We start from the raw sequence: 72,089 nt of genomic DNA, 5'->3' as shown, positions 1-72,089 counted from the left end.
CTTCAACGTTCAACTTTCGGCAGATAATGCGATTTTAAAATAGCCAGTCTAACATGCTCCCAATCGAATATATTTATTATTTTATTTTGCGATTATAATTCCATTTACATTTGTTCGAGCACTAGAAATGTGTTTGTTCGGCATTCCTAATGCCATTGAACCGCTGTTTATGGTTAACCCGACTATTTGTTTAAATAAACCGTTGAACCTAAATAAACTCGATCTGCATACATAAGGCTCAATTATCGTATGTTAATTTGTTCTATAAATACGATATTATATACATTGAATTGTTTTTCTGTTTCAGCTGAAGTTTCCGGATTGACTGGAGGCTGTGTATCTCACGGTGTTCAAGCTATACCCAAAGGTGGTACTACAACACGCACAGTCACACTTCGCGTTAGATCTGAAGGTTTGACTAGGACTGACACTGAAAGTGCTTACTTTTGCGCTAATGGTATTTATTTCCCAATAACTATATTGAATTTTGACCAAATTTTGTATGACTGTTAACATGTAATTTTCAACTTCTAGAACATACTCTGATATCTACTAACGATAGGTTCGGATATGAATGGATTGCCGCTCCTCGAAACAGGGAAGTCCTCGTGTTCGAAGTCAGAGCTGGTAATTCGGTGAGAATAGCTCTGTCAGATGAACGTGGCCCAACAGATAGTATGTATCATGTCAATATTGGAGATGCTGAAAACTCGTTGGTTTGGATTGGCAGGGGACAGCACGGTGAGTGTACTGAATACCAAGTTTTCTTTTGTGCATAATCTATGAAAGGGCTTTTCAAGATTTCATTGAGCCTTTCATTGAAAGTTTAGTGAAATCCAACTTAACGAAGTCGCACAACTTGATACTCATGCTATTTATTACTAGTATTTTTTACATTTTTATTTCATTTTATATTTAATTTATACCAGGGAGGCCTAACAGATAACCCCAATGCGCCTTCCTGGCCAGAAACATTGTACATTTGATACAAATATTATTATTATAATACAAAGTACATAAATACATGTCAATCCACATAGACATCTATGGTCAAATTTGTAAATTTGCAGCATTTTAAACAATTCAGCGAAATTCAGTAAATACATATCAATTAAGAGGGCTGTACATCCGAAACCTTAATTTTGTTGCCATTCCTTTCTTCGATATATATATTGAGTGAATGTACATATATGTATATTGAGTGAACGCGACAGTTGCGCTTCGACCAGATAATACGTATTTTAAATCGACAAAATCGAGGTTAAAAAAGAGGTGATTTTATAGATGTTTAGCGGCTCCTAGCTCATATGAAAAATAACTAATCAAAAAAATAAAAGCACAGATGCATGCCAATGGTGGATATCCATGGGATATTTTTAAAAATAATTTATCTAGTTCCATAATTGAGGAAGGTAGAAGTGTAATACGTTTGTTTGGACAAGGCGCTGGTGTCCAGCCCTCTTAACATCCACAGAGACATTTATGGTCAAATTTGTAAATTTTCAGTATTTTATACTGAAAACTCGATATTTTGCGAGAAAATGTATAAGGTTGCCAATTTGTTGGAACCGTTTCAATGAAAATCAGATAAATTGGCAAACTCTGAGAGGAAACGATCGACCTGCAGACACAAATCCAAAGTCTAGCCAGCAGTGGGATTTGAACCCGTGACCACTCTGTTCAAAGCATTACATGCTAACCACTAGTCTATTATGTTCACAACAATTAATATATGATATTTTGTCAAATTATCTTATTACTGTTCAATTTTCTTTCGATTTCTCTAGTGACATTTGATGTTTTAATTTTAATTATCGCGGTAGAATATAAAAGTTGATGCGTCATTTTTGGGCAATTTGAAAAAGCAAACTCTCATTTGGAAAATCGGAATTTTCTCCGTGCAAAAGTGGGGGGGGGGGAACGCCGCCAGAACCTTTTTCATTTCGTCTAATGAGCGTTTTAGAAATGGTGTAACGGACGACAAAAATACAAGGGCTCCCGAAAAAAGCAGGTAAATAAGATGGCGTCTCACCTTATGAAAAAAGTTTTTGCTTCCTCTTTCCCGTTCGACTCGGAACAATGAAACTTTTAATTCAATTCTCGACGGCCGGGCTCAGACAGATCCGTTTATGACGTTTTCATTATCCCGGTTCTGTTAAGGGAAAATGTCGAGAAAAATGCTAAAACTCCGCACATTTGCGCCAAAGACGTATGTCCAAAAACAATCATCCAAAATAGCATATTTTGCCTTTGCATCATCAGTAACCGCCGCTGATTTATTTTCTCTGATTTTATCACTCGTTCCAAAAAGTTTTCGCTTTACATTACAAAATTTTTCACATTAATCTTCGACCCTTTCGTGTTGGTATTTAAAAATATACCGTGCTTGGCGGTGCTGGGTACAGACCTACCCTAAACTTAATCCCATTATTTAAGTATTTGAATAAGAAATGGACGCTTTTAAACCGGTACAAGCATTTTAAATTATAACAATTTTATTATTTCATCACTTTCAGGATATAGCGTTCACCTTTCAGCAGGTGAAATTACAAATGCACTTACCCCTGGTGGATTCAGAACCTTTTGGGTATCATGGGCTAGAGGTACAATAACCGCCGGTAAAGGAGCTCTACCTCCTTCCGGTACTCTTGCCGCATGGAAATTGGATGCTGCTCATCATGTACGACACGTTGGTTTTTCATCTCCTTGGGGAAATCAAGCTGACTTCAGGTATAACAAAGAACATCAATTATGTTTCAAACAAAAATAATTTTAATTTCTACTCGTTAAAAATAAACTCAAATTATTTATAGGGTGTGGAACTTCAATGACGAAGCAGGTTTCTCACAAGTTGTGCAACTCGCTTTGCCGAGATGGGCAGTTCCTGGTACGGCTTCAGGCGATCTTCTCGTCGCCGGTGGTCTAGCAATACCGACATCTCCGATCAGCTATTCTCTCAAGACATTGGAAGATGAAGATACGAGAAAGTCTCCAACATCCAGCCTCGCAGCTGCAATCTCAGTCTTCACACCATTGTTTGCATTGAATACCGCAAACACCACTCAGCACGAAACTATTATTGGAAAATTACCAGGACAAGTTTGTTTTCCATTTCCTTTCGAGTGCTATTTCAATTTGTTTCTGGAAATTTAATCAAATTTCATTTTAGGTACAAAAACTTTTGGCGTTCAGAAAAAATGATAATTCCTTTAGTGATCATCCAAGCATGAGTAGTCATTTGGCAACTGTTCACGTTCTGGAAGTTTTAACGAAGATTCAGTCATACTTTAGTGTTGATCCTGAACTTCTTGAATCAATGAAGCATTGGATACAGATGAGACAAGAAGAAGATGGAAGCTTTACACCGCTTTCGGCCGATGTAAAAATATCTATGTTCACTACTGACATTGAAATTGACAGTAATAACATCAAACGATCATTAAATGCATATGAAGAACTTGATTACGGTATTGTTGAAAAATGGAAAAACTTGTCTAAAGATATTTTACAATTAGAAAGAAATGTGGAAACCACTGCGGAAACTTTGATCACTCTGATGGAAATTGGAATGGAAAATGATGTTAGTGGATACTTATTGTGAATGTATACTTTTTAAACTATAAAAATATTAAAACCATACGTTTTTATTAAATTTCTAGCTTGATTTGGAAACCGTTATTAACGCAAGAGTATTTCTAGAAAAAAAATTACACAACGTTAGTTCATCTCATCCATTGGCATCGATGACCTATGCATTAGCACTTTCTCAGTATGTTATATTTACTTAGTCTCTTAAAAAATTACAAATTCTGTTTGATTAATATATTTTTCTAATTTAAATAGGAGTCCATTTTTGAATGAAGCATTACAATTATTGAAAAATGCTTCAACAACAGAAGAAGGCGATTTTGGGTGGCCGCATCCATTACCAAGACGCGACGCGGATTGGCTCTATGAAGAAGATTCAAATAGACGATCCAATCCACCTGTGCTAAGTATGGTTTTATATTTTAGAATTTTATTGAGAATGTCATTGTCTTATTTTTAATATATAATATGTTTACAGCAAGCTTAGAAGACTTCAAAGCTTCGCTCAAAGCCCTCTCCGTATATACAGTTTTGGGAGATCTACAAAGTGCCGAACCTGTTGCCAGATATTTATTCTACAGATCTCATATTTTAGATAAACACATTGAATTGTTGTATCAAGCTGTTAAAGCATTCTCTGCTTTCTCAGTTTTGGCATATGATAGGTAATTAAATTTAATTTTAGTATATTTCATAAAGATTTTTTATGTTGATACATAATATATGTACATATATATAGTCTCACTGCATATACTTTAGAGACCTTTCATTATTTTAGACACAGATCATTAACAGTATCCTTAGCCACAGCTGGAATGGAGCTTACTGATACTGTAGAATTAAAAGCTGATCATCCTGCTCGCCATTTACATTTGCCATCATTACCAACCAAAGTGTTTGTTTATGCAACCGGAGCTGGTTGTGCAACTGTACAGGTAATATAATATTTATATTTCTTAAATTAAACACGTGCATGAAGGTTTCTACATTTGTATTTGTACATATACTATTTATTATAGGGTCGGATAACATACTCAGCATATACACCATCGTCTGATAATGCACTATTAACTTTGTGGTCGGCTGTAATCGAAGAAATCAGACCAGAAAGAAGTTCCTTGGAAGAATTACAAGGAAAATTACCTACATTGAATATAAAAACATGTTTCAGGTGAATAAATGCTTCAGTTAGAATAATTTGTAGTAAATTTTATATATCTAATCACTTATATTTATTATTGTATCAAGATGGAAAAGTCAAGAAAGATCAGGTGCACTTCGACTTGAAGTATCCCTATTCTCAGGTTATGAAGTTGTGTCAGTGAATCCCGTCGTTTTAGAAGAAGCGTCATTTGCAGATTTACAGCATGGTTCAAGCAATAATTTTGTGTGGTTTTCTTTTGCCAATGTGAGTGCAAAATGAGTTTTTTGCAACATTTTTATTCTTTAAATATTATTATATGTATGCCATCATTTATCACACCTTGTTACATTTTTCAGATAAGTTCCGCTTGTCCAGTGTGTGTAACGTATCAAGCTAGATCCACATTTGTTTTGAGTTCCCTCCGGCCAGCTTTTGCTACAATATATCCAGCGACTCGTCCAGATTTAGCTGCCGAATTATTTTTCCATACAAAACCTGGAAGTCCATTACTTAAGGGAATAATAGAGGATGATTTGATAACGTGGTTTGGTAAAACTGATACTGGAATACCAAATGTTGGTCAAGATCTGCCTGACATATGTGAATGTGGAAAAATATGCAGAAATTATTTAAAACCAATTGAAATAACTACTGAAATATCAAACAAATTAGAAATTCCACCCAAAATTGACCTAAAAAATAAAACATTAGTCTCCGTCAAAAATTCAAGTAGTGATTTGAATGAGAATTTGAAAAATATTAGTAATGATATTCCAATCATCGTTCCTTCTATAACCGTTTCACAAGATAAAAACAAAATTGTGAAAGGAATACAAAAAGTTAAGCTCAATGAAAGTGGTGATGAAATTGTAGTACAACAAAAATTGACACCACCTCTAACGTCAAATATGGCAAAAATGTTATTCGACATAGAAAAGAAGCAACCGTTTCAAAAGAAGCAACCTACAACGAGGAAAAAGGGAACTCTGAAACATACCTATGGGGAAAATCATGAAATGCTGAAGAAACATATTAAACCATTTACAAATACAACACCCACTACGCCAATAACTACAATAACTACTACTGAAATAAATTATTCAATATCATCTGACACTCCAGCAAATCTACAAAACGAAACAACAACTAAGTTTAATGAAGTTATTATTAACACTAGCCCACCAACCACACAATCAAATACACCAGTAACAAAAAGTTATGAATTAAATGCTACAGATAATACAAATCCGACTACAATTTCGCATTTAAATGAAATAAAAAAAGAAACAAACAAGCAATCAAAGCTATCTTCTACTGAAGAAAAACCAACTACAACTGAAAACTCTATTAAAAAAGTATCACCAGTTGATGAAACTACTTTGATGAGTCAAGAAGTAGTTTCAACTGTTCAAACTGCTTCTTATCAGATGTCCCAGATTCCTAAATCAATTAATCGCGAAAAGCAACGTCCACCAATGCAGCCAATATCTGAAACAACACTAGGACTCATTTCAGAAACTCCACCATCGAAGTTTTTGCCCGATAAGAAGGAACAACTTTTGATAGTTGACCGAAACGAATTGTGGAGCTTGCTTAAAGAAGCTGTACAGATAGAAATGGATAAAAATCAAGAAAAAATAGAGGCAGAATCCAGTAAATTCAATAGAAATGGAACAAAATTAAGTAGTAGACAAGTGTAAAGTGGGTTTATTTAATGTGATTATATTTTGCAAACCCTAAAGAGGAATTAAAAATACTTTTTGTCTTATGATATTAATAATGAAATTCAAATAAAATAAAAAGAGTGCAGTGATTTTAAAAACAATGATGAAATCAATGTTATATAATTTGTACAAAGTATATGTAAATCTCACTAACTAATGTAATTTTAATGAGATCGGCTTCAGTATGATCAATATGTATTAAGATATTTTGTAAAATACATTATTATATATATATATATATATATATATATATATATATATATATATATATATATATATATATATATATAAAACATAGCGCGTTAATTCCTCGCCATATAGTTATTATATATTTTTGCACGGTACGGCAAGCCTTTTCCTAAATAAATCATTGTACATAATAAAGTTAAAAAAAATAGCTTTGAACATTGGCAACTATGTAATAAATATTTTATATGCACTTAACTCAACTATGTATGTATAATGTTGTATTGTTGTTTAATCGCAGGAAATTTGAGCTAATGTACGCATGTGCAAAACATGTATCCAAACATTTTCCATGTAAATAGTTACATAAACATACACACGAACATGTTTAGGAATGTTCTTTGTTTAAGACATTGTTAGTTTGTAACCAGCGCTCAAGTAGAATGTAAACTTTCATTAAGGATATGTAAATTAGTTCATTTTCAATGTATGTACTTATATTTGTGTGTACATAAAAGATATTTAGCCTCTTTGTTAACATTTACATTAAAATCTTTCCCAAATAAGAAATATATATATGCTATGGGACAAGTTTATAATTGTTTTACTAAAACAAGTATCATCATACTGGATTTATTTATCTAATACACATTTAATAAGTATGTAATACATATTCAAAAGTAGAGTCATAAATTTGATAATGGACAATTAAATAACTCTCCATTTCAAGAGTATCTGTGTGTTTAAATATATGAAAAGGATTGAAACCCAAATCAATAATATTGAATTAATATAACATTCAGTCACTAAAATCTTTTATTTTTGTTTTTATGACATGTCCCAATACATACTTATTTCTCGATCCATATCTGAAAGTATACTAGCATAAAATATTTCAATTTAAAGTATATAAAATAGATTTTATTTTATGCACAATCAAATATAAATTTTTCACATAAATTCCCCCCCCCCCCCCCCCCCGATGTCCATTTTAATAATTACATTTTTTTTATATATATTTTCATAAAATAGTAAAAAGGGAAAGTATTTTGTTGTTCTGTAGGAACATTATTTTTTATTTAATAATTTTACATGTGTATTAAATTTGTATTATAAAAATCTTATTTATTTGTAGCATAGTAATAACTATGATAATTTAGATTTTTTATTGAGCATTTTAAAATGTTGCCTTTTTCTGTCATTAGGTCCTTTATAGTGTCTATTTGTTATTTAGACTTGTTGGATACTTACCTTGTAGTATTTATGTAGTTTTATGGATGTTATTTTAACACTTATGTAAAAGCTAATGCCCCAGAACTTCCATCCGACTTCTTACACTAATGACTTAATCTATTTCTAATTCTTCTATATTCTATGTCTTTATAGTGATCATATACTTGGTAGACTAGAATTACTTTCAAATCAGTGTATTAGATATTATAATTAAAATAATAGATTCCAAATTAACTGGTTATTATTAATACAAATTAATCAATTAATTTTTCGAATAAATATCCTGAATAAATTAGTAACTATTATACATAACAAGAAGTTTTTTCCAAAGTTAACATTATCTCTTTAACTGTAATATCGTATGCATTTTATTTTATTCCAATTTTCAATATGTATTTATATTAAATTTACTGATTTTTTAATGAATTATATAATTAAGGTTATATAATAATATTCTTAAATTTTTATAGATTAAAATGACTGTACTTTTAATACAAATCAAAAATCAATTGAATCTTATGAAAGTATTTTTTTAATGCTCATATTCCCACACAATTAATCAAAATATCTTAACAGGTTAACGGAAATACTATTTTAATTCAACATATGTATATACATATACGTGTAACATTATACGCATTTACATATGTACATTTACAATTAACCTGTTAATCTATATTTGATTTTATAGATATAAATCTCAATGACTTTTAAAATTTTTGCCAAATGATGTATCTTCCAATTTAATCACTAATATAATCCACACGAAAAACATAATAACTAATATTTTCAAATACAACACACAGCATGTTGAATTTAACACTTGTTTAAATAAATAATATTTGTTTATTTATATAATAGAATACAATAAACTTAATAGTAATTAATATTTTGGTTGGTTGTGAAAAAAAATACTACAAACTTCATGGATTTAATTAGATTCAATTCAACCATATATTTTCAGAAAAATAAATCATAATCTGATACATTTATTAAAATGTTTGTATGAATAATTGCATTCTTACCCATTTTAAATCTAAAATTGACGACACATTTTAATTAAATATTCTGTAGTCAAAAACCAATTTATGTATATTGTGCCAAAATTTATTTTACAAAAAAAAAAAATTCTACTTTAAACAAAAATAAACTATCAATTATAATACATACATACATACATATAATATATTCTTGAAATGATATAAGACTATTTTTATCCATGTTATTATGTTTATCGTTTTTCTAAGACGTTTTTTCAACTCATTATTTATATGGAGAGTGTCAATTGAATATAAAATTTTATATATAAAGAAAAACTTCGTTTAGCTTAGATGTAAAAATCATTACTGTTTATTTATAATTTAAATATACATATATTATATATATATATAATGTACATGCTAAGCCTGTTAAGCAAAAAATAAATGTTTAAGCACAATATTCAATATTATACACAAATAAACAATTCCAAATGTTTCATTTACCTTTATTATGATTTTTATTCAATGATAAAAAAAACAAATTTGAATATATATAAACAAAAATAAGTGAAATATACTCAATAATTTAATGGCGCATTTTTTACTACTAATACTACATATTTAAATGCTTAAGATTAATTTGTGCTATTCAAAATTGAGCTAAATCATTAAATAAAGTTTCACCATCCAAAATATGCAGCATTTTCTTCTGAAAGCTTATAGTCCTCCTTCATTGAATAAAAAATATTTTTTTAACTGTTCAATAAATTCAAATATATGTGTATATAAAGTCAAACAATCAGAATAATGGAGAAAAAAACGATACCTTTGAATTCAACGAATTGTGTGAAATATCATTCTGAGTCCTCTTACCGAATCTAAAAAATTCAACATAAATTAATACATTATTTTACCATCAAGATGTGAAGAAAACGTCACATTAAAAAATATACTGTACCTTGGCCTATAACTGAGAGTTCCAGAGCGCAACATGCGAGTCAAATAATTGGGATTATCATTCTTAGAATACGCCGGAAGTTGATTTTTCAATAATCTGATATAAAAATATTATTATTGTTAATAATAGAGTTGTATGTAATCCGTAATCAATGAATTTAACCATCATAAAATATAAAAATAAATAATAATTCAATCAAATAACAAAATAAATTTTTTCATTGCACTAACGAAATATTTAAACAGATTAATTTTATAAATCGAATATCTTTATTGCAAATATTTCGTATGCGCATATATGTACATATGAAGATACATATGTATGTGTACATATATTTGAATGGGGGAAAAACTAATTTCGTCCCTCTTGACATCAAGTTTGACATATGTTTCCTGAACAGTTTTATCGGCGTTATTTGTTTGTGCAATCTTCTGTGAAATTATCACAATAAAAACAGGATGCTATCATGTAACACACAGTACCCAACATAATATATGCATTAATTAATTAATAATAAAATAAGATATTTCTTATCAGTTAATCGAGTTTTCTATTCATATACGATATATTGACAGAAAAATTAATATATATTATTATATTTTCAATATTAATAATAATAATAATAAAGTTGCCGAACTTGTTATTAAAAGAGAAAATAATATTCAAATATAACTTAAATGAAATTTAAAGCAGCTTTTCCTATGCCACGCTATTAAGAACGCCAAAATTTCGAATCCATCCATATTTCATCCGGTTCATAACATAATATTTTATCATTTTGACTAATTACACGTTTCGATACGAAAAATGGTTCAGAGACGAGATATGACTTTTCTTATAGATCTATGGCCAGTAAACACGAATCTGGTAATAAAAAATGTTGATTGGCTCGAGATTCGTATTTACTCGCATTTACATACAAGAGTCTGAATTGAATGAATAGGGATAATATATTAAATTGTCATTATATGAGAATTAAATAAAATTCCACTTAGAAAAATCATATTTCGACTATTCTAGGGGACTAATAACAAAAATTCGTTTATTTTATCGAGGTAAGCCAGTTATCCCAAGTGAAAATACGTACTTTTGACTTTTGATTTGAACTTGACGACTACTTAGAGAGATTTGAAAGCTGAAAAGTACTACAAATGAACGATAAAATACCCGACTATAGATTCCAATATTCATTTTGAACAGGAAATTGACAGATTTTGAGACATCGACCGAACAACACCAAGATATAGAAAAATCGCGCGATTTAAAAAACACATATATCTCTGAAGCTCGAGTCAATCAACATTTTTTATTACCAGATTCGTGTTCACTGGGCATAGATCTATAAGAAAAGTCATATCTTGTCTCTGAACCAAAAAAAAATTCGTCATTTGTCGAACAGTGTTATGTAAATACATATATGGAATATCATTATATTATACGCGCGAACATAGTTTCGTCTAATTGCTTTTGAAACATTAAAAATACTATGAAAAAAGGTGCTGGAACGCCATTCTATTGCGTCACATGACAAAAATAGAAAAGCCTTCTAAAAAAGCCTTGTATACATATGTAGGTACTTTCATACTAAACATAAGATTTATTTATAAAATTATATAGAAAAATATTACAATTTAAATTTTGAACAAATATTGAATGCAACTATCAAATTAAAATCATATATCCATATTGAATGCAACTTATCAAAATATTTATATATATATATATATATATATATATATATATATATATATATATATATATATATATATATATATATATATATATATATATATATATTATATTTTTCTAAAACAATCATTTCTCATCAAACTTTTATTAAAGAAAATTATATATTGATATATAGTTTAAATTAAATTTAAAACAACTTCTCAGATGTCTCAGAGCGCATACAAAAATAAAACAATTTTTAAAATAAAAAGTGCCGGAACGCTATTTCAGTGAGTTACGTCACAAAAAAACGCTGCAAATATTTAATGAATGGTATTGTAAATATTTTAAAACCAGAGAAATTAGGGTTGCCACCCCCTATGATTTTGACCCGGAATCTCCGGGGTTCAGCTTGTTGTATCTGGGCTCCGGGTTTTGAGTGTTATTTCTCCGAATATGTAGTAAATCCCCACAAAATTATAAAAATAAATAAAATTGTATATTAGAAATTCATAGCTGTATACAAAGCGTAAAAAGAATTAAAGATCTTTGTGGCTCATATCTCGTGTACGAAATTTCTGGCGATATCTTGTGTACAAAACTTTATTATTGAGGCTACGAAGGTATACATAAAGACTACTGATTACTTGCCGGTTAGTCGGTTCAAATATTTTTTCAGTAATTAATCTTAAGAACGAAAATTTGAAATACCGAAAATGTTAAGATGCCACAAAATACGTAAATGTAGAATAAGATGCCGATAAATTGTATGATGATATCTACCTTCTTAAAAAAATAAAAGAACTTGGTGGCAACCTTAAGAGCAAAATATAATTTATGTTGGAATGTGATTAAAAATTTTATGTGTATTATATAGTTACAAAATTAAGATAAAAAGTGTACCGCAGGTTTGATATCAAATGATTTTTCAGAATATTTTGCACGACTACATCTTCAGGCCAGTCTTCATACTCTGAAGCAAGTGTGAGTGTTGCAGAAATTATAGATATAAGAAGTACTAGAAGCAATATTCGACTGGCCATTTTTTTAATCCTATAAAATTACAGAAAACAAATCAAGTAAACTGTATATTGATCAAGAGATTTTATAAAGAAATACTATTGAATTACTCACTTGCAATAAAATAATCAGTTGAACAACAGTTAATGCCGCACGTGAACCCTTTTCAGTACTATTAAAAATGTTTCCAGTCGATTCTTTTTATATGCAACGGATGTGTGTAGGCTCGATACGTACTTCACTCACCCACAAGCTTATTTTCAACAGAAAACTAATAAAGGGGAGCTTAGAGTCGATTGCGAAAATGTTGTATTACTCACCGATTTGATACTATTACTTGACAAATTAGTTTTTGTGTATGAAAACAACTGACAAAAATCAAATAGATCAATCTTAATTAAACCCTCGTTTTGCTGTAATTTATATTTCGGGACTAGTTAAAAAAAGCTCAACTATGATAAAGAATAACTAAATTCTAATGTTTTCGCTTGTATTTTTATTAAGAAAAAACTTTTTGTAAGCTATTTTCAGTGATTCTTTGTTCCAAAACACAGCATTTATAATATTTTTTATGAACAAGATCAATTTGTACTTCAGATATGTATACCTTTTTCTTGCTGATACAAAATTATATTTATTTGATAGAAAATTTCTAATTATAACATGCAATAAAAAAATAACAAACTTAAATTAATAACTATAATATTACCTACTTTCATATGAATTTTAAATATTAATCTAAATTTAATTACATCTTCCATAGTAAGCATCATAGAGGAATCCATTAAAACCCTTCAAGAAGGCACTAATGTTTTTGGCACCTCTTATATTTTCATGAAGGGTATTATAGATTTGAATACCCCCATGGAAAACACATCTTGCAGTTCTTGCTTTCTTAAATCTATGTACCTATAAATTATTTATTCCTATTTCTAGTTCTATAATTATGCATATCTCTATTTCTAACAATGGAATTATTAAAATATCTAGGTAATAGACTATTTCTAGTACCCAACCATTCTAATTCATTTTAACATTTGTACGGTTCCTCATAATCAAAATTGCACGTATTGCCCTATTTTGCACTTTTTGTAATTTATCAATGCTCAATCCACTATAAAGTTTTAGCAATGTATTGACAAAAACTGAAAAACCTGAAATTAATATGTGCCAAGCATCTTCAGGTTAATTTTATTGAAATGTTATTCATTATTGAACTCGAATAATATATTTTTTTCTGCTTACTATAATATTATCTTAGTATCGCAATATTAGATGATAACAGAAACGCTGCAAGTTTTTTCAGATTTTTTTTTAATAACCACTTATTGTTTTCAGCATCTCTTCATATGTATATACAATTGTAAAAAAAATCCATTATATACAAGTTATCAATTTTTTATCCTAGATTCATATTAAGCCATTCACAAATATAAATTTTTCACATTTTGCAAAAATATATGTATGGTACATGCAGTGACGGGTTAAGTAAATAGGGGGTTCGAGCGCATTTAAAATTTGAGGCCCCCACTTCAGCAAAAAAAATGCTATCGTCGTTTTTCACCATGTTTTTCAGTATATGGTTTTTCATTAGGATTTTACAAAAGCATATTTTTTATTTATTTACTATATGTACTTGAAACGCTGACAATTTTTGGAATAAAATAGGTACTATTTTAAATTACTATGTAAGATAGGTAATATTTTAATTTATTCTTTGCTTACGAACGTATTGTGGACAATGATAATGATTTATAAGTTATAAATTTTGGTAGCAAAGACCCATTTTGGGGCCCCCAAAAAGGGAAAGACCGCAATGATCTATCAGATCTGCAGTACATAATTGGGACTTGGATTTTAAAGTTAGTATAGCTATGTAGTACAGATTAAACCAATTAATATGGTCCACCCCTATAAGGAATAGGATACATAAAAATGGGTTTTTTTATTGGTCATGAGTTTTGTACAACAATCATAATTCAATTGATCCGTTGAGATAGTTCTACATTAACCTTGAGATACCACTTACAAAACTGGCAATTAAAATAATAATATAGATGTGTATATTTTCAATTTATATTATAATTTAAAACAATTAAGTTGTATTAGAAAGTAAGACATGTTAAAGAGAAAAAATATTACATGGAACATATTGTTGCAGATAACGAAAAATTATTGTACTTCTTTAACTTGTGACTTATAATATATGGAAATATATGTATGTGCGTGAATTTTTGAATGATTTGAAAAAATTATTAGCTTTGAAATGATAAATACATATATTATCATTTATACAAACCTTTCATTTTTTATGATAGATATGATATATTGTTGGTATTTCGTGAATTTCTAAAAAATTACGAAAAATAATGTTTTTTTTTTATTTTTTACATGTTTACCTTTACACAGTATAAAAATAGATACGCATTTCTATGTTTGCAAATGTTAAAACCACAATCAATAAAAATCAAAACATAGCATATGGTCATAAATATTGTTGTTATGGGAAGATCAAGAAAAATAACACTAGCAGTAGGTGAACTGTCAGTTGTCAAAATTGCAATAGTGAATTATCAGGTTTATACCTTTTCTTTTACTTCTCGGTGTTTTTATTCGATTTTAAAACTTGAATTTATTTATTTTTTATATTGATCTAGACATGGCGCGACTGCATTTGGAAATATTGAGAATGTCTCTGTATATGGCATTTCCCGTCGTTGCATTCCACCTGTTTAATCAACCAGCTTATTTTGAAAGGTGGGTTACTAACTTCAAACGAGAAATGTACCCACCAGAGAAAGAATCAGATAAAATTCTTTTAAAAAACACTAAATTATTCTTGCGTCAGAAAGAACAAGAAACACTTGCGGCAGCTATCAAAGAACACGAAATGAAGAATAAACAGTAATATAATATTTATTTAAAATTGTAAAATAGTCTCTTAATAAAGTATACGCGTCAGATTTTGTTTTTTTTTTTGCCATCTCTAAAATTTTCAATCTTATGTAATTATGTACATTCTGTTTCTGTATTGAGAAGTAAAAATTTGGAATAAAAACAGATATAGGACAAATGAATTGAAATTTAATTTCAAAAACATTTCTATCAATTTATAAACATATTTATTTAACAAAATACATATAAATCATTACAAACTTAACAACTATATTTGTACATTATAATATATAATACACCCTGTACACATATCACGGATATTCACTCTATTTAAAATATAATACTGTTATGTAATATATCGATCAAAATAACTTCATTAAATAATATCGATGATATTTAAATAAATCAGCAGTATTTGGAATGAGGGGCTATTTTTTTAAAATAATGTTTTGTTTTTTTTTTTGGGAAATTTGTATGATTTGTTTTATAAAATCTTTACAAACATGCATCATTTCTTTTTCTTGTCTATTTTAATGTATTTATCACTCTTCCTATAACTTCGAGCGATCGCAAATCCTATACTGGCAGACACTAAAGAAACTATCAAAACATATCTAACACCTACTAAATCCGCTAATGATCCGGCTACAAACGGACCGATGATACCAGAAATTGATCGAACGCTATTTGCAGCGCCAATTAAGGATCCTCTATGCTTTTCAGATGACTTTCTAACAATCATCTCTAATGTGATTAATCTCAAAATAGCATTTGCCGTGGCTATCGGTATTAACAATAAGACAAACAAGTACCATTGGTTGCAAATTATCATGATTGCAAATGTGCATGTCAGCGCTGCAAAACAATGCAAGTTTCTTTGAGTGTAGTTTTTGTCATTTTTATAGAACTTGTTATTTAAATAGTCAATGAAGAAACTGCAACATGAACCGACTACACCTTGAAAAGATATTGTATATCCAATCCATTTTGGAGACAGGTTGTAATTTATTTTAAGTAACGGTGAATAATTAGAGTGGAAAATACTCATACTAAAACCTACAAGACCTTTTAGGAGAAAAGCATCCCAATATGTATACCAATCTATGTCTTTTAATTCCTTGATTGATTTAGCCCAACTATTATTGATTAATTGTAAATAATTTATGTTTTTTACTGCAACATCTGACTTTGATGTTTCCCGAGTATCGTTTTTATTGCCTTTAATAGCATAAACCAAGCCTGAAATAAAGTCATAAAAAGTAATGAAGTAATATAAAATAAAATATTTCAACAAAATAATTAATTCCTACCTGCATTTACTACAAACAAAATTGATGTTATCATGCAAACCGTTAAAAATCCATGATCAGGATAGTCTTCAGAAATGTGTCCACCGATTACTGGTGCTAAAGTTATACCTACACCAGATATAGCTGCCATTTTACCATAAACTTCTGATTGCACATCACTTTTTACAATATCCGTAACAAAGGCTTTTGATAACGTTTGCGTATGTTTAAACACACCTGCAATTGATTAGATTATATGTAATAAGAATTTCTGCTTAATAGTGTGTATTTCAAAAACGCCAAACTTACCTAGCACCATGCGAAGAAATAATAATACATATATAGACGATATACATCCGAAACAAAAATAGGCAATACTACAGCAAAGTAATGTTACAATGAGCACAGGCTTTCGGCCATTCACGTCACTCAAACTCCCCTAAAAAAATTAAACGTTGAAAGGATTTAAGACAATGTAAAACAATTTTAGATAAAGCAGTTTTACCAGTATCGGCCCTGAAAATAATTGTAATCCACAATAAAAGGAACCCATAAGGCCGACTATAAAGTGAGTTCCGCCGAGAGATATTACATGAGAGCTAATCAACGGCACAACAAGACCCACAGCAAATAAATCCTGAAAAAAAAGTTTGTAAGTGGATTAATTTTCATAATATACATTCATTACTAAAAAAGTAAGAAACGAAAAGTACTTACTACGAAAGTTATTAAATATAAAATGATTATTTTCAAATTCATCTTGAAATATTTTGTAGATTGTAGAATATTTTCAAGTAACTAAAGAATATGAAGCAAAAATTTTAATAAACACATCTACAAATAATTAAAATATATATATATATATATACATACATTTTTATTTTAAATGATACAAATGAATTAAAACGATTGCATATAATAATAAATACCTGGCGATCGGCCTTTTGACAGCTAAAACTTTGGCCAAAATGCTCTATGTAATGTCCACTATCGTGTTATCGTTTTATTATATTAATTGCATAATTTATTCTCCATATTATACTGTATTTTAAGGTTCGGTGGTAATTCCGCAAAAAGTGATCTCGCGCACGTCACTAAAATCTCGATCACAAAACGTCTGGCACCCAAAAACTCCATCAATGTGGATCGATGGTCGTGCGCGCGATCACAATGTGCGCAATAATCCTTTTACCGTATTTTACATTTTCAGAAATTGAAATCAATTTATTGGATATTTTAAAATAATAAAAGCTATAAAATCAAATACCGAATAACTAAGAATAATACTGACAGTACTGACATTTCTATTTCCGCCGTGCAGGTAGATCCCATCAGGTAAACCTGAAAACGATTTTACGACAAAAGAACATAAGAGTATTATAATTTATTTTATTTGTATTTCATACTGTTTCAAACTCATTTTAATTGTGTTCAGTAGTCTATAAGTTGTCTACAAGTTGCTAAACACACTGCGTGCACTTGTTACTGTGTTCAATATTCGTGTGTTCAGTTGTCTTTTCACCCCTGAAAACTCAGCCATTCTACAGCCATTGGCCAGACTTCCTTCATCCACAGCTCACATGCTCTAGTCAAAAATACCTACTACCTTAAGAACGCTACCCTGCTGAACACAGTGAATCTTTGACTTCGTTAAATACTCGGAGAAGCTAAATAAATCGAGCCAGAAGCCAATAGCCGGGCATTGGCTTCTGGCTCGATTGTCAACTTGGTCGTCGGTCAGCTCTGTCCCCAGAATGCGCCGACCGTGAGATCACGAGACCATAAAACGACGGCACTTGCAAACACTGGCAAATACCATACTCTAAGCCCCGGTTTACATGGGCAAGATGGATTAGACTGGCACCGTGGCTGCGCCGGGTACTAAGCTCAGTGCTGTATGGGTGGGTATGCAATGTTTCACAATGCATACCCACCCATACAACCTTAGCTTAGTACCTGGGGCAGGCACGACTGCCGGTTTAATCCATCCTGTCCGAGTAAAGGCGGGCTAAGAAACTTCTCGAACAGGAAAATCGCCCTTTAAATTCAAATAAGCCCAACAATTCGTTAACTTGAGGCTTAAGGCTTGGGGTCCTTTCAAATTTAAAACCTTTGAATCAAATAGTTATGGGGGGCGTATGGAGTGAAACGACGGAATTTTTGAAGACACGACTATTTAATATGTTGGTTGGGAAGGAAGTAAAGCAGCGGCAAACCAACATGGCCGAGTTGGTCCCAGCTCGCTGAATAGTGACCGAAACTCAACCATGTCATAGAGCCGCTACAGGCTGATTCAACAAATGCTATGCCCCCTCTCCACGCTGGACCACGATCACTGCACTGGCAGCCTGTTCCCACACACGTGGTGAAAGTAGGATATCAATGTGCAATTTATGGCAGCACCATGATGGTGGCCCAACTTGAAGAAGGTTTCACTACATCTGAATAAATTTTCCTGATATTTTTATTTTTTATTTTATTTTACATATGTATATACCAGGACGGCCTAGCAGGTATACCGCAATGCGCCTTCCTAGACAATAAATACATTTTTATTACATAAATCGCTGTATTTCCAGAGGCTGAAGAACACGAAATTAAAAAATAATTAATTAATTAATTAATCCATAGAGACATCTATGGATTTAGACTTGTAGATAAATTTTTACATATTGTATAAAAATCAAATTCAGATATTTGTAACAGCGGGTAGGATGATTTTTGCCAATTTTATGGAGGAACCGTTTCAACAATGAAATCAGATTGGCAAACTATGATAAGAAACGATCGACTTGGATATATCCAAGTCTGACCAGCAATATTAAAGATTAGCAAGGAATCGAACCCGTTAACCTCTCGGTGCTAAACATAAACGCCACCACCGAGCCGTACCGCTGTGCTGTGGTATTTTTCATCTCGACGAAATTCACGACTGTTTGACCGCATGTTCACTCGAACTTGTATCGATGTCGAACGTATGGATGTCTCTTTCGCACGCATATATTTGCCGCGAGTACTGCTCGCACTTATACGAACTCTGTGTCAGATTCCCAATATACCACTCCACTCGTCTTGTGATCCTGATACTTGTCTTTTTAAACTTGCCAGAAAGATCCAACTCAATTTTAATAATTGCCAATCATCAATGCACATGGAAAAGTCATCTGCGCGACCCAATGAATATCTCGTTTTTTGAATTTCGTCGAAATACCGAAATCGAAATGAGCATGCAGCCGCGTCGTTTGCAGCGACTTGTAGCAAACCCGTACTACTGGCATACGTAGGATTATGTAGGTACTTACATATTATATTTATATCAAAGTACTGCGTTACTACAACACCAGAAAACTATTGATATTGTTTCCTTTTGTGTTATAGTGACGTTGTCCACTAAGTTTCGACAGTGTATTATGACTTATGAGTGATATTTAAACATGAACAAATTCAACTCTTGGAAACGTGGAGAATTATTCTTTCACGTTTAAACCAACCCGTGATGCTGGGGTGCGGAAGGAAGTGCCCGTTTCGGCGGTCAATCATTTCCGTTGTCTGGTTGGATTGATTTTTTTGTATATCGCTGTGCATTTGGGCATAATAATCCCCCCTCATCAAGTGTTCACACAAGAGTGAAGACAGGTGCACCGGCTCCCCCTCACCTTTTGTTTGAACGGTGGTTCAGTGATCGACGGAAACGCAAGCCGCGAGGTGTGCTATCGTGTTTTCAAACCGGCATCATTTGTATTCCATATATCGTATTGTAAACATCATCAAATCTACATACTTTAGAATCGTCGTTCAAACGGCAATATATCGTGGATCGAGTTGTATCGAAAAAATACAGAGATTTACCCACCAAAAGATTAACCCCCAATTAAATTTGACTGTATGCCATCTAATAAATATAAAATTTATTAAGTCATTAATCTTAATTATTCTATTATATTGTATTTTGAATAGTGCTCTAAATTGTTCTATCACGATACCACGCTCGAAAGATTCGCATTATATGTATGACTCACTAAAAATACCGAAAAAAATCTTAAATAATGCGTTCATTGTTTTTTAAAGTTGGATGTGACTGAAAGTTAATACATTTTATATATTTCGATTAAATTTCCAAGTATGTACGTATTGTAAGAGAGGAATCCTTGAATAGTTCACACGAGAAAATTTCTCTAGTAAAATATTAATTGCATGTTTAGGAAATATTAAGTGAATAACAATAGTGTAATTGCTCAGTGAAACATTGTTGGAATTGACTTATTGGAAATCAATATGTAAGTGATATTTATTATTAAATGTATGTTTGTATATGAAAATTAAACAATAATATATGTATGTGTGCTAAGACGTTGTAATACAACCATCATTTATATTTATTGTCAATTAAAACATGATTTACTGTGTTCGTTTTCAAATAATGTAATAACATTCAATTACCGCTTTTTAATAGATAGTTTGTGCCGCTTCAAAGTAATTGACCTACTTGGTAAGCTAAAGTTTCAGGAATAATTATTTAAATCTGCAGATTTTGCGAGATAGCGCCAACGTGCAATTAAATAAATAAATACATGAAATTATTGTGTACACTATAAGTAAAATTAAAAGATAAAATTATCAGATTGATAGAAACGGAAATGAGAAAGGGTGTGCCAAAAATGCATTTCCGGTTTGACCTGAATAATTTCGGAAATACAAAAATGTAAACCAAACTACTGGCATCATAATAACTAATATGTAATGACGTGACAGATAATATATTTTGTATAATTACATACATAATAGTAAAACTGTGGATTTTTCCACCCCTAAAAGCACCACTACTGATTTAAACAGAAAATGCATTACTAGTGATTATTTTCAATATGTTAATCGAAAAGATCTTATTAGTATGTATTACGGATATCAATTTTCAAGATTTTATTTTATAATTTTGATTGTCTGGAATTTGGAGGTCGTTCAGAAACACCTCTCAAATCCTCTTTTTGTGTTTTAAAACAGGGAATATTTTTAATCGCATTTGAACAATGGGTGAGATATAATTTGACCTTGCAGTGTGTGAGGTAAAATATTTTTTTTATTACTCAGAGATGATTCTCACAGGAAGTGACCGGAACAAATTATCAGAAAAGTTTTTGTTTTCGATCGTAGAACTTGTTGCGTACATTACTCATTTCAATATAGGCAATTATCTATGAAAAACAGTGAGCTAACGCTAGAATACATCAATATACCCATTTCAATAAAATATTCGCGCAATATTTCTACAGAATCAATAAGAAAAATGATTTTTCCTACACAATTAAGCAACTTCAGACTCATTGTTTAATTAACATTTTCGTACTATCGTATATAATATGCATAAAATACGCCTAATAATAAAATTTTCCCATATAAACCTTAAATTGAATTGTATGCAAATTTAATTACATTCCATACCAGCATACCAGGATGAAGTTCAACTTTTTTTTAACATGAATATATGCTACAAATATATGATACTTGAAAAATGGCAATTCGCTATTATCAGCAAAATTCTCTAAAATAAAGACCGACAAAAGCTCAACCGTTACAACGTCACAACCCAATTGCTTCGTTACGGTATTAAGGTGTTTGTTGTATTTTCGTTTAATTTTACATATGATCACTACGCAGTTGTAAAAAATGCTAATCAAATTAAAATTATACCACTAGACTAAAAGAAGACCATATACTACGGATTTGAGCGAGATTAATATCAACGATGAAGCGATAGTACTTATAATTTTACATAGTTGACCTATTTGCAGTATTATGAGTAAACAATCAAAAGTTTAGAATAGAAATATGAACATCCTAACAAACTTTTCCGACTTGGGAAATGATTTAAATGGTACATATACGTATACATACGTATACACAGGGCTTTTAACGCACTTCTTGTTCATACGCTTTTGTATCCATCCATATTTCATCCTCTGCATAATAGCACCATATTTTATCATTTTAGCTTATCGTATAAATATTGTTTGTGGTTATATACGCACAAATATTTTTGAGTCCAATTGCTTTTGAAACATTAAAAATGCCGTGCAAAAGGTTCCGGAACGGCGTTCCGCTGCATTCTTATGGAAAAAAGCCGATTATAAGACTTAACATCACGGGGACAACTCGCGGAAAGATTTCATGTAACTATTATTAAATTATATTATATGGTAATAAAAAATTTCAAACAACATATATAATTTATTTTTTTGTTGATAAAAGAAAACTAGATTTCAATTAAATTTATTAAAAAAGATTAACTACATAGGTATGATTCAAAAAATTATTGCTCCAAATATTTGAAGGGCGGTTTCATTATACATTTCAAAAAGTATATTGACAGTTAACATTAAAATTAAAGAATAATATGTATTGTGGATAAAAAATATTTGCATAAAATCTATAGTGAGTTGTCCCCGCGATAAAAAGCCTCCGCGATGAAATGGTCATGATTAAATGTCCGAACACGAAAAGAGCCCTTTGTATACATATTTTTTTGGTAGTTGTTCACTAGTTAGGCTCACGCTTCGCCCTCAAAAAATAACTATTACTATATGTCAACAAATGTCTCAAGTGCTAAAATCAGTATTCGCACATGTTCTGACGATTATACGGGTCTACCTCACGGGACCGAAAAAGCAATTATCGGAAGGCAAAGATCGAAAATCGAAAGATCTTAAGTCGAAAGATCAAAAAAAAAGGTGTATGTTAAACGGTACTATGTATATATAATATATATGAGTGGCATGCGGTGAAATTATCTCTTTTTTTGTCATACAGCCTTGTTTAATATGCGCGCGCAGGATACGGGAGGAAAAGCCTGTTCCTCTTGTTCCTGTTGTATCCTGCTCCTGCAAATTAAGTGAGGATGTACGATGGGGGGAGAGAGACTTTTACCGCACGCCACTGATATACATACATATACACTAACCGTTTTTCATATGTATGCATGATAAACGAATATTTTCGACTTTTTCACTTCGACTTTTTCACGGTCACCCAAGACGTACATATGTATGATTGTCAGGAACTTGGGCGAATACTGATTTTAACACTTGAGACATCTGCTGACACATAGTCGAAACACGATGTCGCAGCGAAGCGTAATAATCAGTTTTCGAGCGCAAAGCGTGAGCCTAACTAGTGAACAGGTACTTTTTTTTTATTGTATTATAAAAATAACCAACTTTCTTCCAACCAAATGTGTAATAAATATGTTAGTTATATTGAACGTTTCATCGTGTCTGTGAACGGTGAATTTCATCTTTCTCTTCGTTGCACTCATTAGCGATGTTTAATGTATGCTTTTGAAATAAGTATTATAGTGCAGTAGATCGTTTTCGATTTTCAGCGATTAACATTTCAATAAAACTCGAATTCAATAAACTGTGAAGTGGTTGCGTCGCCGATCGTCAGTCCATAATATTTTGCAATTTCGTTTGTATTTGTCGGAAGTTAATTAACTTCAAAGAAATGCAAAACGGCAATTTCTACTTTTTCCGTAATTTCTTTCACTAAAAATGAATAATTGTAATTAACAATCGGCACTGGGTGTTTCATTGTCGGCGCAATTTGACTCCTTCGACTTCACTTCCATATTCCCATAGTGTTAAACGATTGTTTTTTTTTTTTGTATATTGTTCTTTTATGGTGGCGATACGGTTAAATTTGCAATTGAAACTCTTTGATAATTGTCTGTTTTATTGCTGTTAACATTTTAGAAATTTATATAATTGCACTTTTCGCGTCTGAAATCGGAGTAGAGCACGCTCAATTAAATATCTATCTTCTGTTTAAAATAACAATAATCCAAACGATAATTTTCTTACAGATATATATAGCACAGAAAAACGACGTTTTTAAGATGTCAGATGTGAATATTTTAACAGAGAGATAACAACAAAGTCCATCGGCAAGAACTAAACATGATCACAGCAAGACCTATAGTCATGGCTTTGGACTTTAGAGAGTATCATTCCCTTCTTTCGTTCTCGCTTAAAATATTCATCCTACTAGTATTCACGAAGGCGTTAAGAGTACAAGGTGAGTGTCTTGTTTGTTTTTTACTGTCAATGTAACAACATGATAGGAGTGAAAGGGTTAAAATATTTAATGACACATACATACATCGTCACGGAACAGTGATGCTTTAATTTTTTAATACAAACGAAATTTGTACATACATACATACATATTGTATATATAATATATGTATATGTATATATGTTTACATATGAAGAATGGAAGAGATTTTTTATTTTTTATTTGCAACTTTTACTTATTTAAATAAATTTTGAGTTGATATTACAACATGTGTCGGAAGTTATTATTTGTACATTGTACGTACATTTTCAATTTCTATTTTTAATTTTTTGCATATATAAATACTGTTACACACATTTTAAATTATAATGCTTTTGATAGTGGAAATTAAACAACAAAAATTCAAATGAATTCATTTATATCTGCTTATTTTATTATTAGCTTTTTTCGTTTGTTTTTAAGGAAGTTTCATTCAAACGCAAAAAAATCAATCATACACAGGTAGGTACATATTATTTTATTTATACAATATTTAAATATTATTTTATCGGAAAATTGACGGGATTCAAATCGCATGATTTGTATATAATACATACATACTTAGGGTTAATATTTATTAAGATTTTCTCGAACATTTTTTACTACGAAATCAGATTGATTCGACATTGTTCAAGTCTGCATACAAATGATCCCATTTTAATGCATTCCTCGAATAAGATTGTTTTTCACAGTGTTGTCAACCGGCCGGATCTACCGGTTTTTTCAAATGACAATCAACGATCTATTTAAAAATATGTCTCACTTAAAGAAAATGAAAAAAATATTTTTCATTTCCCAGCTAAAATTTTCTTGAACAAAAGTTTTACTTATTGACGACCAAATCATATGAAATGTTTTTTTCTAATATGTATATATAATATATTTTTTTAAATAAACATCTTAAAATTTCGCGCTTTAATAATCCTATTCGATACATAGAATAATCAGCATTTGTTTTTAATGTTACAATTTCATGATTTAGCAAAAAGGCGCTAGAAATGTAAAAAAAATAAAATTAAAATTACAATTTTATTATTTTTCATTTCCCTTCTTGTTTTTTTCAATTTTCTTATGGGACAGATCTAGCGCGTAATATGAAATTTGACTGTATATCCATGATTACATCATCATCATCACCATCATTTAAAGCCATTCGGTTTCTCCAACACGCTTCCATTCGTCTCTGTTTTGCGCAACTCTCATCCATATCAACCCACACATTTTTCTAATTTCATCCACCCATCTCCCCCGTGTCCTTTCTTGCATCCTTTTACATTCTCTAGGGTACCATTTGAGCACTTCTTTCGTCCGTTCTTCAAGCTTCGTGACTCGCCATTGACATTTCAATCCCTTAACTCTGTCCACTATGTCATGAGTACTATCCTTTTTATAATTCTCACCCACGTATTCCGCTTCCTATCTCTTCTCGTTATTTCGAGTATACAGCGTTCCATACTTGTTTGAATGCATTGAACTTTATGTAAAATTTTGATATAAATCTAACTACCACTTTGTTATAAATCTAATATTCACAAAAAAATTTATGTATGCACCTTTATTGGTCGAATAGAACGAAAATTATAGCAGGCCGTTTTTATTTTAAAACTCTTTTCATTAATATGAATAAAGATTTTCTCTAAAAAGGTTAAGGTCGTTAAAGTGTCGAAACCGAAGAAGTTCGCTTTTGAATTTAATTTAATTTAATTTAATCTCTATATGAATAAAAAGACTGAAGTGTTTTTTTTTTGTTGGCAATTTTTAATAACTCATATTTATGTGTTTAATGTGGACTATTTTTCTCCGCAATGAGGATATGCACGTATGACATATGCTCATAAATCTTACGTAGCTTTCGCTCGACAGTGGGATTTATCTTGTGCAATTCCCGTCACACGTATTTCTATCATTTTTATCGTTCACTTAGGAATGCAATTGTCGTATGATCACCGCAAGAATGTTCATGTATGTACGTACGTATTCCAGATGTAAGTAATCTGGAAAGTTCTTAATTGATGTACAATTAAGTACGATTGTCTGGTTATCTCGAGGGCTTGTCACCGTCGCGATCGCAACGACGTGTTCGTCACACTCTGCGAATCCTCGGGGAAAGCTCTTTTTCCTTATACATATATAAATTTATATTTAATATTAAACTGGCACAAATTTGATTCGTAACATCGCATCGAGAACACACTTGGGTATAATTAGTGAAGAATGTGAAGAAAAAATCACTTAACAATACGGAATACATGTGACTCGCGACGTGCAAACGAGACGTGGCAAAACTAGGCTAGTGCGTCTAAATGTTTGATTTTTATATAATTCTTAATTAAAAACAATTATTATGCGTAAAATAAATGTTAAGATTTTATGATATCAACATACTTCTCAAACGAATCGAGGTAAAATAGCGTTCCGTATTTGTTTTGTTTTGAAACTTTTTGTACGTATTATATGTAGGTATATATATATAGCAACTATGACCAACTTTGTACATATTTAACATATGTATATAAATGTATAATACCATAAACTAGTTGTTTAACCCGGCTTCGCTCAGTATTTGCAATATATACAGCTTAAACATGGCGAATCTAATAGTAAATATTCATTTGTTTTTTTATTAAATTTATTTGAATCGAAAAAAAAATAATACTCAACCATATCGAATCATCGTCATAGAAACTTTGATTTGTTTTTCGATTACATACATACATACAAAGTCTCTTTCGAAATTATATATTAGATTTGAAATTAAGATCAAATAATGGTGACAAATTGAGGTAGGTAGCTAAAATGGTAGGAACCGTTTCAACAATGAAATCAGATAAATTGCCAAACCCTGATACGATACGACCGACCTAGAGTCACATACATATGTACATACATACACCAAGGTCAGGTCAGCAACACTGGATAAGGGCGCGAGACCGTGATCCCTCAGTTGTTGGCCCAGAATATTCGAGGGGCCCCGTGTCGGGCCTGTTATATCATACTTTATTATTCGATTATTACATACTTTCTTATTTTTCTAACAATTCTGATATTTTAAAAATACATCTTAAAGATCTTTTTTTTTAGTTTTTCATAGGGCCTGGAATTATTTTCTCCCAGAGCCCGAGATTCCTCTCGGCGGCCTTGGTTGGCACCATACGCTAACCACTGAGTTATGTTGCTGATTATGTAGATGATTCGAATAAGTTAGACTTCAAACCATGGTTAGGTTAGATTAATTTTGTCTAGCATCTCTATTTTTTTACATAGATACATATGTACATATATACCAGGAAGGCCTTACAGGTAAACCCCAATACGCCTTCCTAGACAATTAATTACAAACATTAAAAAACTCCGGTGCCTAACAATCTAACGAATTAATTGAAATCCAATTCGCGTTGATGGAGTTTGTGCGAGCTGGCGGCTGCTCGCTTGATATAAATATAATAATGAAAGAAAAAAACTTCTATATGTACTATTTGCTACTAATGTTTCCTTTAGGCAAGTCTCTGATCATTTAGCGCCATGTAATTGAAAATTTATTTAATTAATTAATTCATTCATTCATTTTTCTATTTTATATTGTTTATATGTACATAAGGTAGTTAGTTTTTTTTTAAACAATAAAATATAAATATTAAATTAAATATATTTAAAAGGTATTTGAAAAAAATTCGACCGCCTACGGATCGAACACAGGACCGACACATTTCTTTTGATTTTTTTTATTATTTAATAACTTAATATACATAAGATGATATTTCATCGGGTACAACACTAGTAGTATATGTATGTACGTACATATGTATATAAACAGGATGCTTTTACCGTTGAACCATCGTTGTAACTGACTTCGGTATATAATACTCGTTTAAAATTGAAGACCTTCATACGTTCGTACACACATATTATGTGAATAGGAAATATGGTCAAGGGTTAGTCTATCCACTGTTGTAGCACACACTCAAAGTCCAGCTCACTTGTCGAGGAACGGAAGTACGGTCAGTGGTGTCCGTATAGTCGCGCACTCAACCGTATCCAAAGCAGGTGTCCTTTTCGAGTTCTTGGATCTGTGCATGCACGTTCAAAAACACACATTCTAAATAGTATTAGTCACGATTCTGTGACAAATTCGTTTGACAATGCCAATTTTTTCATTCGCCTTTATGTAGTAACATCTCTGATGACCAGAGCAGACCTAACGAGGGAAAGGGTTTGCCAATTTCGTTCGCACGGAAAAAAGGAAAGCGTTTCATATTGTGCCCAGTTGGATAAAGCGACTCTCTGTTCACTGGCTCTCTCAACAATAATTTGCCTAACGACTGCTCTTTTATGCAATTGTTACGTGATGCGCTCGTAAGTTGAGAAATGGCAATTTTTTCACTACGCACGTTCATCTTTCGCCTAAAAGTTACATACACATGTTCGACACGAACGTAAGAAAATTTCGGAAGAACAATTAGCGATGATTAGCTCTGAGAGAAGTGTCTGGCGGAATGCATTCCCTTGACCGAGACACTGATGTCGGCGATAACCGATGATTTGTTATGCGGAGATATAATATAATTCCCACGGACGGATGGGGCTGGTCCTCTGATTCTGCCGTACTTTCCCACGACCCCCATCATCAGCTCAAAACGAACCGATCTCGATTATGAACGACTGTTTATTCGAGAAACGCCTTTGTTCTCCTGGCGACTCTTATCTGTATCGTTTTTTTGTCAATGTTTCCGATACTTTCATAATGCTACGGATAGCTTATTGACATGGAATTCCAGATTTCAATCAATCCACTTAACGTTTTGAAAAATTATCTGCAATACGGCGTGTTCCCTTTGACATATCCATTTATCAATTCGCCATTCCACATTTTTATTTCATGCAGATGATAAAAACTTACAGGAGAATTATTGATTTACCCGACGCTCTTTATTTGCAGGAGGATTTAAATAATATTTTTGAATGGGCTAATATCAATGAACTGCTCTTCAATATCCTAAATTTTCGGGTCATTTCTTACTCTCGTTCACGTTCCCTATTGAGTATCCGTACAAATTTCACGATTCTCTTCTTTTAAAAGTATTATTTATATCAGATCTGGGAATCGTTTTTGAAAGTAGTTGGAGTTTCAACATCCCCATTGGGAATATCTGTGATAGTGCAACAAAAATCCTAGGATTCGTGATCCGTAATTCGACAGATCTAGGGCGCGCTGCCATTCGTCACTTACTTACATATATTGTACATTACTTCGCAGTGTGCATGAGTCTGGCTCTACTATATGGTCACCCTATAAATATTGTTACTTCCTGATGTTGGAACGAGTCCAAAGACAATTGGATTTTATCCATATCTGTTCCATAGTGGCTTCGTCTTGGGATCTTTGGGGTTCAACTCCTTGGCAAAGCGAAGAGATTTATTTCTTGGGAAGAATTTCATAAAATTATTAAGGGGAGAGATTCACAATCACCCTATCCTGGAGAAACAAAAATTTTTCGCCCCTGAAAATCATAGGGTTTTATGAAAACACGAGATCTTGTTGCCCATTAGGGCTAGAATAAACGTGCTCATGAACTCGCCCCTCTCGAGAGCTGTTGTGTTCCTTAACTTTACTGGCAAATTCCTTGGATCTCTTCAATGTCAGTTATGTTGAGGTGGTCGAGCACATTTTACATACTTAGCACGATATAACTTTTTTTTTTATATACATATTTCTGTTACATGCTATATGTATGTATGTATTTTTATTATGTTTGTTATACTTATATATTTTTAAAATAAATAAATAATGTGATCGGTCAAATTTTCTTCGATGCGTGCACTATTGTTCTAGGTCTTGGTTCAAGCGTGTCAAGCGTATTGCCGTTAAGTTCTTCCAACAAACAGCTGCTTTCTACGCAGGACAGTCGACAGGTGCTCATTGTTGGTTCACATAAGAAGAAGGCAAATAATTCGACCGAAACGTCGACTCTATGTACAATTGGCGTACGGGTGAACGAGCATGGTCCATGTTAGGCACGGGACTTAGCGATTATATTCCAAGTTCATCGAATTTGCTCGGCATTTGTCATTAGACAGTTACGCTGCGTGCTTGTCACGCTTCTGAAACTACGACATTGCTGTTGCAAAAGTCATCCTAACACTAATGTGGACCGTGGATCGAAGAACTAAATCAAAATTAATGGTATTCCAAATAGAATACACATTCAAGGTCGCCGATCGAATTGTTCAAAGTTAACAAAAGTGAAACTAATCAATTAAGTTGACTTCCAAATAGACAAGTTGTTTAAGTCTTCTCGCTCCTCTCCTCTCCCGTCCTCTCGCTTGCCCTCCAGCGTTCCGGTGACTACCAGCCTCTCCTAACAATCCACATTCTTCCTGGTTTTATGGCCAAAGTATGAAAGAATCCTTTTCCTACATATTGTAGAGAGTCTCTCTGAGACTGCCAGCTCTTTGAGGCTGGAATCTTGCCGTCCCTTTAACCGTCCCTTTAACATGTCCCTTTCACTCTTTTAAGCGTCCAATTATTTTACAAAAAAAATTGTTTTATTTGACATTAGAAGTTAACATTAAAGTCGTTGTGAATGACGCCTTTGTTCGGCGCGCTCCTTCAATTGGGTTTTTACACCTTAATTCTGATAATTGGCAAGACATCTGCATATCTGCATGTCTTGGAAGAAAGGGCAATAAGTAGGAATGTTTTTAAAAAGGTTTAAAAAAAAATTTATAATTTAAATGCAAAAAAATATCAGTTTTATCCTGCTTGACAAATTTTTGAAAACTTACTGTGCCTTTAATATTTTTTCTGTTGACACAGATGGTTGCATTTGTTTTTATTTGATTGAATAAACATTATAAAAACAAAAAAAAATAATAATTGGACATTATTAGCAATTAACTGTGAGATTTTGATGTTTTTACTAAAAATATTTAAAAAAAAAATCATAAGACTAAACTGAGGTATGTGTGGCTGTTCTTGTATTTGTTCTGTTCTGTTATTGTAAAATGTTCTAAAGTATTTGAGCTATAAACCCTTTACGGCTTTACACTTAGCTTCATAACACCCTATGTATATTTTGCCTATAATTCTAATATATAATCAAAGCATGCTATGTAGAATCTTTTAGGTGGATCTTCACTGATTTATGTGCTCTTTATAACTTCTTCTGGGTATATAGCCAGCAGTATAAACACTAAGAGACACCCGTGTTCAAGCCTTGGGTTGACCTCGTTGAGAGTTTATTCTGAGTATTTCTGCCGTGTTGCTGGTCAGACTTCAAGGTCGGGATCAATTAAAATTTACCCAATAAATTCTGATATTCTTTCATTGTTATATTAAATCAATGACTTTCTTAAAACATAATTCAACTTCTTAAATTCTAGATTTTACTTCAGTCTTAAAAAAAATATAAGTTCATGATAATCATACTTATTTATATTGTAGAAATAAAGCAAAGACATATCTAATTATCATAACTCTCACATGAACCAAAATCATAATATAATCAAGGTATTAAATGAGGCAGTATACCAGTACAGCTAGTAAGAAATAATAGACTGCAACCTGATTTAAGTTTCTACTTTTTAAATACCGAGATATTTAACACAGATCAAATAGTACTAGGCTAGTAATAGTAGGTTAGTAGTTTCTAATATTGTTATAATTAACAAAATTAAAACAGCATGTTGAATTTAGCAATTCAACAAATAGAACAATTGTCGTAATCTAGTGTTGAACACACTACCGACATCAACATCTGATTTAAAAAAAGTGAATTACAGGTGACGTTTGTGACAAATATACATATGTATGTGCATTAAGTGTAAAATCAAAATATTTATCACTACAAACTTGTCTTCGAAATGTCGACAGCCTAGGATATCCAGATCTACTTAATTTTTATTACACAAGATTCTTCGTCTTCTTGTTGTTCCATATCCGTATTTCAATGTAGATACATATGTGAGTTTTTGGGTTAGCCGAAAAAATTAAAGTATCTGGTCCTAAATAATTGAAAATACAGAAAAAGAAATAAGAATAGTACGAGATAACAAAACAATCTTGAGAGTATTACATTTATCAGTCTTCACTGGCACAACTTTGAATCAAATTTAAGCACCACTTTAACAGAAAGCCTTCATACCTTATAAATATTCAAATACTTCAACCCTCTATTTTTGATACGATCTATATACGCTTTGGTTTGTAGACAGGAAAAGGGGAGACTTTCCAAGTGGCGCACTGCAGGCACTTCGTATCGTTATTTCGTAAACTAGCTTGCATATATGGGCTAGTGAACTAAACTACCAGTCAATGAACTCTCGTGCAATCATATATAATTATACCTTTATGTATTTGTATGTATATCGTGGGATCATTGGTAGATATTTTACTGCTAAGAAATCGAACAGGTGTGAATCTGTATGTATGTAACTGTTGTTGTCCTTAGATACATATATACATAATTAAGTAAATTCATTGGAATCATGTAAAAATACTTCTAAATAACAGTTTTCTTTCTACAATTGGAAAAACTTTTACGGTTTTGAGAAGCAATTTTCGCAGGTTATCAGTATCGCGCCGTCGATCTCAAATCTACTCTACGAAACTGGGCTGTGCTCATCCTGCCGAAACGTCGGTTTTCTTAATGTATTCGAATATGAACGCCATTTCTAGATTTCACATTCGAACGCGAGAAATTAACTAGATCGAACATCCCAGTGACATCCCAGCATATTCACATGTACATATGTTTTTTAAACGGTCGTTTGATGTTCGTATGGCAGATATGTATGAGTATGTACATATTTTGGAAACTACAAAGTTACGTTGCTCCACAATGAATCATACAAAGTGGTCGTCGAACCGTGTTTATTTCAAAACGTTATATCATGAAAGGTTTCATCAAAGTTTACATACAAATTTTACACGGAGAATTGTGAAAGTGCTATCCGTTAGTTTTATGAGTGGGAAGGTCCGTATTTGGAAGGAAGACTAGTGACGGTTTGGTAGATGTATCGATGTAATTTAAATTTGGATATCTTTGCGATGTTTCATCGTACGCCTATGGGGAATAAAACGGATAAGAAGTAGGAAGTGAAGTGTTTGGAACATAAATTGCGCAGTCCATTGTGTTCGTAGGCCGGTGGACAAGCAGTGCTGCCGTGCCAGACGAATGCTTCATAGCACTATGTACATACAAGAATTTCTCAACTTTCTTCTTCATCAGTAGTAGCTTTTTAAAAATGTAAACACCACTTTATTATAATCAGTATTCTGTACCGACGTTGTTAATATTTCGACGAAAACTTCACTAAAATGTTTCAAAAATTGGAATTTCGTTTCGCATACTATGAAAATTTGCTTATAGTATAGGTATACAGTATAGAATGTATGATGAAATTTATATTTAAAAGCAATTGCATTTTTTTTATGATGTTGTGAACACGCCTGCAATGGAATTCCGCATCGATCGTCATAAATTTAAAATATGCATATATAATGCGTTTTCGTATTTGGCAGTCACTTTCACTTGACACGTGCTAGGGAAAACTCTCATTTTCTTTAAATTAAATCAATGCAATGTGAATTATTAAAAAATGAACGTAACAAACGTTACTTTCTCCATGTTAAATTTTGATTTAAAAATAGTAAAAATGCTATATCGCAGCTAAATAGTAAGATAATTGCATTAACCAGCAATATAGATCAGTGGTTAGCGTATAATGTCAACAACTGGGGGGTTACGGGTTCGAGCCTTGATTCAGTGTTGCTGGCTAGACCTTGGATATATGTATGTCTGTGACTCTAGGTGGATCGTTTCCTATCAGAGTTTGTCGATTTATCTGATTTCATTGTTGAAACCATTCCTACCAAATTGACCACCTATTCTAATTTTTCACCATTCGTTTCAAATTTATAATAATATTATAAATGTATATATATATATATAGTTCCAGGGGTGTCACTTCAGCTGTTCCCAGGAGGGGCCAAATTTTTGACCAGTAAGGAATGACTTTCTGGGAAGGGGGCGGGTGTTATATTATAAAAAGTTATAAGTTAAAATGAATTTTAACTATAATATTTCTTTTTATCATTTTTTTAAACTAAAAAAGATAAAATTATATAAAGTTATTATTATAATATAATTTTATTTACAATACCATTTTATTATATCATTTTATTCATCATAATACATTAAGCAACGTGGATAGTCCCGTTCAAATCAAGGGGGGGGGGGGCTGCCCACCCCTGACCTCCCCACCCCCCCCAAATGACGCCCCTGTATAGTACATTTGTACAAAGTTGGCCATAAGTGTCGCCATGGGGCAATTCCGTAATGACACATGGTAAAAATAAATTTGAGAAAAAATTGATTAACAATGAGGGAAGTATATTTGTTTTTAATCCCAACTACCAACGACTTGAGTGCACTAGAATCTTTATTGGCTACCTCTTCTCAGATTATTTAGATTTGATATGATATCATTGTTCAAACAGTCTTAAGCAATACTTGTAAGCACTAAAATCCATCCTACACATTTCAAGAAAACCATAGAATCTTCACTACAATGCCGAACGATAAAATATAGTATAATATGTATATTACCTACATATGTACATGTGTTTGTTTAGGTACTTAAAAAATAAAAGTAAAATATTATTGAGGGTATTGCAAATGTATATTAAGTAATATTAAACTTAAGTACGTGGTGCTCATTAGATTATTAAAAGACAATACCCAACATTTTCAATGAATCACGCGATCAAATAAATGGCGTGTATTTGTACAGGAAGTTGTGAAATTGATGAAGTTGTATAATACATCAGAATTTAACATACCTTTTACCTGTACCACGCATTAACTGATAAAATTGACTTATTAATTAATGTAAAATTTCTGATGAAAGAACATGTCCGCGGAATGATACGAACTAAGTGGTAGAAATGCACGTAAAATTGACACTGATATTTTTTCATTTGTGACGGAAAGCGATTAAAATTGCACACGTTGAGGAAATTGCGACATAGTCTCCGGGGTCCACGGAGGCTTGGCGACAGATGAAAAATGAAAATTACACCATGGAAAATGCGAGGAAGTGTGCGCTTCTGGGTCGTCGCCGTTGTTCCACGATTGTTCGCCGTTTTAAACCTTATCCGCATTGTTTGGAGATTTTATTTCGTAATTGATACGAAGAAATTCGTAGAAAGTGTTGCGATTCAATTAAAACGGGAGGGAGGAGCAGCTTTTATGCCGAATCAATTGCTTTGATACAGATTGGACATGGAAACGGAATTCAATCATTTCTTTTGTGTCAACAGGAGTTCAAGACAGCAGATGCTACTTGGAAAGTGGTGGTTCAGTGGAAAGTTTTTTTGTTAGTGAGGATTTGGCGGTTGGATCTATTGTTGGTAATAATATATTTTTTACACCATTTTATATCGTATTTGTTACATATTTCCTTTTATCCACAATAAGAAAAATATTTATACTTTCAGGTGTTTTGGGTATACACGGAGATCCACATGAACAAATAGGTAACATAGCTTTAAGTTTGAAAGAAATTGACAGTCCTGTAAGAATAGCACCTGGTTCCAAGAACCTCACTCTGGCTAGACCTTTAGACAAGGAAGGTGTTCTTGGTCCTTCATCAGTATATGTAAACGTCATTTGTGATAGAAAAAGAACTAGTGATCCTGTTAGTATTTAAATGTAACTGAATCTTAACTAATCTCAATATACTTTGTTACAATATATCTTGGGGTGGTTCCAGGGTTTTGAAATCCCAGTATCAATCCGAGTTACAGACGCCAATGACAATGCTCCAGTTTGGGTGAACGCTCCATATCGGTTGAGGGTTGCTGAGTTGACAGCACCTGGTAGTCGTGCTCTGCATGCAGCGAAAGCAACTGATCGAGATCAACTAGGACCTTTCTCGACTGTGGAGTACAAAGTCTTACCTGGACCCTATCAAGTCAGTCATTACACATTATTTTGGAATTAAATTATAATGCTAGTAAAACTAATTGAAAAAAATCTTTTTTAAGGACTATTTCACGTTCGAGAACTCATTGGAAGGCACTCTAGTGCTGAGGAAAGCACTGGATTTCGAAACACTTCCTAATTTTACTATTGGTCTTCGAGCTCAAGATCAAGGCAATCCGCCGAATTTTTCTGATACTGTACTTTACGTTGAAGTATTGGACTCGGATGATCAAAATCCGAAGTTTTTAGACGATGGATATACTGCTATTCTTCCAGATAGAGCCAGTCAGGTAATTAATTCATTACGATATTATATTTACAATTTTCTGGAATGAAGTTTTACATGTGCGCTTTTGCTGATTTTAGGGTTCTCAAGTGATGATCTCGCCTAAAGAAATATCTGCCATCGATCAAGATACTGGAATCAACGCTGCTCTTTTTTATACTTTCAATATAGATCATCCCAGTTTTAATATAGATAAAGAAAGTGCTAGAGTTTCCGTTGCCAGGGAAATTTTAGATGATGATTTACTAATGCCGGTCACTTTGGTTGTTCGGGTATGATTATTACCATGCATCTTATAAATTTTAGAAGAGTTTGTTACTATTATTTTTTTTTTGTTATTTTACAGGCGACCCAATATGATAATCCTGATCGTTATGCTCTAGCAACGCTTACGATCAGTAAACAATCAGTTGCTAGAAAGCCTGTACATTTTTCACAAAAAAATTACTACGCCACTGTATTGGAAAATCTACCAATCAATTCCGTCCTCATGACATTAAACACGAATAGACTTAGAGATAGAGTAAGTGTAGTATTATTTGATGTTTTTGAAGTGTGGAATACATATTACAAGTGTTGTATATGTTTCAGGCTCTTAAATATTTTGTATCTGATAGGAAATTTTTGACAAAGTTTGCTATCAATACAGCTGGAGAAGTAGTTCTAAGAAAAAATCTAGATTATGAAGTAGATGATAAGTATACCTTTCAAGTGATGGTCACGGATGGACTAGCTGTATGTTGTTGTTATTTCGTTATTTAATTTCATTTGATTTACGTAAAAATATGTATGCTAATTGTATTTTTTATCTAATAGAATGACACTGCAACTATCAACATAACCGTTCTAAATGTCAACGATTGGGATCCACGTTTCCGATACCCTCAATATGAGTTCTTCGTGAATCCTAATTTAGACGAAGCAGCCAACGGCTTGCCAATCCTCATCGGTAAGGTGGAAGCAGCTGACGGCGACAGAGGAGATGTCGTCATGTTGACTTTACGAGGAGCCGATGCAAGGTTCAGCTCAGTCTCCAAAAATGATGTTAAACGCTCGTTTCACAGACTAATTTTGATTTAATTTCAGTTTATTTTATATAACTGACCAAGGAGAGATATTCTTACGTGAAAATGCATTATCTTTGGTTAACTCGTCCATTGTACATGTGGTGGCAATGGCTACAGACACCGGTGCACCACCTCGTCAAGTAATACATAGATGTTCGATTTCAATTTTAGTTTAATTGAAAGTATTATACATGTTGATTGTTTTTTTTTTTTTGTTTTCAGACATCGGTCCCTTTAATTGTTCATTTTTCTGAAGCTTTGATGTCGGTCACTAATGCAGCCACCTTCAGCGGAAACAGCATGCTGCTGATCATAATCTTCGGCACAATACTAGGACTGCTGGGAATCGTCATCGTAATACTCATAGGCTATATTTATAAAGTGTAAGTAATATTACCAAAATTTCTAAATAATATTAAAAAAAATTAGTTCAATATATCAACTACTCAAGTCAATAATAATGTGTATATTTTAATTTTAAAAAGATAAACAGAACTTTTCACAAGCAATTCGTTTAGATATTTAACCAGCAACAATTGATTTACTTTAATTGTATTCTATGTATTTCATATACCATCAACATAGCTCAGTAGTCAGCAATTACTTCAACTGAGTGCAATGCTTTCAACTGAGTGGTCATGGGTTCATTCCCTGGACCGGTGCTATGGCCAGATCTTGGATGTGTGATTCCAGGTCGATCGATTCCTATGAGAGTTTGCCAATTTATCTGATTTCATTGAAACGGTTCCAAAAAAATAGCAACCTTTCCTATCCCTCGCAAAAGTTTGAGTTTATAGCATCTGGAATTTGCTGATATATATAAAATGCTTGTCAAATTTGTCCAAAGATGTCTCTATAAAAAAAATTTTGATGTTTGTAATTGGGCAGGAAGGCGCACTGGGGCTTATCTCTTTGACCTACCTGGTATACATATACGGTAAACGGATTATTTCGCACATTGCGATCGCGCACACAACAAGCGTAGCCACGAAAATCGGGCATACGGAATATCTGGCACTCGAGTCCTCGTTAATATGATAATTAGCGTGGGTAGCTCTTGATGGGTAGAATTTTCAGGTGCCAGATGTTCGAAATTTTATATATACATATGTACATACATACAAACATATGTTTAAAATGAAATAAAATTTCATCCTTGTCACATTTTTCATGTATGTATGTATGTACCTACAAACCTTGTGAACATCTTTGGAATATACACACATACAGTAGTACATACATATGTATATAGTTTCATTATTACAAGCATTTGCGAGATTTCATACATGACATTAAACTTAATACTGCAACACTGCCAACTGACCGTAAATCACTAGGCGGCTAGGCCAATTATTAATGTTAAAAAGCCTTAGTATTGAAATACAGATACGTATGTATAAACAATATTGTGATGCAACATATAATATATGTAGAGTAGACTTTTGACATAGCTCTACATCTAAAGACACCATCAATTGGCATAATCGGTGTCCTTCAAATAAACTTAAGTTACAGATTATTATTAATATTATTAATAAAATAGATTTTCATTGCAGAAAACGTCCAAAATCCGGTGGTAATAAAGTCGGAACAGGATTTGTACAACATGAAAAGTTGCCTCCTCCTCATAACGTGGCCGGTGCTGGTACAGGACTCCACGCGCCAGGATCGAACCACAGTACTTCCAATAACTTGGCGGCCCTCACTGGAGCTTTGGGTCTGTCGCCGACACGGTTATTCAAATGCACATCGACACCATCGCGTGCTTGTAACTTAAATTAAGACGATTTGCTTGATTTAATAGTGGTTTCGTCTCGCAGGAGCAGCCTCGGGGTCGTTACTGAGCGTCAGCGCAGGAGCAAGCACAATATTGGCAAACTCGAGCAGCAGTTTGAACGTCAACGGCCAAGACGCAGATCACAACGGTGGTGCTTTTTCGGATGGCAACAGCCATCCAAATACCCTGCCACGAGGTAAAAGCAATGTTTTTGTTAAATTGCCTGCAAAGTCAATTGTGATCCATCGTTAGATCACTTTTTTATCATGCATTCGATTAATGGTGACAACATTTTGTAAAGTATCGTTTATTAATAGATCACTGGTTAGCTTGTAATTCTTTTGACTGTGTGGTCACGGGTTCTATCCCTGGCTTTATTGCTGGCCAGACCTTGAATATGTGACTCCAAGGTCGATCGTTTCCTTTCAGAGTTTGCCAATTTATCTGATTTAATTGGAAACGCTTCTATCAAATTGGCAATCCTGTCATATTTCTCGCTCACAGCATTTCATAATTTGTTGATATTTTAAAATGTTGCAAAAATGTATACATATATGTCTCTATAATGATTGTGATGTTTTGTGGTCGACGTTTGTAATTGGTCTTCAATAATAATCCAATTTACAATGAATGTCGTGTTAGTAAATATGGGTGTATACCTGTATAAATAAATAAATAGATATGTACATAAGAAATGGGAGATATATTCACGATAAATATATAGATGGAAATTTAATATATAAAATAAATATAGGACAATTTTAGAAGAGGACGCGTTTTATTAGTACAATAGTATCTACATATACACATATGTACATATGTATGTATGTACTATATGGTACAAAGACTGAAAAAACTAAAATATGTATTTACATGGATTTTTTGGCAAAATGTGAACTCTGCATGTGAATATATGTATGTATATATATATATATATATATATATATATATATATATATATATATATATATATATATATATATATATATATATATATATTTATATATATATATATATATATGAATATTAATATGAATGAATCCTTCATTTAAGTTAACTTGAGATCTAGAATCCGTGTCTATTCTATGATGATCAACTTAATAAAATAATAAGGACTGTAAATTACCGCATGTTCTTCTGTAAAAATGCTTGTTTGTGTATATGTACTTATCTATCGCTTTGCGAATGAAGCACTTTTATATGATGCTCTTTAGGTATAATGGCGCGAGCATCTCAACGGTTTCCTCATCGCGGAGGGGTGTCTCCTGGTCCTGGGATGGCGATAGGGGGCGGAGGCGCCGGAGTGGGGGCGCTGCCCCCCGGAGGCCCCCAAGCGGCCCTCATGAGCAACCACTTGACCACCGCAGGGGGAGGCAGGTCAGGGGTCGCGTGGCCGGCCGCCACCATACCAGCAAGGGTGAAGAAACTCAGCTGGGACGATGACGATCCCAAAGTCTGTTTTTACCACACAAAATTTTTCCACTGTCGCACTCCTCTTTCTTCTCTATCTCATACACTGATTTCATTCACTTACTTAAACGTGTGTTTTATTATAATTATATAAACTGCAAAGTGCTTATGAAGAATTGTGCTATTCCGTTGTACTACGTAAATGGATTTTTGTGCGTGAAACGTCCGTGGCGATACTAGACAAGTTCCAAAATTACTTAATTATTTGATTAAGATTATAATAAGTACTTTCTTAATATATGTATATATATACATATGTACATATGTACCATTGGCGTGCCGTGAAAATCTCTCTGTTTTTATCACATAGCTTTACGTACGTATGCGCGAGCGGGATACAAGGGGACTCGGTATGACGTCTCCTAATCCCCTTGCATCCTGCTCTCGCACACGCAAGTAAGGCTGTGCGACAAAAACAGGGAGATTTCCACGGCACGCCAGTGTTATGTCCATTGATTCAAAATTGTTGTTTTAATGGTAAAACTCTTGTAAGCACTTGTATTGTAATATATATAATATATTAATTAATGTTATCAATGCAAGCTTGCACTTCTTTGCTAATTTTTTTTTTGTCAATATTATAATTTGTTGTAAATTTATACATAGCTAATTTGTTGGTAATATTTCTTGCATTTTGAATTTTGGCTTATTTATTTAACAAATACATTCGTACATACATACATATATTCACAAGTAATATATAATTGAATTTGTTTCAGATTGAAAACGGTGGTTTGGACATTGCAGATCCTAACAATCCTAATTCGTCAGAGCACTTGAATTTGACGGTTTACTTTTAAATATACATATATGTATGTGTTGTAAAATTGTAAAATATTATATGTAGTTTTAAGATTTTGCATTATGTGTATTTGACGATTGATCAGTATTTTCATTTTAATATTTGTAATAAGTACATATTGATATTATTTTTCTTTATAAGGACTTATATAAAATTATATATTATTTTACCGATTTTAAGTTTTATGGTTAATATTGTGAAATGTATAATATTTATTCTAAAATGTGTGGTTACCGATTGTATGTGAATAGTCTTATTTTGTTATTAATATTGTACAACGAAAATATTACGTTGATCTATTCTATGTAGTAATATGTATTTAATTTTTGTTATTAATAATCATTTAATTGTAAATTGACAACATTATAGTGCAGATGTCTTTACACAAAATAACTCAACGTCTACTATTTCACATGGCTTCAGGCAATGATGTGAGGCTTATAAAAAGTAAAACTATTGTTGGAAAAGTCAAACATTTAGCATTCAATAACAAGCAAGCACGGAAATGTTTAAATTTAGTTATTATTAAAATTGTTGTATCAGTTCATCTCATGTTTGTACATTTAATTAGCTGTGTATGTATAACAATACGTCAAAATCGTCATCAGGAGATGACCTACAAAAGTGGAAGTATAAAACAACGAGGTCATCACTTTCACACTAGTATAATAAAATCCTGTTTTCAATTATGCGATATTTCCACAACTATTATACAAATATGTACGACCATCTGAAAAGACACTTATTTTTCACTTAAATGGAATTCTTAAAATATAAGTATAGTTGTATTTTTTGCATATGATTTGCATGGTATAACTTAGGTATATATTTACGTATGTGTATTTGTAAAAATGTTTATTTTTTTATTTAGTATGTAATTGAAATTTGTATTGCAATTCGATATAATATTACAATAAAATAATTTCTATAGCAATTTTTGTTCGTGTTTTTTTTTTGTGTTAGCTCTTCGTATTACGGGTGATTCAACTTTTTTTCGTTTTCATTCTAGTATGTATGTATAATATAACAACTGGTTATGATTTATTACACATACAGAAAAGATTGATGTACCGAAATGTTCTTTCGCATAAAAACTGAACGCTGTGTGTATGTAAGTGACTAAAGTTGATCGGGAGAAATTAGTTTGTTGTGGCTCGTGAAAGTAGTTGGTTGTGTTTTGTACTGAGGTATTTTTGTATAACTATTTTTCAAGATTTTCATGTATTACGTTGCTATTTTTGTTAAATCTCCATTTCTCATATCGTTTAAAAATGTTGCTACTTAAATCATATTCAGTAAAATAAAAGGAAGTAATTCTTTGGTCGATAAATCGATGTATAAACAAAAGTAGTTTTACTTTATTTGTTATTATATTATACCTGAAAGTATTAAGGTGTAGGTAATTGCATGCAATGAATTAAATAATGGTATAATAATTAATTTTAAATTTATTTATAATTTTTACAGTTAAACTCGTGAACATTTTTTACGATTGGAGTAACGGTTATTTCGCCTTAAACGGCTCTTGTGTATTTTTTTTTCGGTGTTCTTTATTTATTTATTGTGGTTTATTGACCACACATGAGTGGTTTATCAAGGTTTATTTATTTTTTTAATCTGAAATCAAAACATACGTTGTATTATATATTCAAAAGATTAAATAATACCTACGTTTATCATAATAATGCCATATTTGTGAAAAATTAGGCCTCATTGTAATTATAGGTATAAAAAACACTCAAAAAATTTGGCAAAGTATCTTAAATATGAAAAACAAAATATTCGACAATTATCCATATTCACCTGTGTTAAACATGTATTTTATCTCAGAGAAGAGAAAGTATTTCTCTGAAACGTGACAATATCATGTGGGCACGATGTTGACTCATCGACTCAACGGGTTTACCGTACTCTTCTGTGTTTTCCCCAATATATAAATCGCATCTATGGTATAATTTCAAATTAAGCAATCTATTGGAAGATACTGTAAAATTATTCTTATTTATTTGTTACATTTCATACGACGCTAGAATTTACAGGATTTTATTTATTTTTATTATATGTTAAATCTTCTTGCAATTTTTAACGTTCTTTTACCATTTTTGTGTGTACATATGATATAGAATGTGGAAATTGATCGGATTATACTGGTTCCTCCTAACCATGACATCGCCTTCGACCCAAACCGATTTCCAACCCACAAACATGACATTGGAAGCCGCCATTCTCTCGGGAACCAATAATTTGGGGTTTGAGGTCGAAAACCCCGGACCTTGGAGTAGTTTGTTGGAAGATTGGGCCGTTGGAGCTTCAGATCATAGGCTAGTAATGGTCCGTACGCACCAAACCAACGACGATTTTGGGCCAACTTTTAAAACCAGTAGCGTACAAAATATCGAAATAAAAATTAAATAAAAAAATTGAAATTAAATATCAAAATTAAGCTAACGAGCGAGATTGAGCTAAAATTAGATCATCGTTGATGTTTTGAATTACAACAATGTTTTGAATTACGACAAAACGCATTACAACCAGAGAAATATTATAATTACGAGCGAAAAAAACCTTGTTATTGTTTCTTATAAGTCGTCACGATACACTACTGTGTTTCCCCCTTCGGAAATATTTAACCAACGAAGATTTTGGGCCAACTTTTAAAACCAGTAGCGTACAAAATATCGAAATAAAAATGAAATAAAAAAAATTTAAATTAAATATCAAAATTAAGCTAACGAGCGAGATTGAGCTAAAATTAGATCATCGTTGATGTTTTGAATTACAACAATGTTTTGAATTACGACGATATTTTTTTTATTTTTTATTTATTTATTTAACATATTAGCCACAGTGACATTACAGAGATCTCCAACGCGTCGCTGTGGCCGGTCATTCAGTAATAATAACATGATAACAGTAATAATAACTTATAATAATAACAATATTAACACAACATCATTAAAATCATAAAATCATAAAAAAAAGAAAAAACATAGATAAAGTAATAACAATCATTAATATTTATAATAGGCAAAATCAACCACTGGCATTCCTCAACAACCACTCAACCAGATTAGTATATGTATTTTATATTGAAGAGGTCAATTTCACCAGAAATCCTGTTAAGCAGATATATCGCTCTAGATATAGGAGCCGTTGACAACATATTTGTGCGAGCCACAGGAGGAACAAACAAATCACGATTTCTCAAGTCCCTGAATTTACAAGGTGCATTAAACCTAAATTCCTTTAGAACCTGACGATTGTGTATTATCCCATTCAACAGCTTAAAAAAGTGTCTTCCCAGTAACATATTCCGACGAGACTCCAATGAGTTGAAACCTAACGCCCCTAATAGGAATGCACTAGGATATAGCCAAGGATAATAACCACACTGTTTCAAATAAAGATATCTGAGAAACCGTTTTTGGATTCTCTCAATCTTCAATGAATGAGTTATATGGGTAGGATTCCATATAATAGAAGAAAATTCTAGAATACTACGTACTAAAGATTCATAAAGAATTTTAAGCACCAACGTACTCTGGAAAGGTTTGCTAACTCTTAGTAAGAATCCCAGCATTTTTATTGCACGCAAACAAATATTGTCTATGTGTCGTTTAAATTGAAAATTATTCGAGAACAAGACCCCCAAATCACAATATTCATCTACAAACTTTAATTCAACACCACTTAGGCGATATGGATAAATCAAGCGATTTGAAGATCTTGTCACATTGAGAACACAGCATTTTTGAATGCTAAAAAATAATTTATTATCGACAGACCAACTTGACAGCGCATCTAAGTCCAATTGGAGAAGGGCTGCGTCACTATGAGACTTAACTGTCTTAAAAAGCTTAAGGTCATCGGCGAATAAAAGATAGTCTGAATACTTAATTATTTTTGAGATGTCATTAATGTAAATTAAAAAGAATCATGCACAGAGTCGTCAAGCCAGGTTTCCGTTAGTACCAGGATGTCAGCACATTGAATAGCCGAGTTAGAACCTAATTCATCCAGTTTAGATTTAAGGCCTCGTACATTTTGATAGAAAATGCTTATATTATGCATTACAACCAGAGAAATATTATAATTACGAGCGAAAAAAACCTTGTTATTGTTTCTTATAAGTCGTCACGATTCACCAATGTGTTTCGCCGTCGATGAAATATTTAACAAAAAAAATGTCGGTGATTTGTCAAAGGGTTTTTTTTTCTTTCGTCGAAATAAAATTAATAATCACACATTATCCGATAAATTTTACCTCTGAGATGGATTTAATTATTTGATTTATTTCGACGAGAGAAACAATTGAAGACATTATCCGATAAAATTTACCTCTGAAATGATTTAATTAATTGATTTATTTCGACGAGAGAAACAATTGAAGACAAAAAAATTTCCTTTGATAAAACCGACAACGTCTCGGGTTGAAGCCATCAACTCGGTCACCCATACTTACACATGATATATGCTCAGTAGCTGCGCATTACGGGGAAGTAAAAATAATAATTCTTTGATTTTTTTTTCGATCTTAGGCGTATCTACGTAAGTCAAAACATCTTCGACAAACAAAAGTCGAGGATTATCTGTATGTGATTGTTGATGATCTAATTTTAGGTCAATCTCGAAAATTTATTTAAATTGGGCATGTTCTGTTTTAACTTTCAATATTTTATTTTAATTTTAATATATTGATTATAATTTTATTTTGATATTTGAATTTAATTTTAATATAATAATAATATTTTTAATTTTGATATTTAATTTCAATTTTTAAATTTAATTTTTATTTCGATATTTTGTACGCTACTGGTTTAATCCTGCTGGTTAAATCGTTGGACCAAATTCGTCGTTGGTTTGGTCCGTACGCAGCATAAGACAATTGCGCAATAGTGCAGTTTTATTTAGCCCTAACACGATCAAATTAATCGACAATTCTTATTCAAACAGGCAAGAGAGGATCATGAGATTGCCTAACACTCAAGGTTATTACATTTCGAACCGTGTTGATACTCCTACCACGTGGTCTGAAGAGTACCCCACACGGCCACCGAAAATTACAAATAGACCTCAATCTCCTTACAATTATCACAAACAGAAGCCTAACAATCCTCCTTTCATAAACGAAGGTCCTCCTGGAGCTCCGCCAAGGAAAGAAGTAACAGAAACTGATCTGTATCTGCTAGGAGCAATTGAGAAGCTCGTTTATAGGGTTGATTTTATGGAAAAACGATTAAAAAAAGCAGAAGAACTCATATATTACCTAATGGCTGGTAATAAAAAAAATCCAGGTACGTGTATTCTAAATTTCATATCGTCAATATGTAGTTAAGTTTGGATTGATTTCAATAACATGTTTCAAATTTTAGAACCCTGCCCTCGAAACTTTACAAGAGCCGGTTCCAATTGTTACTTTTTCGAATCAACTAAAGAACTCAATTGGAAATCAGCTAGTACTGCTTGCAAAGATAGAGGTTCAACTTTAGCAGAGATGGAAACTATCGAAGAAAATCAAGACATAGTTACTTTCATCCAGATTCACGCAAGCCTCAGAGGTAGTTAAATTATTTATTGGCTCATTTAAATGTACGCTATTCAGTTATAAACTTTCCCGGATTGTTTTTAGGAAAGGACTTTTGGACTGGCGGGCTTAATCCGGGTCTTCTCTGGATCTGGTCCAATTCTGCCAGACCAGTAGCCAACGGTGAAAAGAATGAGATGCAACTAATCAACAATGCCACAAATTTGCAAGAAAATCCCATGAATATCAAAGGAAACGGTCGATGTTTAAAACTCGCCTACAATCCAGCATTACGCACATATGCTTATTTGGGATACGATTGTTCTAAAACACAACACTTCATTTGTGAAATTCTAGACAAAAGTTTAAACAATGAAATACAAAGAATATCTAGAAAACTAAATTTATAAAATGAATATTACTAATATTCAATATTTTTCGTAATGTTAAATAAATAATGAGTGTAAAAAAATAGATATGTATAATTTATTTAATTGTAAAATAACACTAAAATGTATACGTATTAAGATTACAAGCGAGAAATAAAATAAAATTAAACAAACAGTTTTTTTAAAAATCCAAATTAATTATATCTACCCATGAACTTACATGTAGGATTCAATTTTCAAATCCAGAAGAGTACTTGTACATACATGTAGAATTGATTTTTAAACGAGCCGTAGGTATGGTTGGTCAAGCTGGGATAAAGTGTGTGTGGTATGCATGGGAAAGACCGGATGCGTGTTGTTATGGTCACTTGTTTGAGAACAAGCCCGAAGACATGTGTTAATAAATACATAGTTCTGACTTAATCTGCGTTTCACTTGGAATCCTTCACATCCGGATCCTATATACATATAATTTTTTATTTATTTTTTTTTTTTTTTTTGTGCCATCTTATCGATTCCCGATAAATCATCACCAGCGATATCGTTGCTCTTCAGATCATGTACGGGCACTACGGAATCATCACTCCGTCCCCAAAATTGTGAATTGGGCTTCTAAATCTCTCACATTCAGAACACCAATTCGTGAGGCTTTTTTCGCTTTAAACGCCTCTGCTGGTGAGTTGTGTCCAATAGCTGCAACGCTTCTATGTTAGGGTGACGGTGCAGTCTCAACTCGTGCCTCCCGGCGCATTCTCGGATGACTTCTTTTACTTTTTTGATTTTAAGGTCCTTGTGGATCTCTTCATTTGTGACGAAGCGATATGCATCGGTGATAATCCTCAAAAACTGGTTTTGACATCTTTGCATTTTTTCGATATTGGTATAAATGATTAAGTTGGCGAGTTTATGTTTAAATTTGGTATGCTGCAAAACGCCGCACCCGAACATTAGTTCGTTTTGGCGCATCGAGTAATAAATAAGCTTGGTTTAAAGCGCCGGACGAGTCTCATTGGCCAATACCACATGTCCCTTTCTCGAATTGAATTCTACATATATTCATATACATAAATACCCACTCATGCCCCCCCCCCCCCTTCCAAATGACGTCCCTGTCTGGGGAGATTCGAGGTCATCATTTGCCGCTTATACATAGAGGGATGAGTACCATTTGTCGAGGAGACTTAGTATTGTACAATCGAGGCTTTTTCTTGAATCTTTATTTTGAGTTTTGAATATAAATATTGAGTTAAAAAGGTTGGTCATTAATGGGAGCATGGCTTAAGTTTCCAATAACGCTTTATTTTTACACATGTGTGATGATTCCCTACAATTGTATCAAATTCATCATAATATGGGAGTACTACGACATGTTGAATGGTTCGGTGATTACATTGCAAATGTGAATTGCTAAAAGGATAACCGTCGCTACGAAAATCGCTCGCGCAGATCTCCTGTCGTACAGTAAAATCGCCGTACAGAAAACTGGCTAAATATTGCTCAAAATTGCCCAAATTTCGTAAATCAAAAAGCATTTTATGACCAATGTTTGGGCAGTGAGCCGTGCGAACGATTTTCGTAGCGGCAGTTATCCTGTAAGCGATTAACATTTGGGATGCAACCCGTTTACCGTTTGAATGCGCGTTGACAAATGTACGCACATAAAAGCACAATGTGGCAACTACAGACATAGACAACCACGCACACCGACGTTGCGCACAATGAAACGAAACATATAAGGGTGATAATTAGTTGAACTTTAGTTAACATATTTACTTTCATAATAATGAACTCAACAAATATATCGCACTAAAAATAAAGTATTCAACTTAAATGTACATATTTAGTCCAGTGGCGTGCGGTGACTTTTCAACCAGGGGGTGCTGTCCAAAAAACCATATTTTATTTTTTTTAATTTCATTTTATTCTTCGCTCTTTTTTACAAAATTCATCGATAACTACATCGTAAAAATTTTCAGTATTTTTTATCAATATTTTTTTTCTATTGATTAGGCAAAGATTTGTGAAAGTCATTAACATATTGGTCGCCTAGCCTAGAGATTTGGCTTCATGATATACATTACATACATATATAAATCGTCGTCTAATAATTTCTTTGCAGGAAAGTGAACTTTAATGTCATTAAAAGTCATGAAATGAACCTTGAATTACAGTTAGGTTACGTCTAGGCCGTATTAAAAATTATTTTAATGGTTCCTGGAATCATGTATCATGACTACATTCATTTAAGTGCTTTTAGACAAAATATTGACGATTCGATGTCAATTTTGGCTTCAACCCTTATTTTGTTGCAATATTTGTTGAAATTTTTACGAATTCTTCAAATTTATTTCTAAAATTACGATCTCGTCATATGCATTTCTAATCATAGAATGAGCACTGATAACATCAGTATTTTTTGATTGAAAGAGCTTTGAAACAAGGTTGAGAGGTTGAAGAATTTTATCAAGAAGCATGAGTAGGAGAAAAAATTCCAAACTTTCCATTTTTTTAGTCCCTTTGCTTCTGATTGGTCATCCTTCCTTTTAATTTTTAAAAATATTTCTGTAAGACATTTTAAGACATCTGTACATACATACATATATGGATGGAATCCAATCTGGACAACCAACAAGTAGCGCACAATCTCTTTAAAGTAACTGATGGTGAATTTTCCTTAAAAACTTACCATCTGTTAATGCTGACCTAAAATTTTATGAACTTGTAAATTTTATTGGTTTTCACGCCTCGTATAATTTTGTTTTATTGTTGTAGCACTGAAAATATATATAAAAGAATAAGAGATAATTCTCATCTATGTATGTATGTATATAAAATAAAAAGAGATGCAAATACACAGGTTGAAAAATAAGAGAGGTTCTTAAAAAAATAGTCACAAAGAAATTATAGAAATTAGTTGAAATTTAGTGAAAAAGGCGCGCCGCTTTGCAGCGCTTAGTTAAATCGGCGAATTCTAGTAAGAGACGGTCGATCTGTATTTTAATAATTATCCAGGTCTTGCCAGCAACGTATATGAATAGAATATTTAATCGATTCCGGCCAGGATCTGAACCCACAACCTCTTTACTAGTAAACAATAGCTTAACATATCTTAAAATTCAAAGGGGTGCGGCTCACTGAAAAGGTTAAGAACCACTGCTTTAGATTAATAAAGATATAAATAGATTATATTCATATAGATATTTACATTATATTCTTATTACATTATATTTATATTATATTCATATATATTCATATAGATATTTGATATTATATATAGTAGATATTTACTCTTAAATACTGGCAAGTTAAGAATTTTTGAGTAAAACTGCAAATTTGTTAATAGGTGAAATCATTAGAGATTTCCAATTCTACCTTACAGTATGAGATATCGAATAAGGGCATTTTTGCTAGAATTATAGCTGAGATCAAATTTTCTAAGGTTTTTCTCCAGAGTTATGTCTCATATGTCTCAAAATGTCACAATTGTGTGGCTTTACCTCAGTATGAATATTCTTGGGCACATCAAGATTAGATTCGTGAGAAAATGATCTTGAATAAATATCACACTTGTGTGGCCCTTCCCCAGCATGAATATTCTTGTGTGCAACAAAGTCATATTTGTGAGAAAATGATCCCGAACAAATATCACATTTGTGTGGCTTGCATCCAGTGTGAGAGTTCAAATGCGTTGCAAGTAATGATTTTTGAATGAATGCCTTTAAACAAAATTCACATTTGTATGGCTTTATCCCAGTATGAATACTCATATGTACAACAAGGTTGGATTTGTGAGAAAACGATCTTGAACAAATATCACATTTGTATGACTTTACCCCAGTATGAATATTCTTGTGTGCAACAAGGTTATATTTATGAGAAAATGACCTTGAACAAATATCACATTTATGTGTCTTGTCTCCAGTGTGAGTTTTCAAATGCCTTGTAAGTAAATTTTTTTGAATAAATGATTTTAAACAAATGTTACATTTGAACGGCTTTTCTTCAGAGTGGTATTTCATGTGTCTCACAAGGTAATATTTTTGGACAAATGATTTTAGACAAATGTCACATTTGTGTGCCTTTAGCCCAATATGAGTATGCTTGTGTTCAACAAGGCTATATTTGTGAGCAAATGATTTCGAACAAATATCACATTTATGTGTCTTGTCGACAGTGTGAGACTTTGAATGCCTTGCAAGTGATGATTTTTTAATAAATGATTTTAAACATGTCTCACATTTGAATGGTTTTTCTTTAGAGTGGAATCTCATATGTCTTACAAGAAAATATTTTTGAAAAAATGATTTTAGACAAATGTCACATTTGTGTGGCTTGTATCCAGTGTGATGGTTCAAATGTGTTGCAAGTGAAGACTTTTGAGTGAATGATTTTAAACAAATGTTACATTTGTGAGGCTTTACCCCACTGTGAATATTCATATGTATGATGAGGTAAGACTTTGTATTGAAAGATTTTAAACAAATATCACATTTGAACGATTTTTCCCCAAAGTGGAGACTCAAATGTCTCACACGGCTATTTTTTTGGGTGAATGATTTTAAACAAATATCACATTTGTGTGGTCTTACTCCTGTGTGAATACTCATATGTAGACCGAGGTCAAATTTTGTATTGAATGATTTTAAACAAATATTACATTTGACCAGTTTTTCTCCACAGTGACGCTTCTTATGTCTCAAAAGGTAACGTTTTAGAACAAAAGATTTTAAACAAACGTCACATTTGTGTGATTTTACCCCACTATGAATACTCATGTGTAAACCAAGGTCAAATTTTACATTGAATGATTTTAAACAAATATCACATTTGAACGGTTTTTCTCCAGAGTGGCGGTTCATATGTCTCACAAAGTGATATTTTTTAATGAATGACTTTGAACATATATCACAGTTAAACATATATTGAGTATTAGATGTTGTCTGTGTCAATTCTTTGCTGGTATTCTTCATTTCTGGTTTGTTGTCGTCTGAAGCGATTTTTCCTTTGTATGTCTACAAAATAAGCAAAACGTTAGTTCATTAATTATAAAACTTAAAATTTATAGTATGGTTTGATTAGTTATGTTTACAGATGAATTTAAAACCACTATAATTAAATTTATGTTTTGTTTGGAATCAAATCATGTTAACTTACCTCGCCATTGTTTAGTGAACCAGAAATTTTTGGTGGTAAATCAGCATCCAACTCGCCTTCCCATATTAAATCTTCCAGCAAAACTTCCTCCGGTTTGACATCCAAAGACTTGTCTGATCTCATCCTCGACGTTTCGTCACTCCGAAGACAAGCGTTTCGAAAGGTGTCAAGCAATTCCAAATTGTTGACACACGAATGGCATATCATATCTGGCATATGGTCACCTTTCAAAACCTACAAATGACAAGAATAATAATGATTGCGAGGGTTAATGAGTTGGTAATAGCAATGAGTTATGTATAACTAACCCGCAGACGACTGCAGGTCCAAATGCGTTGCACCAAATGCTGTGAATGACGATCGTCGTGGATGGAGACGAGAGCCTCTGGTGAAGCAAAGCACAGGCAAAGTCTGCACTCCATCGTTACGTGGACAGGAGAAGCACTGTGGATGTCTGAAGAATGGAGATTGGAGCTGTCACATCGCCGAATCAGCCGTTTGTGTACGCAAACTTGTAGACCAGTGGGCCAATTTATCCGTTTTCTAATTGAAGAATCGAAGAACTTAAAAATCCTTTATAATTTTAGAACATTTATTAGAATTTTAAATAATCATACTTATTACACATTATTGAAATTCAAATAACATTAATCTTGATATATGTCACAAGAATCATATTTTGGTTCGGTGATTATTCCTCAAAAAGCGATCTCGCGCAAGTCACTAAAATCTCGGTAAACGGACTACTAGTCATATGTGAACCAGTCACAGGACAACCGGTCGCTCTAGATCGGTCACACGTGATCACCCCGTCACACTAAAACTGGTCACACCCGAAAATTGGTCACGAAAAAACTGGTCACACCCAAAAATTCGACCAATTTTTAATTTTTGGGTGTGACCAGTTTTTTCGTGACCAATTTTCGGGTGTGACCAGTTTTCTCGTGACCAGTTTTAGTGTGACGGGTTATCACGTATGACCGATCTAGAGCGACCGGTTGTCCTGTGACCGGTTCACATTTGACTAGTAATCACCGAACCAAAATCTCGATCACGAAACATCTCATCATCAACAAATACTTATTTTTACGATATTTGGGCAGTTTTCCTACGCAACGAATTTTCATGCGACAGGAGACCGCGCGAGGGATTTTCGTAGCAGTGGTTATCATGGTAGCGATTCAATTTTGGGATGTAATCACCGAAGTGAATATTTTGGCATTAATATTTTTGGCTTTTTCTAAATCTAAAATATTTTTTTTTAATATGTATAGGTAGAAACCATTCATTCTTTCTTTCAATTAACTATAGCTTCAATTATTTTAAATATGTGGATGCTTCACACACTGGGGCATATTACACTATCAATATTATCACACGATCTACACCTATCGCGATCCGTATTGATAGTGTAATAGCCTATTACACTGGCTATTTTTTGTTCATAACCAAGCATCAACGTTTCACTAATATATATTGAAAATTGAATTACAAGAAATCTTATTGGGGGTATTACACTATCAACACGGATTGTGATTCTAGTATCGTGGATTTCAAAACAGCCCGGATACACTACTGATTATCACAATACTAACCTATTACTAATAGGTAACGTGTTGATAGTGTAATACCCCCAATAAGATTTCTTTTAATTCAATTTTCAATATATATTAGTGAAATGTTGAAGCTGGGTTATGAATAAAAAATAACTATTCCCAAGCTAACATTTCATTAAAAAAAGTTTTTCAGTATCAAAGTTTTTCAATCAGAACATTTTTCCGATAAACGGACTATTGCAATCGCGCGCACGACAATCGTTGCCACAAAAATCGCGAATATGGAATATCTGACACTCAAGTTGTCATTAGTACAATATTTCGCGTGACTATCTTTATATTGATATAGTTTTTGGGTGCCAGATGTTCCGTGATCGAGATTTTAATGACGTGATATTTGTAGAATATTTGCAGAATAATCACCGAACCCATTTTTCCAATTTCAAAAAGTACTGCTGATACATAGAATATGCATTGAAATTTGATCATTACGATATTTTACATTGACAGACCTGGCGACATTTTGTTATCGTTATCAACAGTTGGTCACTCTGACATTGACCGAGCTGAGCCGGTTTGTCATTTGATCTCTCGCGACTGCTTTTTTGTGATCGGTGACTAGTTTTCGTATTATCGCTGATCTTCTTATCGTCTTATTGGTAATCGAGCACAATGGGCTACCTGGCAGACTCAGTCAACTACGTCATATTCACCAATCCGGTCTCCACCGGCTTGGGACAGATAATCAAGAAAACCGTCAGTTACTTGCAATTTAGTTGTACCCTACCCTTTCGTTACTCAAAATTTAATTACCAAATAAAACGCGCCTCAAATAACAAACAAAAATATTTCGTATGCCGTTTTTTCTTTATTTTTATGAAAACATTTGTAATAATAAAAAAAAACAGTATATTAACGAGTTTCATCATTGTTTCATCATGACGAACAATGCAACCATATCAACACTAAATGTGAGGTATTTTTACAACCCTCTTCTATATCATTATATCTCCTTTATAATATAATGTAAATTGCACCATTTATTAGGCTATTACGTATTTGCCTTTATTGTTTTTTTACTTAATGTATTATGCCATATAAACCATAAATAATAAGCGAATAGAATTAGTTATTGTTTATATGCGTATATTTAGGATAAGATGAGGATAATTATATATGTTTTTAAGTTATGTGACAAAACCAGGAAATTTTTGTCAAATTAATGTTTCTAAATGCTTGAGCTATTAAAAACGTTAATGAACTTCAGAAAATCGTGGATGCACATTTATGAAAATAAAAAAATGGTAAAATCGGTACGAATTTATACAAGTCAACAGTACAAGGAAGATGAGATAAAGAGACGAATGAAATACATTTAAATGAAGAAAGATTTTGATCAATGTGTTTTGGCAGTAATGACTAGTCACCGGAGCCTGAGGGGGCCGTGTATTATTCAAAGGTTGTAAATGCATTGTTAAAGGTTTGCCGAACAATAGATAGCACTGTGACTATCCTACCTCTAGTAATGACATATGGATTTGATATTTGGATATTTTATTATAAAATTTTGCATATAATCTAATGGACGCAAGGAGTATTGATTTTGATTTTTAAATGCTTTTTATTATTACGAAATTATGTTCACAATACATCTTATATATATTTTAATAGCTACTGATCTACTGATCATTTTCTATTTTACAATTTTATTTTATTTGGTTAGTAATCATAGTATTATATTATTCTAATGTTAATGTACAGCATAATAGCTCAAAAACCTATTTACACTACGCAAGGAGTATAACAAGGATAGATGGCAAATGAAATACATGCATAGGTGAGAAGTATGATTGGAGTAACTGACATAATTCAGTGAAATAGGAATGGGTTAATGAGGCTAGTATATATATAGGTATACCAATGAGATATACAAAGTAAGGAAAATGTGTTGGGTCAAGTAGGTGAATTACTCCAAGAAGATTTGAGCTGAAAAGGCCTTCATTTAGCAGTAGTTAGATGAAATAAGGAGAATGTGTTGATGAGTTGATCAGAGAAGAGCTGAGCTAAAAAAAGTCTTCACCTAGCAGTGGATAATAATCGACTACAAATGGTTATCATGATGATTGGAGTAATTGATTTAATGAAGAGATTAAAATGAAAACGGGTGGGTCATTGGTAGTCTTCAGCGTTAGCTGGATTCTCGTCAAATAACAATAGACCGCTCCATTCGTATACAAATCAAGAGAGAAAAAAAAGTTGTTTGACAATAGTGAATCATTTTTGTGTCAAAAGCATCATCCCAATGCTGATCTTTCGTCATTAGACTAGTACTAAGACCACAAATGAGATGGATAGACACAGTAAGGAAAATTGTAGGCGAGTTGTTCAGAGAAGAGTTGATCTGAAAAGGTCCTCATCTAGCAGCAGATAACGAACAACTACAAATGGTGATGATGATGATGATATTAATGAACTTATTTTCCAACATAATCACAAATGCAACGATGCATTTCTATACAGTTCATTAACAAAAAACAATAAAATGCTTGTTTCTTAAAGCTATAACCGTAGTATATATAAATTTATTTTATTTTATTTCAGGGTTTAATCGGATCTAAGTCTAATATGGAGATGCCGTCTACGGTTCAAATTTATAATTATGAACCGTTGCACAAATTGGCCAAAGCATCCGGACCTTTCGTAAGAATCGCCGGATTGATGGGGGCATCTGCCGTAGTCCTTGGGGCGTATGGCGCTCATAAGGCATACCCAGAGGAGAACAAGGAAGAGATGAAACGTATTTATGAGACGGCTAATAAATTCCACTTCATACATAGTGTAGCATTACTCGGCGTGCCAATGTGCAGAAAACCAGTTATTGTAAGTATAATATAATATAATCTTGCATATCGTATTGTATATGGAAATTAAATGTATGTATTTGTTTTAGAGCGGTACACTGTTGTCGCTAGGAATTGTAATGTTCTGTGGTTCTTGCTACTATACGGCGTTTACTGGTGATCGTCGTTTTAGAAGACTTGCACCGATTGGGGGAACTTGTTTTATATTGGGTTGGCTTGCGATGATCTTGTAGATCCTACATAGTTTATTTATTTCATAAGACTTCATAAAAATTTTCATTCACTACATATGTATGCATATGTATGTATACATTTTTGACCATTTATTTCAATGTAATATGCATATGTTGCATGCTTTGTTGATTGTGATATACATATATTACAAACTAGTTTATATAATACATATGTGCGTATAAACTTTTATTAAGTTTTTTTTTATTATATGTATATACATATGTACATATGGGGTGACCGTGAAAAAGTTGAAAATGTTCGTTTACCATGCATACATATGAAAAAAGGTTAGTATATATATCAGTGGCGTGCGGGAAAAGTCTCTCTCCCCCCGTCGTACATCCTCACTTAATTTGCGAGAGTAGGATACAACAGGAATAAGAGGAACAGGCTTTTCCTCCCGTATCCTGCGCGCGCACACATTAAACAAGGCTGTATGACAAAAAAAGAGAGATAATTTCACCGCATGCCACTCATATATATTATATATACATAGTACCGTTTACAATGAACCCTTTTTTTTTTGATCTGGATTTTCGATCTTTGCCTTCCGATATTTGCTATTTCGACCTTTTCACTTTCGGTGTTGTGAGGTAGACCCGTACATATGTATGTATATATTTCTATAAGGGGTTTCATTTTAATGTTATTAACTCATGAGTTAAGTAAATGTTACCAATGATTATCAATTTAAATTGTAAACTAATTACAACTGAGCTATTAAACATATGTATTTTCCGATATTATCAGATATATTTATACACCGTTGGTTGTGTTGCTTTATGAGCTGTATTTTTTTTGTTATTATTATATTTAGAAATTTTTATTAAAATATTTTTAAAATCTCTTAATTGTTTAACGGCTATTTTATCCTTATATCCCCATACAGTTTCAGAAAAGTTTTCAAAATTATATTTTATACTTGAATATGTAGAAAAAAATCGTATACATAGAATTCTATAATTTATTTTTGATATCTATCTCTTGATAATATGCAACAATAGCACCTGATAATACAATAATAATTGTGCTGAATTTAATTTATTTTTAGATATGATATACAATAGATTTTAGATTCTGGAAAATAGACTGCATCAGTGATGGCAATTATTCGTATTTGATTTATTTTTCATTTTGTTTTATTAAAATTTTCATTTTAACCGCACTGTGAAACAGACCTATCTGCTCAGTTCATGTTTGCAACGAGAGTGGTTCACCAATACACAAATTTATGTACATGGATCTGAAACGGTGTTTTTATCTTTGTCTTTCTCATTAATGACATTAGAGAACAAACTAACAAGCATAAGGACCTGATATATACGTCGCAGCGGCCGAGAGATTTTTGATATTATCTGCTAATCGACAAATGGGTTAAAGGTAAACCCATTAAACAATCATGTTTGTTTACAATCTTAAGGTCGGTTGATTTTGGCTGCAGTAAATGCGAACGGTAATTAATTAATCTATTGTTTTGATGAACTTCTGTTTGATCTTGTGATGGATTTTATCCTAATACTTTAAAATAGAACGACTAATTTGCTTCTACGAAACTACTTTTAAAGTAATGTGGTCAACCAATCTAATATTGGTTTTATCTGACCATCAAATTATTAAATGTAAAAACGTTGAAAAAATACGAATATCATTACAATATTCGATTAGGTGTATTATTTTATGCATGACAAACCAGAGAAATGTAATATTAATAGAAGTGGCTTTAGGTGTTATATTGTTGTCAAGTGACATTCTGTCCACGGACAGATCTAAATAATTTTAGCATCAGTCGTATTTGACGCTTGGTGCTCAACCTATGTCCAATAAAAACTTCTCTGTTTGTTTATATTACTCGCAAGATGGGCAAGCATCGGTAAAAATTGCACGATACACTCAAAAACACAATAAACAACTCTAACCATTCGCATGATATCGAATCCACTGAAGTCCTCTGATTCTTGTTGCCAAAAATTCGAAATATATTTTTATTCGAACCTATGTAGGTGTGGCAGATGCAATGAGATCTCATGCTGATTATCTGTGTAATGAACAATGAACGGATGAGAAAATGTTGGTAGGTCCATTTTATAATCCCTAACAAGCCAATAAGAGGCTTGTAAAAATGAACAATTTCTCATTGGTACAGACTCTAGTAGCAAAAAAATATCGGTCATCGCAGTGACATCTCTATGATACAGGTGGGTAGTCGGTATGGTATTAGACTATAATAATTTCATCGCTCAATTTAGTTATTTTACCTTTATATAATTTATTTATTTCTTGTAATATGCTATGTAGGTAATAAGACCTAAATAAAATATTATTTTTTAAATATTTTTTAGGCATCAAATGAATTGATCCCGGAGATTGATAAGAAAGGAGTTATCATAATGAGGAATCATTTTCATTGCTGTAAAAAGGATTTCATAGCCTCTTATGAAACGGGCTATGAATTTGCCAGCAGCCGAGGACATTTTGTCGATTGTTGATTCAACAGCTTTGTGTTGTTTGACTTGTGTTTTGTTGGTTATGAAAAATATTTTTAAGTACATCGATAGTGAGCGAATTATGAGATTCAAGTGCGGAAATTTGAAGACAAACATTTTCCAACTACCAATTAAATTGGTGTTCGCAGGCCAAATTTTCTTGGGTCACAGAATATACATACATTGTATAAATCAGTGTATAATAGACTTTCAGTTATAGTTTTTTAAATATCCAATATATGAGTATGGATTATATGCTTTAAGCTAGCATCTAGTCCGGTCAATTTAGACATTCAAGGATACATAAATTCACAACAAGCTGAAAGTGAGTAAAATTGTTCAAAACATAATTATAAATGATATGGGTTTTTCGCGATTTTCAGCAAAACGGTAAGTTTTATCATAAAATTACCTCAGACAAAAATTGTAGATCATAAAATTATCTATAAAAAATGTATCAATACTTTTTTTTTAAGAGCCACCGTTTCTGAGATATATATATATATATATATATATATATATATATATATATATATATATATATATATATATATATATATATATATATATTTTAGTTTTTTCCCTCTCAAAATTTACATTATAGGTTCTATATCTATCATATATATTTTTACTTCACTAATAGATTATATAATAAATGATAAAATGTTTATATCATAATGCTGATATACATACGTGCTAGGGCCAGATGCGAGCACGCTAGACCTTGACAGTTGTACGCTCGAACCGGCTTATCTTTGTTTAATTTCTAATTTGATTTCCATTAGACAAGGTACCACTTCCGATCGTCAAATCGATTTGATATTTTGCTTTTATTTGATATTTTGCTTAAAATTATACTTTTGCTTGAAATTCCTTTTCACATTGATATTTTGGATGACGTGGTGGAACTAACCCGTAGAAACGTTTGGCGAGTCATCGTCGAATACATAACCTTAAATTTGTAAATCTATCTGTTTCTAGTTTCTGCTTTGCTTTGATCACTTTCAATTTTCTCCAGCATATTTACATGCTGCGTTGGCCCATTAGTCTTTGTATTAATGTATTTTTAGTTTATTAAAAATGTTATATTGTATTATTTTATATTAAATTATATTATATTAATTTGTATTATATTAAATTTTTGAAAGCAAGTCCAGCTTGACTTGGACTTGCAAGTCGCAATTTTCGCTGAATGACATTGTCTCGAGAGTTCTAGAATGAGGAGAGGAGGTCCAGGGAGAATAGAGGGAGTGGCGTTTCATTGTACCCTGGTAGCCTGCTATGCCCTGGGTTCCCCCACTTTAAATTAAGATATTTCGAATAGGGCCGAAACAATATACCGGCACGTCATTTTCGAGTCGGAACATGTTCCGGCATAAAAATTTCACATTTTTAACATCAAAATAGTACCACTTGCAATATTTTTTTCCCAGAACACGAGGGTTTTGGGGTAATCATTAAATTTAGGTATACATCCCTTTGTAGAAATACCGTATATCAATCCTTAATCCCCACTACCTGCTTGAGCTCTTGAGCTCATAACTTTTTCATTATTATTAAAATGTACTAATGCACACGAACAATAATATAATAAAATGCTTAAATAAAAATTAAAACGCTTTTCGAAAATGAAAACAAATGATTTATTTTGCTTAAATAAAAATTTTATTTTTGCAGCGAAAATTATAATTTTATTTTAGCAAAATAAATCATTTGTTTTCATTTCAATTGTCTTATTTTTACTTCATTAATATTTAATATGGACTTGACTTATAAAATGAATGGCTCGACAAATACAAGACATATCATATGTATTTGGTTATTTTGCAATAAATTAAATATGTGCAATAAATTAAAGTACTTTGTATCTAAATGGTAAAAGGATTATTGCGCGAATGGCGACAATTGTTGCCACAAAAATCGCGAATACAGACAAACTGGCATTCGAGTTCTCGTTAGTACAATATTTCACGGCGTACCTTTCGATTGATGGAGTTTTTGGGTGCCAGATGTTTCGTGATCGAGATTTTAGTGACGTGCGCGAGATCACTTTTTGCCGAATAATCACCGAACCATCTTAAATATGTGCATTATCTATGAATTAATGAAATTTTTTTTTGTAATATCGTTGTTTACTAATTTTTAATAACATTTCAGCTTCCAAATTAACTTTCTTTTGCCATTCGGATCCCGTCCCGGTAAGATTTTGGGCTTCCACCTTCTCGTGGTCCTTAATGAACTCTCTTATTGAGTTCTCTTTATCATATTTAACAGTTCTGACAAAGGGTATTTTAGTTGAAATGGAATGAACTATGTGAAAATACATATGTTGCTTTTTTTTTAGAAATCGAGCGTTCCGGTACCTTAAAATTAAGCACACCACACCACTGGATAAAGCAATCTTATCAATTCCATATTTTATTGGAATACTTACTGCAAGAAATTACACAATACGCATACACATAATTAATCATCATGTTTTCGTTTGCATTTAAATGTGCTTCGAGGGCTTTTGGCTGGTTAAAGAAAACCACTGAAAATAATCGTGACAACATTAAAGATGGTGTTATATGTCTATTAAACAAAACGTTACATGATATAAAAAATCCCTATATCCAGACTGGAATCGCATTTCTCTTGGCCATAGACGCTCCAAAATATCTTGTCGATGGCACGGCGTGGCTTTTTGGTAAAATATCTGTTGGTTTAAGAGATATTTCTGAATCTCAGGTTGTGAAAAATATTGATTCCGAAATTGTGAATGCAATAAAATATGCGAAAATGTTAATTAAAACGACATTTGGAAAATTTGGCTTTTTTTAAATTGTAAGTATGAATTAATATTATGTTCATTTCTGATTTCGTGATTTTAAGAAATGGTTCAATAATAACTCGAAAATTATTTTTCTGATTTGATTCTGAAATTTATAAAATTAAAATGGTGTACATACATATATGTACATATGTATAGTGTATTCTTCCATGAGAATATATAAGAAAAAATACAACACTACATTCTCAAAATAAGGGGAACAATTTTGGTTTTATATATTTAAAATGCTTGTTTTTACTTTATATATGCAAGTAGTAACAATAGATGAAGTTTAAAAATTCGAGCTCGAGATTTTGATTGAGATCATTGATCACGTTTTGATGATCTAGAAAAAATATGTATAGGTCTCTCTGTGTCTGTGAATTTTGGGGATTTTTGAACACCGTTAGTCGTATTGAAATGAAATTTAGTGTCGGTTACTGAAAATCTTATCGATACGATGTAAATGTTTTTCAAATTTTTAAGTTGACCGGAAATCATACCTCCCCTTATAAGCGTTTTCTTTTTTACAAACCTTTACGATTAAAATTGGAGGACAATTTGCCTCTTATCCGATCGTTTTCATACTTTGCCATATTGTTAAAAGTTTTTGGATGCAACATCTCCCAAACCGCTCAACGAATCAGACTCAATTTTTTTATGATATAATAGAAATTATAAATTTTATACCATAATATTTTTACCTCAACTGGAAGTAGTAATTTTACTAGATCAGAGGTCACCAACCTACGGCCTGCGAAAGATTTTCATCTGGCCCAAGGAAAAAATTGGCCTGATTTTTAGAAACTAATTTAAAATGTAAAATTTTTACGATTATTAAAATTTTTGACCTGATCTTGATATTTTATACAAGAAAAAAGGTGAAATTCCATCGCCATTTCTATTGGGGTATGGCTTCCAAGTAGTTACGACCGAAATGAAATGCAAAAGCAACTTTCCGTCCTTCTTTTGTTTGACGAAATCTGAGAATCACGTATTTTAACAAAAAAAATCACTTTCTTGGAAAAGTGGTATATGTAGTTAATCTCTTGCACGTGCATACCCTGAACATGCAAAAAAATATGTATGTATATTAAAGATATATGTAAATTTGTTTGAATTGGATTCCAATAAAATGTTTTTCATCCGGCCCTCCATACATTTGAACATTCTGAACCGGGCCACTTCCCAAAATGGTTGGGGATCCCTGCTCTAGAGAATCTTCTAAGAGAGAAGTTTTTTTTATGTTTTTATCAGAAACCTTTTAATGTGTATAATATTTATAGTAATTTTAAATAATTAAAAAAAATTGGAACAAAATCCGACAAGTTTCCCTACATTAAAATAAATTTGTACTAAATTTGTACCGAAAATGCTCTCATAGCCGGTATGTCTGAACGTGTATGTATTTTTAATTGTCGAATTTTGTTTTGTAACCTTATATTCCTCAAATACATAAATAAAGTCGTGGGTTGGTTACATCCAATTTTTTTTTATATTAAGCTGTCTTCACTGATGAAATTTCTTACTGAAAGTAATTTAAAGATTTTTTTTACAAATAAATAATGAAAATTCCTACAATTATTGTCAGATTCACGTAATTTCACATGCGCACTTTCAGCATATTTTAGTAAATTAATACTTTTAGATTTACATATATTTGAAACTTTAAATTTTATGCACATGATACTTTTTAAATACTATTTTCCATAATACACACTTAATTATGTAATGCGCATCTTAAAAATGTAAGTTTAACAATTATGAAATTAATTTGAATTATTTAATTTGAAGCCACATTTCCACGACATTGAAATACACAAAAAAAATCTCTTAAATTATAAAACATATGTACATACTTCATAGCATATACATAAAACTATAGCTTATAGTATCCAATGTAACCCGTCAAAATAGTAAAATAGTACAGGTATTCCTCGACTTACGACGGAGATACGTTCCTGAACCTCGGTCGTAAGTCGAGGAATATATTTAAATTTATTTTTCGGTGATTTTACTTACTTTTATTAATACAGTAATTCAAATGAATTCATATTTAAATTTAAAAAAAATTAAACATCTACATCATCTGTACTTATTAATTATAAATTATACATCCTCATCCCTTATCACTAGAGGTAGGATAGTCACAGTGCTATCCATTGTTCGGCAAACCTTTAACAATACATTTACAACCTTTGAACAATACACGGCCCCCTCAGGCTCAGGTGACTACTTATCACATACATAAGTACAATCCATTTCTTCATCTTCAGTTTGAGATACAGTCAGACAGATTTTTTCAGCGGTTCCGCTGATGTGATTGATTCATTTTCATCAATATCCTCTTCTGCAACCATTTGAGTTTCAAGATCTAATAATTCTGCATTGGTTAGATCTTCTGAATCATTTTCAACAAGTTGGTTGATGTCTTCGTTATCTACGTCAAATTGTAGACGTTCACTAAATTGTACGATTAGGTTATTAATATCCTCGACATTTTTTTCTTTTTCGTATATGGAAAGAGAAACGGGTTCAAATGGATTGGTGAGTTTTTTTCCATATTCCGTACATACATGCTGAAGTAACTTCTTAAGCCGTTAAAGGGTCCATCCCTTATCTATATTTCTTATAGCATGAAGGATATTATAATTTTTCCAAAATTCTTGAAAAGTTTTTCCTTCTATTGCTTCAATGCCTTGCGCAACTGTAGTTTTTAAATAATGAGCCTTAAGAGACGCAATGGAATTCGCTTTTCAATCTTGTCATCGATCCAAATCACTAGTATTTTTTCCATTTGTTGAATGGGTCCGAATCTTTTTTTATTTATTATTTTAGATTAGATTGACAAGGACCCTTTAACGGCTTTACGAATTTTTTCTTTATCTTTTAAAATAGTGGAGACCGTTGAATGTGACAATTTCAAATTATTTGCCAAGTCCATCACTTTTTTACCACTATCTAACGTCTATCACCTTTTTCTTTTTTTTAACAAGAGTTTCTTTATCAGTCATTATCCTGTTTCTTTATCACACATTATAAATGTTCTTATAAATACAAATTTGAGCACTAATCAACACGAAATTGAGAAAATAAACATCCTAAAACAATAACGAACAGTTATGTAACAAACAGTAACGACCGTATGAGTTTGTTACCGTCGTGCGACTGGTGACGAATCCCAAAGGAATGAGTCATAACTTAATTTGTAAAACTACTGCAATGTTTCATTTCTTCCGAAAGAGAATTCCCCGTTTTCATAACTCACATCCGCTTGAGATTTATCAATCAATTTTTGAAAAATAATTAATTAATAAAAAATATATTATTTTTTTTCGGTCGTAAGTGCGAACCGTCGTAAGTCGAGGACTACCTGTACACAAAAAAAACCCGAGACAACACACACAATGCTTTCATTTATGTATTATATTTCAACTGCTACTAGTAATGAAACTATGTAGAGTAAATCACATTCATTTCGTTTTGAGATTATATTTATTATACCATTATTTATAATATTATTTATACTATAGTTTATATGGTAATAAAAATATTTAATATTTCAAATTAAATTTCCACAAATTATTTTTTAGAATATGTATTATATTAAGGCTACTTTTTCTTGGATTATTGGGCTATAAATTGTCCGTCCCATGGAGCGAATTGTTAGAAAGGTTACTTTATTATATCTCAGAAACAGATGTGTAACGTATATTTTTCGTAAGTACGTGTTTATTGTTCGTGTTTTCAAGATAGGTTTTAAATTAATATTTTACTGAATCGGTTCAATCCGAACTGATTTTATTTCTCGTTTTCTTATTTTGCTGGCGTCTAATCTCTCACCAAACAACGAATGAGATGGATTTAATCTTCATGTGTGACGAGTACGGTCTAAAAAAAGTTTTAGTTATTTAATAAAATTGCGTTCTGACCAAAACCTTATCAACTCTAAAATTTTCTTAAATTTTCAGCTTGATCCGTTCAGGGGTGTGGTCACAACATTTTTGACTTTTCTAAAATGGAAAAAATCCCTCTTCCGGTTAATTAAATTTATTGATTTTTTTTTATTTTCATCACATTGATACAAGGATTATACTTGAATTTTGTCGTGAAAAGCACACTTATTTAAAGGATCAAAAAAAAATTAGAATTTTTAAAAAAGTGAATGAGTCAAATTCCCGAGTTCAAATTTTCGCATGATCACAAAACTTCATCTATTGTTACTACGTACATGGATAAAGTAAAAAGACAGTCGGTAGAAATTACGTTAATTGATAGTTTATTAGTGATAGTTTGATTGAAGATTTTTGGGAAAAAAATTTCGTCTGGCGCCTTTTTGGTTTTTTACATAATACAAAATATGAATTTGAATATCGCAATTTGAAAATTTTTCAAAAATTAAGTTTATTATATTTTTATAGCCACTCCATATTATTATATATTATAATAATACGAAAAAAACACACGTTGTATATGAAAATGATCGAAAAATGAAATATTATAAAAATACCCTTATTAATTTTTATTTGTTTGTATTTTTGTTTTTCCAATTTCTCTTTTATATTTGTTTTTCAAAAACAATTGATTTTTTTTTCATATTTTAAAAATATACTGCAAAGTATATTTTCCATTTTTATTTTTATATAAAAAAAATTCAATTTGACCAATTTTTGCTTGCTCCCCCCCCACAAGAAAAGGCTGAAATGACGTCCCTGGCCATTAAACTTCAGAAGATCAGCTCTTGTAATGGCTTTCGGTATCGCTACTCCTGTGAAAGGCTGCTGAAATCATCGACAAATGACTCCCTTACCGTTGGGTATAAATGCCCGACAGATTGCTCTGTTTAGTCTACTTCTACTATGAATGCTTCTATGTATGTACTAACTACATATGTACTTCTATTAACACTTTGTCGTCGGGTAACGGAGATTACAGTCTTCAGTGAATTGTTGCTAAACGTCGGGTGACTGTAATCTACGTTTTGAAATCGTGATTTACGTGAACCAGGGGTAACCAACATTTTTTATACAAATAAATTTTTAAGGAGAGAATTTTTTTTTTTCAAATTTGCCGATCCTCTATATAATTGAAAAATTTAAAATATAATGATTTTCGGACATAGGTAAACAACCGTTTTTTTATAGAAATAAAATTTCATGATAGAAAAATATACTCGGAATGATGATCGAGGGATAATTGCTGGGTTTATACACATTTTGGTATAAAGTAATCAAAAACGGGTTGTACTTTGCGTAACTTTTGGTTCTCATCACCGAGTGTTTCATTGTTAGAAAGGAACTCAGAGGAATAATTTCACTGTTTTCGTCAGAGTCACTTTCAAAATCCATAATATTGTCACTGTCACTGTCACTCCCAACACTAACCGAATAATTCGAATGTCTATCAGCGGTATATTCCCCATCGTCATGATAAGAGACGACGTCGTCGTCATCATCGTCTTCGTAATCCATTTTTAATGGGTAATATCGTGGTGAAAAAACTATGTATAATACATATATACTTATGGGGCCTGGCTAAAGTTGTGGAAGTTCTCGTAGCGGCTATGATGTTGAAGTTGTTAAAGTTGCGGCTGGATCGTCGTGTGTCGGATCTCTGGAATCGGTGCAGCTATGATGTTCTCAATGCAACTATGTTGAAGGAGTTCTCCGAAACAGCGGTGTTCTCGAAGCAGCTATGTTGAAGGAGTTCTCCGAAACGGCGGTGTTCTCGAGGCAGCTATTTTGAAGGAGTTATCCGAAACGGCGGTGTTCTCGAGGCAGCTATGTTGAAGGAGTTCTACTATGTTAGCGTAGTAGGATGGTTGCTGGCTGACTGCTTGTGGCGGCACAGCTGGATGATCTGATTTCCTCCTGGTCAGACTCCCTTTTATATGCTTCTGGTATTGGGTGCTCGTGCACTCTCTATGCGGCTGGATGCGACGTGTGCACGTGCAATGTAGTGTCCACGTGTCTGGCGCGTGACATTGTGAGATGCGACGCGGGGTTGGTGATCACGCGTTTGGCGCAAGGCATATGTGCGTGTCGATACAACGCATGGTTGATGATCACGTGTCTGGTGCGAGGGTCGAACTGCCCTGTTTTTTTTACGTTCTTGGTGAGGACTTTTGGAGGTTGAGTTCGAGGGCGCAGATGGCGGTTTGATCATCGTGATGTTGTACAATATACTTTATTTATTGTACATGGTTCTCCCTTGAACGTTAGCGATGCTTGTGATTTTTTAGGAATCTTGATGTGTCGGAGTCGGTTGAAAAAATTTCACTTTAAAAATTTTGTTGTATAAAAAGAAGTTGTCTGTCTCAAAAATTACTATATTGTTATTTTACAATCATTGATGTATATATAAACATTTTAAAAAGTGTAAATAAGAGTGAAAATAGTTTAAATTATGCAAATGCACTTAAGAAGAATAATAAAGACATAACAATAATTGTTCCGAAAAAAATCCAAGAAACGGACAAAACAAAGGAAGAATGCAAAAGTTTAATAAAACCCAAGGAACTAAAAATAGGAATACAAGGGGTTAAAAAAATCGGTAAAGGGGGCATTGCTGTAACGTGTAACAGTGCACAGGATAGTATTAAATTAATAAAAGAAGTAGAAAATAAATTAGGGGAGAATTATAATGTTAAAAGAGGGGAATTAAAAAATCCCAAAATTAAAATTGTAGATATGTCGGAGGAACTTACAAGTGAACAGTTGGCTGAGTGTTTGATGAATCAAAATCAAGAAGTTATAAATGATGGTGAACTGAAGGTGTTAAAAATATGGAAAAGTAGAAAAAATAATAAATATAATGCGATAGTGGAAGTAGATTGCAATACATTTAAAAGATTTATTGAAGATGGAAAAGTAAATATAAATTGGGATAGATGTAGGGTTTTTGAAGAAATTAATATTCTAAGATGTCTAAATTGTTACGGATTTAATCACAAAGCGGTGGATTGTAGAAACAAGGTGACATGTGCGAAATGTGGAGAAGAAGGGCACAAAAGCGAGGGATGTAACAATAAAATAATAAAATGTAATAATTGCTTTAAAAGTAATAATAAATTAAAATTAAATTTGAACACAAATCACGGACCGTTGGACACTAAGTGCAGTGTATATAAAAGAAATATAGAATTAATGAGAAATAGAATTAAGTATAATAATATATAGCAACCACCAAAAGGTATCGGTATAAATGTACAAAGTTTTTTTGCTCACAAGGATGAGGTTTGGAGTTTAACTGTAAGTCAAAAACCATTATTTATAGGTTTAAGTGAAACGCATGTAACTAGTGATTTTGAAGATTTTGAGCTGAATATAGATGGATATTGTGTTTTGAGATGTGACTCTAATTCTAGACATACGGGTGGGGTACTATTGTATTTAAGGGATGATTTAAGTTACGGTAATGTAATAGTTAATAAGGTTGATGGTGAGTTTTGGACAATTGGTGTGGATCTGCTTGTGAATGGAGTTACTGTGTTTTTGCTAGTAATTTACCGCTCTCCGAATGGTAGAAGTGGAAGATTTCTTAAATTTTTAGAAGAATTGAGTGAAAGAAGTATAGATGTGAGTAAAAATATAATTATGTTTGGGGACTGGAATTTTAATTGGTTACAGACAGAAGAATTTTATGTAAAAAAGTTGAGAAATTGGGTAAATGAATTGGGTTTTAAACAAAAAGTGACGGAAGCAACGAGAGTGAATAATTTATCAAGCTCTCTCATTGATTTGGTTATAACAAATATAATGGATCTGCGGTGTGAGGTGAAAGATGTACCGAAAATAGGAGACCATTCTATTGTCAACATGTTTTTGGGACAGCGGTTTAGTAACGGAGGACTTAAAAATATGCAGGTGACTGAAAGAGAAAACATTGATTATCAATTGATGAATGAATTGTTAAAGGAGTGTGTATGGGGAAAGGATGGTGATAGTGTGAATGAAATGTGGGAGATAATGTATCGTAATATAACATATTCTAAAAGTAAATGCGTAAAAACCACAAGAATCATGCATAAGCATAAGCTGAAACCTTGGTTTACCAAGGAAGTAAAGGAAAGCTTAGTTGATAAGAATGTTAGTTATAAAAGATATAAAATTATTAAGGCTATGGATGGAATCCAATTAGAAAAGGCTTGGTTAGAGTATAAAAGAAAGAGGAATAAATGTGTGAATGTTTTACGTAATGCGAAGAGGGATTGGCATGAAAGAAATATTGATGGTGCAAAAAAAGATCCCACAAAAATGTGGCGAATAATTAAAACTTTGATTTCCGGGGGAAAAAATGTTTCTTTGAATGAATTAGAAGTCGAGGGAGTAGTATATAATGATAAAGAGGATATGGTTGAAAGATTGAATGAGTTTTACATCAATAGTGTGAATGATATAGTTAATTCAATACAAACAAGGCATAATAGTGTGAATGATGATATTAATTTGGGTTTAAATAAGTTTGAAAGGTTTAAATTAGTGGAAATGGAGGGATTAAATGGTGTATTGAAGGGCATGAAATCAGTTTCTAGTATGGATGGATTGACTCTAGATATTTTAATCAACACTTGGGACATGGTTGGACCTCAGTTACTGAAATTAATAAATGAATCGTTAGAAGTGGGATCCGTCCCGGATGCATGGAAGGTGTCTACTATTGTACCGGTACCAAAGGTTACGGGCACACATAAAGCCAGTGAAATGAGGCCCATCAATATGTTACCAATTGTTGAGAAGATGCTGGAGGAAATCGTTACGATTCAATTGAAAGAGTTCATTAGTATAAATGGTTGTTTGGTTGTGGAACAGTCTGGATTTAGAGTGAAACATTCAACAGAAACCGCTATCCAATTGGTGGTTTCTGATTGGATGGAGACGATGGATGAATCTAGCATGGT

The 72,089-nt window shown here is 32.3% G+C and overlaps 6 protein-coding genes and 1 long non-coding RNA gene across 8 annotated transcripts; 5 read left to right on the top strand and 2 right to left on the bottom strand.

Annotated features, from left to right (window-relative positions):
* The first annotated feature begins 15,053 nt into the window (after positions 1-15,053).
* LOC143912694 (protein PET100 homolog, mitochondrial) lies at positions 15,054-15,906 on the top strand. Its single transcript, XM_077431992.1, has 2 exons — positions 15,054-15,078; positions 15,159-15,906. The coding sequence occupies exon 2, from the start codon at positions 15,161-15,163 to the stop codon at positions 15,407-15,409; it is 249 nt and encodes an 82-aa protein (XP_077288118.1). The 5' UTR covers positions 15,054-15,078; positions 15,159-15,160; the 3' UTR covers positions 15,410-15,906.
* Positions 15,569-17,676, bottom strand: LOC143912692 (major facilitator superfamily domain-containing protein 9-like). 2 transcript variants are annotated; one of them, XM_077431989.1, is made up of 6 exons: positions 17,615-17,676; positions 17,403-17,483; positions 17,191-17,322; positions 16,995-17,124; positions 16,707-16,922; positions 15,569-16,635 (listed from the first exon to the last, which is right to left on the bottom strand). In XM_077431989.1, exons 2-6 carry the CDS (start codon positions 17,442-17,444, stop codon positions 15,905-15,907), a joined length of 1,251 nt encoding a protein of 416 aa, XP_077288115.1. In that variant the 5' UTR covers positions 17,445-17,483; positions 17,615-17,676; the 3' UTR covers positions 15,569-15,904. The 2 variants fall into 2 exon arrangements, with proteins under 2 accessions (XP_077288115.1, XP_077288116.1); XM_077431990.1 differs by having other exon boundaries at positions 15,606-16,635; positions 17,559-17,627.
* A 6,958-nt stretch (positions 17,677-24,634) lies between these two features.
* Cad96Cb (protocadherin Fat 4-like Cad96Ca) lies at positions 24,635-42,175 on the top strand. The gene is made up of 15 exons (XM_077431890.1): positions 24,635-24,752; positions 36,112-36,201; positions 36,289-36,488; positions 36,564-36,764; positions 36,838-37,065; positions 37,142-37,333; positions 37,408-37,584; positions 37,653-37,796; positions 37,878-38,080; positions 38,148-38,268; positions 38,351-38,511; positions 39,685-39,845; positions 39,949-40,101; positions 41,120-41,358; positions 42,095-42,175. The coding sequence occupies exons 1-15, from the start codon at positions 24,635-24,637 to the stop codon at positions 42,173-42,175; spliced, it is 2,469 nt and encodes an 822-aa protein (XP_077288016.1).
* A 4,961-nt stretch (positions 42,176-47,136) lies between these two features.
* Positions 47,137-48,510, top strand: LOC143913652 (uncharacterized). The gene is made up of 3 exons (XM_077433555.1): positions 47,137-47,471; positions 47,550-47,735; positions 47,807-48,510. The coding sequence occupies exons 1-3, from the start codon at positions 47,144-47,146 to the stop codon at positions 48,109-48,111; spliced, it is 819 nt and encodes a 272-aa protein (XP_077289681.1). The 5' UTR covers positions 47,137-47,143; the 3' UTR covers positions 48,112-48,510.
* A 3,014-nt stretch (positions 48,511-51,524) lies between these two features.
* Positions 51,525-53,742, bottom strand: LOC143912597 (uncharacterized). Its single transcript, XM_077431889.1, has 4 exons — positions 53,553-53,742; positions 53,245-53,478; positions 51,924-53,102; positions 51,525-51,806 (listed from the first exon to the last, which is right to left on the bottom strand). Exons 1-4 carry the CDS (start codon positions 53,664-53,666, stop codon positions 51,525-51,527), a joined length of 1,809 nt encoding a protein of 602 aa, XP_077288015.1. The 5' UTR covers positions 53,667-53,742.
* Positions 53,743-55,340: 1,598 nt separating this feature from the next.
* Positions 55,341-59,000, top strand: LOC143912904 (transmembrane protein 256 homolog). The gene is made up of 3 exons (XM_077432354.1): positions 55,341-55,556; positions 57,402-57,680; positions 57,751-59,000. The coding sequence occupies exons 1-3, from the start codon at positions 55,473-55,475 to the stop codon at positions 57,892-57,894; spliced, it is 507 nt and encodes a 168-aa protein (XP_077288480.1). The 5' UTR covers positions 55,341-55,472; the 3' UTR covers positions 57,895-59,000.
* Positions 59,001-61,082: 2,082 nt separating this feature from the next.
* On the top strand, positions 61,083-68,188 carry LOC143913710 (uncharacterized). Its single transcript, XR_013260760.1, has 3 exons — positions 61,083-61,168; positions 62,723-63,204; positions 67,883-68,188. It is a non-coding gene; the product is annotated as an uncharacterized LOC143913710 (long non-coding RNA).
* The last annotated feature ends 3,901 nt before the right edge of the window (positions 68,189-72,089 follow it).

Source organism: Arctopsyche grandis, chromosome 6, assembly GCF_051622035.1.
Source record: "Arctopsyche grandis isolate Sample6627 chromosome 6, ASM5162203v2, whole genome shotgun sequence".
Lineage (NCBI taxonomy): Eukaryota > Metazoa > Arthropoda > Insecta > Trichoptera > Hydropsychidae > Arctopsyche > Arctopsyche grandis.
The sequence above is the reverse complement of the archived record's forward strand: the minus strand, read 5'-3'. Positions and strand labels throughout refer to the sequence as shown.

What these genes read in the sequence shown, in the direction of transcription:
- LOC143912597 (XM_077431889.1), bottom strand. Translation starts at nt 53,666, where the DNA reads ATGGAGTGCAGACTTTGCCTGTGCTTTGCTTCACCAGAGGCTCTCGTC. An exon ending in GGACCTGCAGTCGTCTGCGG is followed by an intron (nt 53,479 to 53,552) that starts GTTAGTTATACA and finishes TGTCATTTGTAG; the next exon opens with GTTTTGAAAGGTGACCATAT. An exon ending in GTTCACTAAACAATGGCGAG is followed by an intron (nt 53,103 to 53,244) that starts GTAAGTTAACAT and finishes CTTATTTTGTAG; the next exon opens with ACATACAAAGGAAAAATCGC.
- LOC143912904 (XM_077432354.1), top strand. Translation starts at nt 55,473, where the DNA reads ATGGGCTACCTGGCAGACTCAGTCAACTACGTCATATTCACCAATCCG. An exon ending in GACAGATAATCAAGAAAACC is followed by an intron (nt 55,557 to 57,401) that starts GTCAGTTACTTG and finishes ATTTTATTTCAG; the next exon opens with GGTTTAATCGGATCTAAGTC. An exon ending in TGTGCAGAAAACCAGTTATT is followed by an intron (nt 57,681 to 57,750) that starts GTAAGTATAATA and finishes TATTTGTTTTAG; the next exon opens with AGCGGTACACTGTTGTCGCT.
- Cad96Cb (XM_077431890.1), top strand. Translation starts at nt 24,635, where the DNA reads ATGATCACAGCAAGACCTATAGTCATGGCTTTGGACTTTAGAGAGTAT. An exon ending in CGAATAGACTTAGAGATAGA is followed by an intron (nt 37,585 to 37,652) that starts GTAAGTGTAGTA and finishes TATATGTTTCAG; the next exon opens with GCTCTTAAATATTTTGTATC. An exon ending in CCGGTGCACCACCTCGTCAA is followed by an intron (nt 38,269 to 38,350) that starts GTAATACATAGA and finishes TTTTGTTTTCAG; the next exon opens with ACATCGGTCCCTTTAATTGT.
- LOC143913652 (XM_077433555.1), top strand. Translation starts at nt 47,144, where the DNA reads ATGAGATTGCCTAACACTCAAGGTTATTACATTTCGAACCGTGTTGAT. An exon ending in TGGTAATAAAAAAAATCCAG is followed by an intron (nt 47,472 to 47,549) that starts GTACGTGTATTC and finishes TTCAAATTTTAG; the next exon opens with AACCCTGCCCTCGAAACTTT. An exon ending in GATTCACGCAAGCCTCAGAG is followed by an intron (nt 47,736 to 47,806) that starts GTAGTTAAATTA and finishes GATTGTTTTTAG; the next exon opens with GAAAGGACTTTTGGACTGGC.
- LOC143912694 (XM_077431992.1), top strand. Translation starts at nt 15,161, where the DNA reads ATGGCGCGACTGCATTTGGAAATATTGAGAATGTCTCTGTATATGGCA.
- LOC143912692 (XM_077431989.1), bottom strand. Translation starts at nt 17,444, where the DNA reads ATGAATTTGAAAATAATCATTTTATATTTAATAACTTTCGTA. An exon ending in TATTTTCAGGGCCGATACTG is followed by an intron (nt 17,125 to 17,190) that starts GTAAAACTGCTT and finishes TAATTTTTTTAG; the next exon opens with GGGAGTTTGAGTGACGTGAA. An exon ending in ATTTCTTCGCATGGTGCTAG is followed by an intron (nt 16,923 to 16,994) that starts GTAAGTTTGGCG and finishes AATCAATTGCAG; the next exon opens with GTGTGTTTAAACATACGCAA.